At 37.8% G+C, this 71,636-nt stretch overlaps 6 protein-coding genes across 7 annotated transcripts; 3 read left to right on the top strand and 3 right to left on the bottom strand.

Moving 5' to 3' along the window:
• Nucleotides 1–10,385: 10,385 nt before the first annotated feature.
• LOC111915186 (G-type lectin S-receptor-like serine/threonine-protein kinase At4g27290) lies at nt 10,386–14,727 on the top strand. Its single transcript, XM_023910857.3, has 7 exons — nt 10,386–12,076; nt 12,600–12,740; nt 12,835–12,992; nt 13,068–13,278; nt 13,365–13,599; nt 13,696–13,846; nt 13,955–14,727. The coding sequence occupies exons 1-7, from the start codon at nt 10,753–10,755 to the stop codon at nt 14,270–14,272; spliced, it is 2,538 nt and encodes an 845-aa protein (XP_023766625.1). The 5' UTR covers nt 10,386–10,752; the 3' UTR covers nt 14,273–14,727.
• A 2,354-nt stretch (nt 14,728–17,081) lies between these two features.
• On the bottom strand, nt 17,082–22,271 carry LOC111915224 (GTPase-activating protein GYP2). Its single transcript, XM_023910902.3, has 18 exons — nt 21,701–22,271; nt 21,474–21,543; nt 20,911–21,399; nt 20,599–20,781; nt 20,393–20,506; nt 20,226–20,284; nt 19,983–20,049; nt 19,810–19,861; nt 19,626–19,718; nt 19,432–19,515; nt 18,943–19,349; nt 18,792–18,853; nt 18,651–18,720; nt 18,160–18,240; nt 17,966–18,067; nt 17,731–17,855; nt 17,557–17,638; nt 17,082–17,460 (listed from the first exon to the last, which is right to left on the bottom strand). Exons 1-18 carry the CDS (start codon nt 21,745–21,747, stop codon nt 17,365–17,367), a joined length of 2,283 nt encoding a protein of 760 aa, XP_023766670.1. The 5' UTR covers nt 21,748–22,271; the 3' UTR covers nt 17,082–17,364.
• A 5,032-nt stretch (nt 22,272–27,303) lies between these two features.
• LOC111915182 (uncharacterized) lies at nt 27,304–29,278 on the top strand. Its single transcript, XM_052765951.1, has 5 exons — nt 27,304–27,523; nt 27,656–27,878; nt 27,973–28,537; nt 28,661–28,779; nt 28,864–29,278. The coding sequence occupies exons 1-5, from the start codon at nt 27,304–27,306 to the stop codon at nt 29,276–29,278; spliced, it is 1,542 nt and encodes a 513-aa protein (XP_052621911.1).
• Nucleotides 29,279–32,264: 2,986 nt separating this feature from the next.
• Nucleotides 32,265–35,138, top strand: LOC111915184 (uncharacterized). Of its 2 annotated transcripts, none has more exons than XM_023910854.3 (7): nt 32,265–32,723; nt 33,077–33,165; nt 33,248–33,323; nt 33,442–33,491; nt 33,608–33,853; nt 33,938–33,976; nt 34,094–35,138. In XM_023910854.3, exons 1-7 carry the CDS (start codon nt 32,501–32,503, stop codon nt 34,289–34,291), a joined length of 921 nt encoding a protein of 306 aa, XP_023766622.1. In that variant the 5' UTR covers nt 32,265–32,500; the 3' UTR covers nt 34,292–35,138. The 2 variants fall into 2 exon arrangements, with proteins under 2 accessions (XP_023766622.1, XP_023766623.1); XM_023910855.3 differs by having other exon boundaries at nt 32,270–32,636.
• A 1,061-nt stretch (nt 35,139–36,199) lies between these two features.
• LOC111915185 (uncharacterized) lies at nt 36,200–37,886 on the bottom strand. Its single transcript, XM_023910856.3, has 5 exons — nt 37,717–37,886; nt 37,179–37,343; nt 36,897–37,002; nt 36,640–36,788; nt 36,200–36,517 (listed from the first exon to the last, which is right to left on the bottom strand). The coding sequence occupies exons 2-5, from the start codon at nt 37,317–37,319 to the stop codon at nt 36,422–36,424; spliced, it is 492 nt and encodes a 163-aa protein (XP_023766624.1). The 5' UTR covers nt 37,320–37,343; nt 37,717–37,886; the 3' UTR covers nt 36,200–36,421.
• A 1,756-nt stretch (nt 37,887–39,642) lies between these two features.
• Nucleotides 39,643–42,690, bottom strand: LOC111915183 (thylakoid membrane protein TERC, chloroplastic). Its single transcript, XM_023910853.3, has 14 exons — nt 42,405–42,690; nt 42,239–42,322; nt 41,946–42,082; nt 41,783–41,859; nt 41,595–41,682; nt 41,421–41,501; nt 41,258–41,314; nt 41,046–41,130; nt 40,866–40,915; nt 40,644–40,700; nt 40,488–40,566; nt 40,346–40,404; nt 40,004–40,061; nt 39,643–39,918 (listed from the first exon to the last, which is right to left on the bottom strand). Exons 1-14 carry the CDS (start codon nt 42,562–42,564, stop codon nt 39,827–39,829), a joined length of 1,164 nt encoding a protein of 387 aa, XP_023766621.3. The 5' UTR covers nt 42,565–42,690; the 3' UTR covers nt 39,643–39,826.
• Between the last annotated feature and the right edge of the window lie 28,946 nt (nt 42,691–71,636).

Here is a 71,636-nt window from a genome sequence, read left to right on the forward strand (position 1 = left end):
CAAAGTGCATGGTTAAATGGTTATATTCGACTATGTCTATACATATTTTACATCACAAAATTTCATGAATGATACCCAAAATCACCATGATTGTCAAAGTTTTGGTTTTTACAACTAACATAGTGAGACCTACAATATAAAAATTTACAAACTAAAATAAAAGTGGTTACAATCGTCATTTGAACCACCCATCTCATTGTTTACTCCTTCTCTTTTAGCTTACCTATTCAAAAACTAGACAAAATAATAGAACTCTTAAATTAGAAAATTATATGTAAAGAAGGCATAAACTTGAAAAACAAACACCAAAGAAACATCACTAAGGCACAACTAAATACAAACAATGAATACGAGTTTGATAATCAATCCAAGGGAGCCAAACAGAAGGCACCACGAAAATAAAAACAAATTGAAAGAAATGAGTAAAGTTGATAACATGGCAAAAAACCACAGTAGGAGCAAAACTAGAACACATAGCAAAACCGTCCATAATGACAAAAAATTCAACAGCAAGGTTATAGATCATCCCAAAATGAAGAGCAAAATCTTATAAACACTTCTACCTCAGGAGCAAATCATCATAGAAAAACACATAAACAAATACTATATCATGAGCCAAATAGAGTCATGGGCATTACCGTCCACATGGGCAAAAATCCATCAGTAAGAGTAAAGAGAAACCCAAATTTGAATATCATAAAAAATTTAATCAGTGAAGCAGCCTCCAAACTAATAGAGAAATAATATGATAGCTTTTTGGTTTCTTGTTCACCTATTTATGCTTCTCCTTTCTTGAAAATTGTTGTGAAATTGTGTATAACGAGGAGACATCAAACATTCATTATTGTTTATTGAAAATTGAAGTGTCGTATCTTGGAAAGCCGAAATCGTCTTAAGAAGAAAAAAATCCCTAATCCCTAACTACACGATCTTGGGCCTTTTGCCTTGAATTAAACTAATAAATAAAATTCCAAAAAATACAAGAGAAAAGGTTCGAACAAGGAACCTCACAAATCTCAAACAACATGCTTCAACCATCTCAACCAACTCTGTATTTGCTTATATGTTGCATATTATATTTTATATCATCTATACCTATATATACATATATTATAATTGTAATTTTGCGGGGGGGGGCCAAGATTTGGCGAGGCCCGGGGCGGTCGCCCAACTTGCCCATGCTCTAGGGTCGGCCACGGTTTCTGTTTAAGGCGCAAGTAGAGCCGGTTGCAGGAGCAAAGACGTTCAGCTATTTCACCCGACATTTGAGGTGAGTTTTCCTCCATTACGAACGGGTCGAAGGCAGCAATGTCGGCCTGTTTATGTATGTTAGCATATGTCGGACTAAGTTCCGATGTCAGGCTGTGCCCGATGTAGGTTTATATGTTAGTGGACTTCGGTCCGATGCCGGGGCAAGCCCAAGGAATGTTTATCTGCTTGATTCTTCCATGTGTTTGTTTGTATGTTTCCAGACTTCGGTCCGATGCCAGGGCAAGCCCAAGGAATGTTTTTATGTTTTCGGATTTCGGTCCGATGTCGAGGCAAGCCCGAGGAATGTTTATATGTTCATGTATGTGCTTATGTTATATGTATTTATTGATATGATTATGTATACCAAGTTTTTCTTGATGTCGGGCGGGGCCCGATGTCGAACTTCAGTCTGATGTCGTGGGGGGGGGGCATTGTTGCTTGCAAGGCCCAATGTATGTTATTATGTGATTATATGTATGTTATGTGGTAGTTTTGGGAGACTCACTAAGCTTCGTGATTATAGTTTTCAGTTTTGGTTTCAGGTACTTCCGCTAGTAGGGGAAGAGCTCGGGATGACTGCATAGCACACACCACATCGTTTAGCCAAGGATGATTTACTCTGATGTTTTGACATATGATTTTGATACATTGACAGATGTTTATGATATTTTTGAGATACACGACTTATGATTTTTATATGATGAATGATATTTATGGCTTTATTGATAAATTAAAAATGAAATTTTTAGACCGTATCTTTGGGATGTTATAGATACGGGCCCTACCCACACTCAGCTACTAAGCATACATACAAGTATCACACATACAACAAGTATAACCAAATCTATCAATTATTCCTATATACATACTCAAATAATGCTATTAGATACGAGCCTCACCCACACTCCTCTAACTAAGAGATACGGGCCCCTCCCACACTCACATTCCTAATAACACATACAGGTATCATACAGACAACAAGTATAGCAATCCAACAATCTGACTGATATATACTCAGATAATAATGAGATACGGGCCCTGCCCACAATCCGTGTTCCTATCAAAAAACATACAAACTACATGGGCTGGCATTAGTGCCTTCAACCCGTTCAACCAGGAGGAAACTCACCACGCATTGTTGAAGTCCCACGAATAAATCTTTGGCTGTTGGATGACAGATCCCTAAACTGTCAACATCAAAACAAAACATAATTAACCATTTGGGTTTCAAAGCATAACCATAAACCCACACTTGGGGTAAAGGACCATTTTACCCCTAACATAGCTTGGTCCAAGACCAAGGCCCAAAATCATTCTCTGGAGGCCCAAAAGTCAAATAATCAACCAATGCTCAATTATGGCCTAATTTTCCAAATTGGGCCCAAACCCCTTACATGGGCCTCACCCTAAAGCCCATACAAATAACCTACTCCATACACTTCTTCTCAGATGGCCCAACAAGAATCCAAACACTTAAGCCCAAAAGAAAGTCCCAACTTGAAGCCCAATCATAATTAGGGTTTTCACATAAAATGACGAATAGGGTTAAGTGTTCTTACTTAACCAATTAAGGACTTAATCAATTAAGTTTATCACTCCACTAGGCCATTCATACAATGTAGTCAGAAATAATTCAAAATTCCAATCTAACAATCCAAACGCGGGTCCCGGAAAATCCCAAACTAACATTTCCAAAATTAGGGTTTTCTAAACCCTAATTAGGGTTTCCAACCCAATCACAAGCCAACTAAGTCCAAGATTAAGATATTGGGGCAATTAGGGTTTCACTATGTCATGCACCACCCACTGTCACCTCAGGCGGTGGTGGTCGCCAGCGGCTCACGGCAGCAGCCACCACCTCACGGTGGTGGTGGTGATCTTCTTCATTTTTTACTAAGAAAAGCTTATATAACATTCACCTTTAACACACACAGAATATACACACATAGCCACCTCCCACGGTGGTTGGTGGCAGCAAAAGGTGGCAGAAAGCGACAACCACCATGGTTGGCTGCCATGGTGGTTCGCCTCGCCTCCGACCAACATTCTTCACGAGTTCCAGCAACATCAAACGTAAAATACGACGAGAAACAATAGCCCTCAGCCACCAACTTGACGGGTGGCAACGTCGAAATTAACGGAAACAAAGGCCAATGCTAGCAGCGGCAGCTAGGGCGTACCCCACGTCACACTCGTCGGAATGAACAAGGAAATGAGAGATAGATCGCATATAACTTACCAAGAGCTTCCAGTTGCTCGTGACCCACAAATCGACGCCCACAATGTATTTCACGGTCCTCGGTGGTTCTCCAGTTGCCCACGATATCCGACAGCAAGGTTGAGGTGGTGGCGCTTCAATGGCGAAGTAACCGCTTGGCGGCCTTGTCTGATCGGAAAAGCGAACGAAGAAGTGAGGTGGCGGCTGCAAAAACTTAGGATTAAGGTTCTAAAGATGCTAAGAGGGGAAAGCGGGAATTGACTATCTTAAACCCGACTCCATAATAAACTTCCTTCACTTTTACACAATCGGCCCCTCCTTCCTTAAACATTACAAACTGAATCCGGATTTTTCCCTTTAGCCCCTGCTTCCCAAAAATCTATTCTACGCAAGTCCCAATGATACCAATTAGACCATAAATTCCTGAATTTATAACATTTTACCCCCAAGGCTCACATAAATAAACTATTATGGATTTAGGCTTCAATATAATAATATGAAATATATTCCTCATCTCGGGGTTCGTTTATTTATTTATTTTATTTTATCTTATTTATTTAAATTTCAAAATAGAATGTCACACAATTCATGCCCTAAAAGGTCCCAACTTCGAAATTTAGCATTCTACTTCCATTAAATGAACTCAAACTCATGCATGGGGATTCTAAGCCCTAAAGGTGTCAACTTTATGAATCTAGGACCATAGAAACACCAAGAGTGGAAAATCTAAGCTCATGGAGTGGTATCAAACCACTAGATCTCATCCATGGGACCAAGAAGGGTCCAAAACTTAAACAAGGAAGATCTAAGCTTCTAAATAACAAGTTCAAAGCTTTATACCTTAAACAAGCTAGAAATAGAATAGATAATCCAGATCCACAAGCTCTTCCTTGATCCACCACCTTGCACCAATCTTCCCCTTCTTGAATATGGATCAAAATACACCAAAATGGACATTATAAGCTCAAAACGCAAGAGTGAGGCTTAAGGTTTCGAGTATAGGGCTAGGAGGATAGAGGAGGCTGAGAATGAGGGTTTCATTGTCCATAATGATTTTTATATAATGTCCAACCCTGAGAATTAGGGTTTCTAAATGACCCACATATGCCCTGCATACATACACGTACGCCCAGCGGATGTGTCCGAAGTCCCGATCCGCCTTGCATGAGTACGCTAAGCGTACCATGTGGTACACCCCGCGTACTCGCTTTATAGCTTATACACCAAGTGTGCCATGTGGTAGGTCCCGCATACAACACAATGACTAAAATGGACTAATTAAATAATTCAAGGGCAAAAGAGAAACTTACCAGGATTCAAGTGTTACAATTTAGGGTCTTAAACATTAAGACACTTATTCAAACTTTAGATATGACCATAAAGAGACATTTTAAACCATAAAGTCTCTAGATTTAAGCCTTTTCATGGCCATAAAGAGATAAAACCCAAAACCCTAACATTTCACTTCATTAAAGACTACATAAATCTTGCATGGGAGAAGGGAAAGGGCCAAGCTAACATTTTTATGACTTTAAACATCTTAGAATGTCTGTAAGGAAAACTTATAAGCTCTAGAGCGTAACACCTCGACTCTCAGGTATAAACTTTACAGTGTTATATTCATTTTGAAAGGTCTACTCGACGAGTCGGATGCCATGACTCGTCGAGTAGGAGCGGATTTAGTTGTGTGTCTTAAGTGACCAACTCGACGAGATGGAGGACACAACTCGACGAGTTGGAGTTGGAGGATGAAACCCTAATTTCCAGGGTTTTTCACCCTATTTAAACGGTTGTTATCCTCCCTTACAGCCCCCCTTGAGCTCAGAAACCCTAAATCGTATTTACTCTCCATATTTGTGTGTTATTAAGCTTGGAAGGTGGATTTTGGTGAGAAGAGCTTAAAGATCAAGGAGCTTGGAGCAAGGAAAGTTTTGGATCCGAATTCTAATCCATCTAAGCATCACTTTGAAGGTAACAAGTTGTTACCTTAACTTTCTTCTAGCTAGATCTCTCAATGCTTGAGATTAGGGCCATTTTAGCATGTTGGTAATTCATTTCAGGTGTTGGGCATGATCTGAAGTTGCAACTTCAGATCTAGGCTCATCTTGGTACTTATAGTCATAAAGCTTCAACCTTTATCAAGATAATGCATTTTCCTCACCTAGAACCTCTTCTATAGCTTGATTTTGGCCCTTAGCACCTTGCATGTATGTAAAGTTCGCAACTTTACGTAGGAAATATGCCTTAGGAACTTAGATCTGCAATATGGAGATTTGGGGTGGCTTATAAACATCTAAATGGAGAAAGGACTAAAGGGAATCGATGAGTTGCATGGCCAACTCGGAGAGTCCGATGAAGATTAGCCTTTGAGGGTTCTGCATGAACTCGGCGAGTCAGCATGACAACTTAACGAGTCAATTATGGTTTTCACCACTTGAGAACACGCATGGACTCGGCGAGTTGTGTGGAAACTCGACGAGTCAACTGGGGGGTTCACGACTTCTCGAGTTCTGGAAGGACTCGACGAGTCAGTGAGCTGCACTCGACGAGTTGGGTCAACATGGACTGTTGACCTTGACTTTGACCAATGATTGACCAGTTTCACTTCTAGGGGGTATTTTAGTAAATTGGAAATTTATGGAAGTGGTCTTATAGCAAATATAGGTGGTGGAGTCCGTGGCTATGATTCGAGGGTTTGAGCTTATTACTTCAGTTCGACATTTGTGAGGTGAGTTTTCCTCACTATACTCAAGGGTCGAAGGCACCAAGGCCGACCCTTTTTGGATTGTTATCCTTATATGTTATGCTAGTATGATCTGTTATATCAGTATCCTGGTAGATAGGATGGTATTATGCTATTAAGATCTATTAGATCAGTATTCTGGTAGCTAGGATGTTATTACGTTGTTATGATCCGTTAGATCTCTTTGTATGTCTATAGCTTGTTACGTGATTATCTGTTATATGTACACATGTTTGATTGGTGGTTGAGGCTTATTTGCTTTGTGCGAAAGCCAATAGACCAGGGCATTCCAACCCGATGGTTGTGGGTCGTGAGTATTCCATCCCGACGATGATTGGACTCGTAGTATGTGGGCATTCCAACCTAATGGTTGTGGTCCTGGGGTATTCCATCCCGAGGATGATTGGACCCATAGTATGTTGGCATTCCTACCTGATTGTTGAAGGCCTGGGGTATTCCAACCCGATGGTTTACTGGACCCATAGTAATGAGTTTGTGATTATATGTATATTATTGTGTGTATGTGTCTTTTGGGGGAACTCACTAAGCTTCGGGCTTACAGTTTCAGTTTTGGTTTCAGGTACATCGGATGATCGCGGGAAGGCAAAGGCGTGATTGTACAGCTCCTCACATTTTCTGACTTTGTTTTTGGGATACTCTGATGTAGAACCATTTTGAAAACAAATTTGTAATAATTGACAGATTTCTGAATGTTTTAAAAAAGTTTAAATTTGGCATGATTTTTATGGATGTTACAATTCCATACTCATGAAGATCCATATTTTGTGACAAAATGAACTCAAATCCAAGACCAAACAAGATCTATCAAAATAAGCTCCAAGGTTTGAACTTTATACCTCAAAAAAGTAGACACAAAGATGAAGATTTTGGATCTAGAAGCTAGGATGCACCACCACTTTTTGAATGATCTTCTTTATCTATCAAGAACACTCAAGAAATACTCTCAAGCTTCAAATCTCACTCACAAAAGCTAGGGGGTAGATTTTAGGGTTTGGAGGATATGGATGTTGGTCATAAGAAGGTCCAAGAGGGATTATGATGTTTTAATAGGGGTCACAGCCCATAATATTAGGGTTTGGAGAATGCACGACTATGCCCGACATGCACAAATGTACGCCCAGTGTACTCAAATGTTGACCCGCCACAATGTGTTGACTTACGCCCGGCGTATGATTTTGTACACCCAACTTAAGGACCTCTTTTGCAAACTATTAAAAACATAAGGGACTGGAAAATAAAATACCTGGAAACGGTTTTTACAATGATCCATATAGTTGCTAGCTTTATGGAATCCCACCATTCCAACATGCTCATTTTTGAAGAAAATGGAACAAAAACCTAGATCTAGAGACATAGAACAATAAAGCTTGGATCTTGAATACTTACAAGTGTCCATAATATAAAATAGAAGATGATGATGAGGTTTGCAAGCTAGATCGGTCCACCAAGTGTGCTTCCTTTTCCTTCAAAACACCAACAAAAGCTCAAGATCTTCAACAATGGAGTCTAGGGTTGGATGAGATAAGATCTCAGGGGGGTGGAGGCTGTCAAATGAGGCGACCCTAGGAGTTAGTGCCCTTAAATAGGGAACCAGTCCCGAAATTAGGGTTTTGGCCCAAAATGGTTGCCACGTCGTGGCAAACATACTGTCACGTCGTGGCATCGCACCAAAAACGCGTTCTTCTTAGCCAATGCCATGTCGTGGCCCACCCCATGTCACGTCCTGGCCATACAAAAACTCCAAAATATTAAATGATTAACTTATGAAAAGAATACATGCAAACTGGATGTTACATCAAGATTAGCCATTACCATTAATGATTACTCTCCAATCGATCAATCAGTTTCTTTTTCATATTGAACTCGTTTTATTTATAAATTGATTTCTTTTAATATGTTTTTTGTAGTCTTTTTTTCGCAGCAATTGATTTCTATAATCGTTTTCTGCAACAATCGCTTTTTGTAATCATTTTCTGCAATAATCGTATTCAAAAAAATCTTTTTTTCTATAATCGTTCCAATAACCCATTTCATTTACTTGTTTTTTGAATAATCGATGCATTGTTGTGGTTTACTGCACCAGATTTATTGGCTTGTTTTATAAAATAAGAACAATGCCTAGACATCCTTCTAAAAGAGAATATTTGAAGTTTTATATAAGGGATATTTGAAGCAGGTTATGTTGGGGATATGGATTTCATGTTTGTAGGTTATCCTTACTTATATAAATTTCATGTGTGTGAAAAAAAAATTGGAATTTTTCGGTTGCTATTTATCTTTGCTACTATATATATAACTGTTTCATACGATTTCTTAGTTACCTTGAGCGTGTTTGGCATAGAGCTTTTGGAAGCGTTTGGAAGCTTCTAGCTTTTAGCTTTTGACAAAAAGCTCTAGTTTAAACAAAAAGCTTCGTTTGGCAGTACGAGCATTTAGCTTTTAGTTTTAACAAAACGCTCCGATTCTAAAAGCTACTTCATGTAGCTTTTAACAAAACGCTTCGGAGCTTTTGAAATCAATTTCCATAATTATCTTTAAAATATATATATATATATATATATATATATATATATATATATATATATATATATTATTTTTAATCAATTGTCATTTTATGTAATTTTATATATTTCAAAAGCTTCCAGCTACTTTTGCCAAACATTCATATAACGAATAAAAGCTACAGCTTCCCGCTACCAGCTACCAGCTAACCACTACCCGCTTCCAGCTAACAACTATTTTTGCCAAACACGCCCCTTATATACATTTTCTGTTTGCTGTTGCCTGGTTTTAACATATATAAATTTCATTGCAATAATTGATCATTACTCCTATATATTTAAGTGTTCTATAGTTATATTCTTTAAGTGTTTAAATCTATTCTCTATTTAGTTTGATCTTTTTTTTACAACTGTTTTCTGTTTAAAATCAACACAATTACTCAATTGCTTTCTATTTTTTATTTTGCTTGATTATTATCTAATATCTATTTCATATGTTTTTTTATTTATCTGATACGCATTATCTTTTTTCTTAGTTACCTAGTATTAACTTAACATGTTTTCTTAGTTACATGGTATGCATTGTTTGTTTTCTTAGTTACCTGTATTAACTTAATGCATTTTGTTTGATGTGTTCTTGTAGTGAGACTCACGATCAAATTCAACAACTTGTGCAACCAAGTTCAAAAGCTACCGGAACAACTAATGTTGCATTTATGATTGATGGTGATGAATACCAAACAGGGTCGGTCTAGACGGTAGGCAACTCGGACGACCATCCAGGGCCCATGACTCTAGGAGGCCCAAAATTTATGGGTTATATAGTTTATATATATATAAAATTATTATCTAAATCATTTTAGGGTTTAAAGTTGGTTGAGACTCAAATTAGCTCAAAAGATAAACAATTTAGTTTGTTTGTTATTTCTAATTGAACACGTTTATATTGAAGAGTAATTGATATTTTTTTTAATCTTTATTATATTTGTCTTTGAGATGCCTTTTTTATTCTTTTTACCTTGGGTCTCATATATGTTTAGACCGACCCTAATACCAAAGACTTTTTTGTGATTAGAGTGAAGTTCTTATTTTAGTTTTTGTATTTTGTTGTCTTTAAGAATGAAATATGAACCATTGAACTTTTTATTTATTGTGATTATTGTTTATGTTTTTTGAATTTCATATTTATAAAAATGAATTTCATTTACTAAACGGGTATCCAACGGGTTCCCCGAATCCGATGGGGATTTTTTTACTCGACTCCGTCGGGGATTAAACGGGGTGGAGGCAGGGATGGATGTGGTAATCAGAGGTCGGGGACGGGGACCACAATCCTCACCAATATCTGCCCCCATTTGCATCCCTACTCTTAAGGTACCAACTATTTCAGCAAAATCGGGTTTGGGGCAGGATTCGCAAAGATCCGAAACTTCAGGGACCCATATTGTAAATTTGGTTTAAAACTCCCCCATGCGACGACGATGAGGTTATACGCACTACGCAGCCAAATACACTCGTTTCTTGTAGCCCATATACGCGTATTCTTTCCCCTGTTGTGTATAAATAATTAAATATGATCGTATTCGATAATTCAAAGCCCTAGTGTGAGTGAGCAGCCAATACTCCATAGAAGGAGAAAGAAAGAGGCGGGAGAAGAGGGAGAGAAAGACGGAATTGGGAAAAAGAGAGCGAGGAAGAAAGGTGTGTCTTGGCATCGACCAAGCACGTAGCTTTTTGCAGAGTTGTCTTTATCGCTGTTTAAAAATAATTAACTTCTGATTTTTTTAATTTTGAAAAATGTCAACCCTTTGAACGTGGCTTACAGCATCAACACAAACTCAGCCCACTCGTACAATTCTTTTATTCGTGATTTTCACACCAAAAAAGCGCGTCTGGCATTGACAAATGAGGACTCCAGTCTGTAGTTTAGGGTAAACAATTGAAAGAGGTCAACATCATATCAGAAAATCTTCTTCGATTCTTTATTCCATTAAGAATAAAAAAAAGAAAGCGCAAAAATGTCTGCTTGTTTTTGGGTATTCACAACCCTCTACTTATACACATCAAATGCTTCTCCGATCACCGGTATTTCCAGTTCAAAAACCATCGAGAGCCTCGCTACAAATCAACAACTCTATGATGGGGAAACCTTAGTTTCTCCAGATCAGCGATTTGAATTAGGTTTTTTCTGCCCTTCAAATCCATGCAAAGATGTAAAATTCTTGGGAATTTGGTACAAAAACATAGCACCGACTACTGTTGTTTGGGTAGCCAATCGGAAAAGGCCAATTCGAAGAACATCTTCAGGTGTACATTTGATGCTAGACGATTATGGGGTTTTTGTTATTCAAGATGGTAGTAAGCGAGTCATCTGGAGGAGCCCTCCCAAGAATTACTCTCCATCTGTGGGTCGAAAACCAGTTTTGCAGCTTCTGCAATCTGGAAATCTTGTGGTTAGAGATTGTGATATTAATCTTTCATGTGGTGGATACATCTGGGAAAGCTTTAATCATCCAAGTGATACATTATTACCAGGAATGGAGCTCAGTCTGGATTATGGATCTAGGCTTAGATATCGTGCAATCACTTCATGGAGAAAGAAAGATGATCCATCTGATGGCGATTTTAAGTTTGGGTTCGACAGATCAGTTCAAGCTCCCCAATTGGTGCTCACGAAAGAGAATGGGGTTCGACTCTCAAGATGGGGTCCATGGGATGGCCAAAAGTTCAGTGGTATGAACTCGTTAATGGATAATCCAATTTTGTCACCCACATTGAGGTTTGATAATGACCAAGTTTCTTTGAAATTTGAGGCATTAAACCGGTCGATCTTATTGAGGTTGGTGTTAAGTCCACTAGGGAGTCTGCAGTTCTTGTGGTGGAAGAGTAAAAACGAAGGTTGGATAACAATTCTGACTCTAAATAAAGATAACTGTGATCGAATTGGATCATGTGGACCTTATGGTATATGTTATAGTGATGATCCAAGTTGTAGATGCTTGGAAGAAGGATTCATGGCGATTTCGTCAGTGGATTGGTGTGGATTTGAGTGCTCAAGTGGATGCAAGAGAAAAAATGATCTGAATTGCACTGCAGGAGATGGGTTTCTGAAGTATGAACAAATGAAGCTGCCTGATAATTCATCTGTTTGGGGTGCTTTAAGCATCAATGAATGTGAAAATAAGTGTGCAAAGGAATGCAGTTGTATGGCATACACTAGCTTGAACATGTATGGAAATGGGAGTATTATTTGTGTGGTTTGGCTTAATGATCTTATTGATCTGCGAACAGTTCATGGAGGTGGAAACGATATTTACATACGCATGTCACACATCGAGCTAGGTATCCATCTGTTAACTAATTTCTTTTGCTTTTCGTTTCCTTTTATTTATGTAATTATAGTTACTTTAACTCTTGAGGATCCCTATAAGGTTTAGACTATTGAAAATACTCTGAAACTTTTTTTTCTTGCTTGAACTGTTTTTGAAGTACTGTTTCATTATGGAGTTATTTGCTTGGCTCTCAAGTTAGTTGTCTATTAAGAATATTTCCGGTTATTTAAGTTTCATTAAGACTATTTGTAAGGTCATATATAAAGCATTAGATCTCATGTATTTATTCATTCCTTCATCTCTTTTCTTCTCCTTTCAGTTTTGCATAATCCTCATCATTCTTGAACTCATCATAATGGTAAACACAATGTGCAGTAGAACTATACGATCTTCTTCAGTTCATTACCTTTTTAGACCTCAAAATGTAAAACAAAAAATGTGTTTTAATGACATTAATTTACTACACTGTTTTTGATTTGATCATAATCTATAATCTACTTGTTTGATTTTCTTTGAAATGTTTTCATACTCAGATTCCATCATCCACAAGACGAAGAGGAAGAAAGTAATATGGGTTGCCTCTATTGTTCTCTTGTCAACAATTATTACTTGTGCACTTCTACTTATTATCATAGTTCGATATTTTACTATGCTAAAAAGATCAAAGACAAGAGGTAATGCCCTTTTTATCTTTCACATATCCTATATATGCCTGCAGCTTTTTTGCCATAACTTTTGTATTCTGTAAATTTGCCACACTATATTCAGCATTGGAACAGGAACAAAGTCCATTGACAGAATTTGGAGGATCTCAAGAGGAAGATTCAGATTGTCGTGTCTTTGAATTGGATGAAATTGCCACTGCAACTAATAACTTCTGTACCTCTAATGAGATTGGCTCAGGAGGTTTTGGAAGGGTCTATAAGGTAAATTTCTTTGATGAAAGCCATATTTCCTGAAAGAAAAAAAATATATGATCAAATCAAATGATTTATTTTCAGGGTGAATTACCAAGAGGAGAAGAAGTAGCTGTGAAGAGACTAGCCGAGAGTTCTTGGCAAGGCATTCGGGAATTCAAGAATGAAGTTACTTTAATAGCAAAGCTTCAACATCGGAATCTTGTGAAGCTCTTGGGATATTGCATTGAAGGAAATGAAAGAATACTAGTATATGAATACCTGTCAAACCACAGCCTAGATCATATCATTTTTGGTAAATTAATATCATAGAATTTCATGTTTTATGTACGTATACGTATTCTTTTAGTTTTGTTATAATTTACACATGGAAATGTGTAGATCAATTCAAGAAAAGACTCCTGATGTGGGACAATCGTTTCAAGATTATCAAGGGAGTAGCAAAAGGACTTTTATATCTCCATGATGATTCTAGGCTAAGAGTAATTCACCGTGATCTAAAAGCAAGTAATATTCTGCTTGATAGTGAAATGAACCCCAAGATTTCTGACTTTGGATTGGCAAGAATTCTTGCAAGTGAGAAAGGGGAAACGACAAACCGAGTAATTGGAACACAGTAAGTATATATGTGTAACAGATTTCTAGAAAAAAAAAACACAACTTCATGTGTAGTGGATATAAACTACTTGCTTTCTTATGTGCAAACATGCAGTGGTTATATGTCTCCAGAATACATAATGAATGGCCATTTTTCTACCAAGTCTGATGTTTACAGCTTTGGTGTTTTGGCGTTGGAGATAATAAGTGGGAAAAAGAATTGGGGATTTCAGCATCCTGACCATAACTTGAACCTGTTAGGTCATGTAAGTAATGAAATCTATGATTCATCATGCTGTGTAGCTATATAGTTTTGCATTCTGATTAGTAGAAATCATATAAGATTAATATGTGTGTGTGTGTGTGTGTTGCAGGCATGGAAGTTGTGGACTGAAGGAAGGTCCTCAGAACTGATGGAACCTGTATTAGGTGACTCAATCATTCAGGAAGATGAGATTGTAAAGTGTATACATATTGGATTGTTATGTGTCCAAAAACAGCCTGAAGATCGGCTTACAATGTCTGAAGTGGTCAACATACTACAAGGTGAACATTGTATTAATGTGCGCCAACCAGATGAACCTGGTTTTTTTGCAGGAAGGTCTATGATGGGACTAGGTTTTTCTACAACTGCAGAAAGAAATCTTGAAAGTGTAAATGAGGTAACGATGACAACTATAAGTGGAAGATAGTTGAGTTCTGAAGAACAAAAATGTATGTATATCCTTTTAGATGAGTGGGATACATGGATACATATATGTAGAGAGTAGATACTTTGCAGATCTATAAAAGCATGCATACAGCGATCGATATATGCATTCCTGAATTTAAAAAACTGGAATGGAATGCAGATATCGATCATCTTCACTTGTTGTTTATCATGTATACAAATGTTGACAACTTTTCAGTTTGTGCATGTTATTGAAAGTAATCTGAAAAAATCAGCTTTGTTACATTAGCGCATATCTCCTTTCTCAGCTAAGGACCGAACAAGAGATTGTAAAAATAGGTAATAGTTCCCCTTTCGTTGCACCTTGTTGTTGCACAAGGCTTTTCCTATCATTATCATTAGGCTGTTAATGTGATTCTTCATTGATTTTATGTTATTAGCAATAGCAAGGAAATATCTTAAGTTTCCATCTACTATTTAACAACTGTAATTGTGCGATTTCAAATCTGGAACGAACATCAATGACATGTAGCTACATTTGTGATATAGCTTTCATCAGTGCCTCAGTGTCACATTTGGGTGCTTATACGATATTAAGACTTCTTAATCATTATTCCATTTATGTCAATATTTACACCATTAACGATAACGATTGATCGCATTTTTCTCCATTCTATTGCATTTTAACATCATCATTAATCGTTATAAAACATAAGATTGGTTTAGATGGGACTAGCCAATGGCTAGCTAAAAAGGATTACATTAGAGAGAAAGCCAATTGGGATATCTTGCGAGTCACAACTATACTTTTTAGATCTATCTGAAATCCAACTAAATAATTGAATCACAATTATGTCAAACAAAGTATCGCTTCGCGACTTTTTCTCCTTGAAAACAACAACATTTCAATAGCTTCATACATCTTCTTGAACTCCTCCATCCGAACCATTTAGGAGAAGGGATGTCCATATACAAGGGATTCTGAATATTACACCTTAGCCTAAAGCGAGATGGCAATATGACATGGAGTGTAGATAAGGGATCTCTATTTCAATTGTGTTGTCACATGATAGGGCAACAAGACAAGTGAAGACCAATGCCCCAGTGATGACCCACATAGGGAGCCATATATTTATATAGGAGCAAGACAAGTGAAGACCAATCCGGCAAGACAAGCCATATATTTACATAGGAGCAAGGTTGTCCCATTAGACATTGTTAATTATCGAAAATATCAAGTCTTACGCTTAATGAGAAACCTCAAGTACTAATAGAAAAAAAAATGATGGCCATTTTCGTTGGTAATCCATGTCATTTACTAACAGATTTCCGACAAAATTACTTCCATAAGAAAAAGGGTTGTGGGAAACCATTTACGTCAGATTTCCAACAGAATTAGTCATAGATTTCCGATGGTATATTTTGTTTTTGAGAAAATGGGGTTTGGCTAACTTTGACCAATTTTGACAGATTACCAATACAATGGGGTTTGTCAACTTTGAGCACTGTTGACAAGGTTTCACCATTTTTGACGGATTTATGAAAGAATGGGGTTTGATCAGCTATGACCCGGTTTGACCATTTTGGTGGATTACCAATGGAACGTTATGGTCACAACTTATTATGGTGTTTTTAGACGTTATGTTCCATTACTTTCAAAAGATGATTTATGATGAATTTCTAAGTTCTATGTATACCTCTATGGTGTTATATTACAAAGGTATTTTCAACTATTTCCGAGGGTTTGATCGTGGGAATGGTTGGTCGCACTCAACCAATGCCCTTAAAGAGTCAACCTCAGGTAAAATCACGATACTTTCCAAAGCCTTACGCTTGTAGTGTGACTCGGTTTACATGATGTTGTTAGAAATAAACATGTTTTTTGGACATTTTAGAAGACTTTGCCTTGTATGACTATACTTTACCAATGTTTCATGATATTCAGTTGTTACGTCCTGACATTGAATATTCCACAACTATAACCTTTTAAGTTGATTGTTTGGACTTCATAAACTTTTATGGTTTATATTTGAATTTGTTAAAAATGAACTTCTAGACTCATTTTAAAAGAGCCCATAAGAGGGTTGTTACAATTGATGGTTTAAGTGAACTAGGTGCTATTTAGGAGAGTTCATAGACTTAAACTATAGTTCGCTAGGGTAATTAGGGATCTATAGTTCAATCTTCTATATATTTAGTAATTGACACTACTTTAATCCACCATTTTTTTTGCAAACCACATACCGAATTAGCAATTTACTCCTCATTCAGAGAAAACTACAAGAATGATCTTTGCAGATTGCTGTTTTTTCAACGGAGTCCAAAATTTTGAACTTTGAAATATTTTTTGTAATTAATATAATGTATATATCGACATGTGTGTATTTAACGTTTTAATAATTCAACTAAGAGGGTGTTTACAATCCAAAATCTCACAAAAGTTTAAATAAACCATACAAGTTTAAATAATTCAACATGCTAACTCTATGCTTCCTTTTCATCTACGAGTACATATCAAAATAATACGTTAAGCTTGGAAAGCCTAGTGAGCAATACTAAAATCCAGTTATGGAATATAATTGGGTAATAACGATAACCCAACTCCCAAGTCAAGATAGATGGATAGATATAATGTTTAAATATTTAAGTGATGCCACCGAATGTAAATTAAGTTTGGAGAGTTTTTATCTGTTGTAGTACATGTGGTCATATAGCAGGATCTTAGGTGCATGCAAAACTTGGTATGGGACATAAAACTGACAGCTGAAGTTGTATCGATATAAACCAACAGTAATTCAAAATTTAACAATTAAATAAAAAAAAAAAACTAGTTCTTAGTGTAATTCATTCTTATTTTACTTTGATTAAACAAACAATCGTCATTTAGATAATAAATTGAAAGACTTTAATAACTAACCTAAAACAAACTCGAAATTCAAGTGTGAAATAAGCTAGGTTGCATTTGATACAAGGGACAAATTTTTTTATGATAAGGACGGGAAGGGCATTTATGTCTTTTCCACATACGAGCAAGTCTCTAAGTCCTGGGTCACAAGTACCAAAAAAAATTATAGGATTGTTTAATTTGAGAAATCCCATCCCAGGGATTTCTTTCTATTTTTCTGGTTCTTGGTAACCATTGGTTTCAGATGCAGCTTTTGTTGCATCTGATACCTCGGTGCTGCTTTTACTTTCTCCCACAGCTTTTGCCTGCCACATTTATTCACATTTCTTTTTAACTTAATGTAGAAAAAAGACTTAATAGAAAAATTCAACGAAGTGGGTCCCATTAAGAATACTATGTACCTTGTTCCTGTCACGCCAACCAAGTCCAAATGAAAGTATCCCTGGCCTTCTTCCAGCTGTGTTAGATTCCGGACGAATTAACCTATATATATTTTTGTAAAAAAAAAAATTAACATATAGTAATATTATTAATAATAGTAATTGTAATAATAGCAATAAGATAAGTAGCCTTACCCTGTTGGTTGTACTGCTTTGACTTGGCCAGAATTGTATTGCATTGTTGCCTCTAAAGTAGATTCCGCCATTACAACTCTCTTTTCCATTTGAGCAAGAGTATACACAGCTTCTTCATACTTCCTCTGCGTATAAAATATATATATAAAAAAATTTATCTAGTTTTCATTCATTTGTTCTAGAAGAGTAAATTATTATTTGTGTATAAAGACAAGAGTAGAAAAGGATTGAGTACCTCAAGTACATTCACTAAATATCTCTGAGCAGCTGCATCTTGTTCTGCAGATTTACGAGCATCTTCTGCCACCTTCTGTTCTTGCTCAACTCGCATTAAAACCTAAATTACATACATTTTAAAGATTAAGATTTATCTGAATCAATATGAATCGTAAATCACAACAAATTAAAAATTAAAATATTTATTTAAACCTCAAGCATTTTCTTCTCTTGTTCTTTCTTATCAGCAAGAAGTTGGTGCAACTCATTAACCTCTCGTTCCATATGCTCAATCTGCAATTTATTATATTAATAATCATTTTTTCCGTTATGTGTTGCCACATATAACATAAGGGAGTCCTTTTTATTTAATCAATAAAGTTGGTAGAAAGTCATGTTTACTAAGGCATACATACCAATATAACATTTCCAAAAGCATATATATAGCTTCTGGTGTATATAAATTTTTATCAAGCAACAAAATGAGAATTTTTGCCAAATTAACCACTAATTTGGCAAATTTCTTTATATCAGTAATTTTCCAAATTAACCATTATATACAGTCAAAATGGTTAACTTGGAAACATGTCTGAAACGTTTATGGTTTAATTGGGAAACAATAACATATAAATGGTTATGGTTAAACCATAAAAATTGCCCAAAATACAATGGCAATTCTGTAATTTCCCTGAATGAATATATACCTTTGCTGTCAATTCACGCCTATTATCTTCTTTAGCCATCTCCATGAGTGCTATCTCCAACTCCTCAGCTCTAAAAAACCATGAACAAATTTAACAACAGAATTTATGCCAAAACATTACTTAAAATCTAGAAAAATAAACCTTATTGTAGCAGATCTCTTGTCATCCAGCATTGAACACAACTGAGCCTTCAACCATACAACCTATACATACATACATGTAAACTATTGATATTGAATAAATACAAGAAAGATTATATTGCTATTTCCTATAAATCTATAATTCGAATTACCTGATCTTGAAAATCAGGAAGAGAGTCAACTTCTGTAGTCATGGCAGCAATATTAAGAGAGTCATCAGGTTTAGGAGCAGTGTTCAAATTTGTGTTGTCATTTGTTAATCCTTGTTTCATACTAGGTTGGCGTACAAGTGGTTTAGGTTCATGTTTGAAACTGTATAATTTAGTAGCAAGTCCTTTTGGATCTTTCCTTATAGCATCTCCTCTTTTTCTTTCTTCAACTGCTGCAATCACATCAGGTCTGTGTTTCTCTCTAAGTTGTTGTAATGTATCTTCTGTTACATATGAGAAACTTATGCAAGCAGTCACAACTAGATTGCTGCTATCAAATGTTGAACTGACAAGTGATTGCATTGAAGTGATTGCATCTCCTGCATCTCTTGTTGTACATAAATCAGGACCTGTATGTAAAAACTTATTGTTACTTATTAGCCACATAGGAATACTACATAATTATTAAAATGGGAATAAGTTTGGGATTACCATATAGCTCCATTAAAGCCAATGCAGTTCGTAGTAACATTGCACGATTTCCTTCGAATAAAATTACATCCCAAACACGAAGAACTGAAGGTAAAACAAAAGTAATGTTTATTGTTATTGTTATTGTTGAAAGATAATTTTTTTGTTTGTGGAGTGTTATGTGTAAAGATAGATATATATATAATAAGGGTTACCACTTTCCCATGGGATCATGTTTACAAAGATGGAAAGAAACCATGGTCCACAAATCCAACCCATTTCAACTCCCAACATATTAAAATGATTGACTGTAGAAAAAGAAGAAAATCATGGGGATGTTATAACTTATAAATGAAAAGGTAAAATGAATTCTCTTATAAATGGTGTCAATGGAGAAACCTAGTTTAGGATATCGTTCACGCATTAAATCTTCAAAAACAAGTTGATCCACCTGAATAACAAGAGTCTTTCATTCAGAAAGTAAACATATAACATAAAGATAATAACCAATTTCACCTGTTATTAAAAAAGTATTGTTTTTTATGAAATGTAGGGATAATTGAAAGATATACCTGGGATTCGATCATGTCTGTGGTGAAGTATCCATCAAAGTAATCATCAATCATGCCCACCAAAGTCCTGAAAAGATTCATTGTAGTTTTAAGTAATCAAGTAATATGTCAAGGGGTTTATCAAAAGAGTAATTTTGGTGAAAAAGTTACAGTATCTTATCTTAGTTGTGTAAAAAGTGATAATGAAAGTATACCATGTCACCTTCACTATAATAAACAAGGATAACAAAAACGAATACATACCAAAAGGCATTTTCTTCAGGCATCATTAGTAGTAACATTGCAGCAAAAAAATTCATTGCCTACACACACAGGTTTATTTATATATGTCAACACAAAAGAAAAGAAACAAAACATTAATGCATACATAACAAGGGAATGAATTTGTGAAAATGTAAACAAAGTGACACCTGGCAATATCCAACATCAGGGTTATGGCGAGCATATGCTAAAAGTAAACGTCTCAAGGAGTCCCTGCCCTCTTCATTTAATGCAGGATGACCTGGAAATGTTCTTGGTAAATCCTGCCTTGTTCAAAAAAAATATACTATTAGTCCACAAGAAAAATTAAAGAAGTTAATGTAAATAAAAGGGGAAATTAACACCAATTAATGACCTTTTCAATCTGTTTTTTACATTTTTCAGGCACAGCTGCCTTGTCTCCTTTTTCCCCTAATCTTTCTGGATTTGATTTGATCTGATCATGCAATTGTTTGTTTCCAGCTTCTCCTATCTCCAACAAATTCTGGTAGTATCTCTCCACCCTACGTGCTTTCACACCAACAAAAGCTTGCCATACCTGCAGTAGTATATAACTAATAAGCTTTTTTAATGCTTAAAAAGTATAATAATATTGAGAAGCAGAAGAAGATGATGATGATGATGAAGAAGAAGAAGAAGAAGAAGAAGAAGAAGAAGAAAAAGGCACCTCTCCTCTAAGTTCTCTAGGCACACCACCACGAACAAGTGACTCAAGTTCTTTCCATGGAAATACAGGATTTGGTTTTTCATCATCTGTTGTTGACTCCTCTGTGGAGGGTCCCACTCCCTCCTCTTGAACATGTTTTTGAGGATTGTTGACACGATGACACATCATATCTTCCATGGTGTTGAGAGATGTTCTGACATCTGTCCAGTTTTGCAAGGCATGCTTCTTTGCTGGTTTTGCTGCCTCTGAGACAACTTTTTCAGGAACATTTTCTGTTTGATTGTTGTTGTTATTATTATTATTATCTTCTGTTGGCTTCTTGTCACTTAAAACATCTCCCTCTTTTTGAGTTGATTCCAAGACATGATTGGTGTTCTCTTCTGTAACCTCAGCATCATCAGGTTTTTTGATGCTCGAGTTCAATCGAACAAGCTCTTCTTGCTGCTCGAGAAAGGACCTCCATTTTGTTGCCCTTTCTTCTTCCTCCTTCTGCAGTATGAATGGAACATAATTGATGTATATTTTTTGACCTAATTTAGAATACTGAAACATTCACATATTACCTTATAGATACTATCAAACTCTTTGAACGTGTCAAGGTACTGAGGTCTCACAGTAAATCCATATGCATCCCTGTGGGTTCAATTTCAATGCCCAATTAATTCATGATTTATTAGGTAAATTAGCATATTATTACAAGTGCATGTGTGTAATTTCTCAGGTGGTATCTTTTTTATGCTGCAAAAAACCATAAGCTGGAAGAAAACGAAGAAGATAACCGAAATCATACCTGGAATCTGCATTTAATGTTCTCTTACTCAGCAAGGATAACAACATACTTCATAAACGTTACCAATTCTACTTCCCATATCGTTGCTTTTGCTTCAAACCATGAATGCGAAGTTCATGTTGATAAAACGATTCTAAAATCTGAAGTGAAAACTAAGATCTAGGATTCCCACTCTACACTAATTGTTGGTGCCAAATACACGAAATCCAGAGCATAATCATCGTATAATATAATATTTCCCACTAAATCGTCAAACTAATCCGAATCAAATAACTCAAACCCTACGGAGAAACAGAGATTAATCCGTATAATGCCATTAAATTTGAATGCGCATAAAAGCTGAGATCGAATACCGACTTCTTTTAGCGTCAAAAAGTGGAAAAACCCCAACATAATCGAACTAATGAACCCAATTCCGAAAACTCGTAGAACAAACAGCCCTAATTCTCGATTGAAATGTGATCGATCCCCTTCTTCACCTTGATTGCGAATGTCTGAAACGACCTTCCTGAAATTTCTGACGTTAATTTTATCTAAAACAATAGCTCAAAAATAATTTAACTAAAAATAACGGAATTGAGTACGCGTGTAATTAAAGAACACATATATCTATGCATGCAGTGTTGTATGTATAGATATAACGATACGTATATGCATCATGTATGTGCTTGTAAAATTACCGTTTGGTCTCGATATCCTGGAAGAAATATTATAGCGCCATTTCCGGCAATTTCGATTGATCCAGCGGTTTCATTTGAATTTATTCAATTTATTCAATATCAAATAATGAAGTTATTACAAAAAAAGCTATGAAAGAAATATTTTATTTTATTTTTGCTATTATAGTATGAGCTAGACTTTAGAGGATGTCAAAAACTTTTATGAGACTCCTACCCTGCTAAATCGTTGTGTGTAATGACACTCAAATGTTGTACATATAGTCGTGCCCATATATAGGGTTGTCGTGTCGGGCAGTGATGTCGTTTTATCTGACACGACACGACACGACAAGGTTTTGTATAACACGAACACGATACGACACGATGTCGTGTTTTTTTCATTAACACGAAAACGAACCAATTAAAACACGACAACACGACACGACAAATATAATATTACATAACTATTAGTGTATTGTGTTCATACTTAAAGATATATAACACGACAAAAGCGACAAACACAATAACCACATGCTTAATCGTTTCAATTTCGTGTTGATTTATGAACACGAACACGATACGACACGACATCGTGTTTTTTAATCTTAACACGAAAACGACACGAACACAAATTCGAATTTTGATTTCATTTCGTTTCGTGTATTTTTGCTTGTCGTGTCATAAATTGACACCCTACCTATATATATATATATATATATATATATATATATATATATATATATATATATATATATATATACTGTAGTGATTACGTTAGTTAGTGGAAACCGATATGGTGGAAGAGGTCATGTAGAAACCAATTTAGTGAAAGAGGGTCTGATAAAAATCTATAACGCCCAGTAGAAATCAATTAAGTGTGGAAAGCAACAATCAAGCAGAAATCTATCATGTGTAGAAATTGATCTAGTGGAAAAGGGTTCAGTAGAAACCAATAAAGCACAAATCTATCATGTGTAGAAATTGATCTAGTGGAAAAGGGTTCACTATAAACCAATAAACATATTCAATAGGTTTCTTTGGAGAATTATAAGTATGTCGGTGATGACGCATTGTTACGTGTGTTGATGGTGATGTTGCTACATGTAAGGATTATCATTATTGAAATGTGTTTCTTCTTGTTTATGATTTTAATATATATCCTCATGGAGAGCCTTTAAAATATTATTTGGGGTATTTAACATTGAAAAAAAAAGTAATTTCAAAGATGGCTTGTCGGAATGATGGAATAAAAACATCTATATACGGTGTGATCCCCACAATGCCATATCCAAACCTAGTTTCTTAATTTGAAGGTAACACCTACAAACATCAAAAAACAAAGATCTTCGACTAGCTCTTTGGATTTAAATGTGTTCAAAAGGGTTATCAATAAAGTATCAAAATATATACAAAATAAAGGTTTAAGGCAATAATTATCAGTGAAAATGCACATAACCTGTTATGACTAGGCTAGTTAAGTATATTGAAGTTTTCCTATTCTATAATATTGTTGACAAACACACTTATTCAAAAATGTGATTGCACCAAATCATTACCAAGCCAATAAAAAGGTGGTGGGGTATTCACAAAAAAGAGGTTATATATCGCTATTAATCATAGTAAAAAGTACTAGGGAAAGGAATCTTTTAAGATTCCGATTCAAAGTTTAAAGTTGATATTTCTTAGATCTAGGAAAGTTTGAGATGGGATGAAACACAAAGAGAAGATTGTTTGGTTTTGGCAGCGCACTTCTACGGAAAGAAGAAGAAAATTACTTGGTGTTTTTATAAGCTGCATTGGGTCAAAGATTGAAGCTCTATTGGCTGATTCGGGACCATTGGACTTGCATCTAGAATATAGACGGGGTAAGACCGGCCAGACTAAGATTAATTCGTAGTTTTTGAGACCCGTTTGCCATCATAATATTCACTACCAGTTGGGATTAGAGTTGGGCAAAAAAATTGCTTCATGATGTGAAACCGGTTTTGAATCCGAAGTCGATCTTCTCTTAAACCAGTTTTGGTGAAACCGGTTCGGTTCTTAATCTGATCTAACAATTCGATCCAGATTGATATTATAGCTATTAACATCGTTTGAGACTGGTTTTTCACAAACCGATTTGACGAATCGATTTTCAGTCCGATTTGAAATCGTTTATTCCAAGAAGAATACTAATCATTTTTTGTCGCTTCTTTTCTTTGAGGAACAATCATATTGTAACGTCCCATTTTTACAATCCAATTTTTTTCATTTTTATTAAGGTAAAACTTCCCAATTTATAAATTCATTATTAAGAAAATTGTTTATTCCCAAATACATTTATTAAAAATCAAAGTATCATAGAAACGTTGAATCCTCAATGTTGCTAATGAGTATGTACAGTCCCACATTCGCCTTCTCATAGACACTAATGATACCTGAAACAATAAACAACTGGATAATCATAAATCTTAGTGAGTTTCCCCAAAATACTACACATAACCAAACAGATAAACGAGCAACGAGTCCAATCAATCATCGGACTGGATTGCCCAACTATATCGGGTTTTTTGGCCCTACTGTCTCAACCCAACCGCTCATCCCGAGCCTTCATGCCTACGGCTTACAGTCGGCTTGCACCAGGTATCTTGGCTTACAGCACAAAGCAGGACCGCTTCAACCCAAACCACACACAACATCTCAACATGTAAACAATTGAGTATCAAGTAGGCACATAATACAGGCAATCATCAATCATACATCTCACTACCGCTTACTAGTCCTCTCATAGCATAAAGTCCCGTTGTCAGCTAAACTCCATGAAATGTGTAACGACAAGTAACCAAAGGTGAGATAGCCACCCAAACAGATGATCCTACTCTGGAGCCACAACCAAACAAGGAACAGGTAAGAAAGCCTAGATCAAAAGGTCTCAAGCTATCCTACATGACCACAAATAGTCCCTAGGGCCCTCCACCAGATGATAACCAACAAGTACATATAAGATATAGTTCTACAGATCACTACAGCAACGCAACATACTCGATACCATGATACAAATCTAACATATCACCACAGCATAACAACATACTCGATACCAGGACACCGATCTAACAAATCACTATAGCATAGCAGCATACTAAATATCAACAATCCAAGGAATGCATGACTGTATATAATCAGAGGTGAGATAGACACCCAGACAGGTGATCCTACCCTAGAACCACAACTAAACAAGGAACGGGTAAAAGATACTACATCAAGAGTCCTCAGTCTATCCTACATGACTTCGTACAGTCCCTAGACATCCCTCTACTAATAGGTAACCAAAAGTAGTGGGTCGGCATTGGTGCCTTCGACCCACGGGCATAGTGAGGCGAAACTCACCTTGATATGCGCGTAGGTAGCCACCATAGTAACGAAGAACTCTACCAGCACCTACAAGAAGATACTTGAGTCAATACCCGATCATATGTCATAGTCACTTGTAACAATGACTTCCTCACATGAAATGACGATTAGGGTTCCACATAAAAAGACAATTAAGGTTAAGTAAGGACACTTAACCCATTAAGGACTTAACCACTTAAGAGTAGGACTAATTAGGGTTTGACCTAGTCGTTCTCGGGTATAATAATCCAAGCAATAGCCCAAATACCCGCCCCAATCATTGTGTCCAAAATCTTGGTTTAAAAAAGTGTGCTTGATGTGATGATGCATCCATTGCGTTGCGTTGCGATGGGTTATGGGCAACAAACCTATGGGGCGATGCGACCTACATGTTACCAGGCAATGCGTCCGCTTCCAAGCGCATCCAGCGCATTACGCATTGGCGCATCATGGTCTGGCCCATTTATTTGAATAATAATAAAAAAAAGCCCATGCAACTATTAAATATTTCTGGCCGGCCCTACTTCTACCCTAGAGATCTACGTACCACTGTACCAGAATACAAAGAGGCACGACAAATTGATCACACGACAATCTTGTTCTTCTCTTTTTCTTTATCTATTAGTCTTCCACTCCTTTTCCCTCCTCATTCTTGATCGACAGTTAAGTTAGTAGTTAACCTTCTCTTCTCTTCTTCTCTGTTATTCTTTCTACTCTCATTCATGGATACTGAGAATGGAGTTAATGCTTCATCTGACTTCAAAACAGATCCTGTAAGAAAGTATAGTGTGCAAGACCCTAACATTAGAAACAATTTTACATGCACCTTTTGTTTGAAAGTAACAAATGGAGGTGCAAGCCGTATGAAACAACTAGCACCTTGTTGGAGGTTTTCCGAATGTTACTAACTGCCCACAATGCCCTGATCATGTTCGGAAAGAAATGATAGATTATATGAAAATGAAACAAGAAGCAAGGGACAACATTCAGATGGTATCAAGGATACGGGACCTTGATGATGACTATTATGGAGATGAAGAAGAAGATTGTATTGAAATAACAGGAAGTAGCAAACTACCTCCCAGAAAGAAACCAAAACAGAAAGGGCCAATTGATATGTTTTTCACTCCAAAACCCGAAGATACAATTAAAGGTAGAAAAGGAGGGAAACAACAAACGATAAATGAGGTGTGTCGGAAAGAACTACGGGATAAAGCATGCCAGGAAATAGCAAAATGGTTCTATGATGCAGGTAATGTATTCTTTTAAAGAAGTTGTTACATTTATTTTTTTTGATAAACTTGTTATATGTTTATGATTTTTAATCTTATACTCTTATAGATTATAGAATCTGTTTTATGATGTTATTGTTGTGTACTTATGTAGGCATTCCTTTCAATGTTGCAACATATGATAGTTTTCATATTATAATAGAAGCAATTGGTTAGTTTGGCCCTGGTATGAAACCACCAAGCATGTATGACTTAAGGGTTCCATTGCTGAGAAAAGAAGTAGCCACCATTACAAAAAAAGGAAGAACACAAGACAGAGTGGGCTCAAAAAGGTTGTTCGATCATGTCTGATGGGTGGCGTGATTCAGTCGTGCAAAAAGATATAATCAACTTTTTGGTGAATTCTCCACGTGGATCTTTCTTCATGAAATCCATGGATGTATCCGAAGTTTCAAAGGATGCAAACCTGTTGTTTGGCATTCTTGATGACATGGTTGGGGAGGTGGGAGAGGAAAATGTTATACAAGCTATCACAGATAACGCTTCGGCTTATGTTAAAGCAGGTAAACAATGTATTTTTTCTAACTTTGTACTTTGTTTTATTTTATTCACTTTATGTTTTAATTAATGTTAATCAAATTTTAACATTTTATGGAATTAAATAACATTTTATGGCTTTGTTTTCATCTTTTTAGGAAAGTTATTGGAAGCCAAAAGACCACACCTCTATTGGACTCCATATGCGGCGCATTGTATTGATCTTATGTTAGAGGACATTGGCAAGCAAATCCCTAAGGTGAAAAGTTCTTTGAAGAGATGTATGCTGGCAAATGGGTACATATATAACCATGTTCCTGTTGTAAACATGATGAGGAACTTTACCAAGCAAAGAAACTTGCATAGACCTGCTATTACCCGGTTTGTGACTCTTAATACTTAACTTATAATTTGTGTAATTATATATATTATTATGTTATGATGTTATCTAATATTCCAATGTTACATCTAATAGGTTTGCAACATCATTCATTACTTTGTCGCAATTTCATAAGCAAAAAGACAATTTAAGAAAAATGGTTTTGTCAAAAGACTGGGAAAAAAGCAAGTGGGTTAAGGCTAATGACCCAATAGCAAACAAGATTAAAGGTTATTTTATATCAGACTCGTTTTGGAGAAATATTCTATATTCTCTTAAGTTGACTGGACCGCTTGTTAAGGTCCTTAGAATGGTGGATGGGGAAAAAAAGCCAGTTATGGGTTACATTTATGAGGCGATGGATCAAGCCAAGGAGACTATTCAGAAATCGTTTCTCAACAAAAAAGAGGAGTACAAGAAAGCTTTTCAGATTATTGATCAAAGGTGGGAATGTCAACTTCACCGACCCTTGCATGCAGCTGGACATTACTTAAATCCTAGAATCTTTTATGATAACAAAATTAACGCTTCTTATGAAGAAGTTATGACTAGATTATATGTTTGCATTGAGAGATTGGTTCGAGATTCTAGTATCCAAGACAAGATAACCACCGAATTAGCTACATATCAAAATGCAGAAGCTTTATTTAGTAATAAAATGGCAATCAGGCAAAGGAAGACAAAAGCACCGGGTTAGATTAAATGTTAATTATATTATATTAATATTATAGATTTATAATTATGAAGTTAGATTAACATTTTTTTCAAACATTGTTTCCTACAGCTGGGTGGTGGATATCATATGGATCTTCAACCCCTAACTTGCAAAACTTTGTTGTACGTGTGCTTAGCCTCACATGTAGTGCAACAAGTTGTGAAAGAAACCGGGGAGTCTTTCAACATGTATGTTATGTGACATTTAGTTTATTTTTTTTAATTGCACATGCACTATGAAATGTCTAATGTGCTTTATCTCTTTCATTGTAGCTTCACACAAAAAAAACAGAATAGATTGGCACAGAGTAGACTAAATGATATGGTTTATGTGAAGTTCAATCATTCCTTGAATTGTAGAACCAATAGAAAGGACAATGTTGATCCTATCCTTCTGAATGAAATAGATGAGAGCAATGAGTGGTTGTTAGGGAGATTAGAGGAGGATAAAGATGATAATTTAGTGTTTGAGGGTGAAGATTTGACTTGGGATGTTGTGGAAAAAGCCTCAGGGGTAAATGAGCCTTTTTATGCAACTAGAGCATCAAGAGATGATAGAGGAAAAGGAATAGTTGGATCTAGTGGACTTGGGTTGGTTGATGAAGAGATAGAAGAAGATATCGACATGTCTGATGATGAGGAGGGAGATATGGATATGGAGCTTGGGTTTGACTTTGATGATGATTGATGAGGGATGACTTAGGGTCTTTATTTTTTGGTTTCATTTTGCTGTTTGCATAACTATTAGATTTGTTTTCATTTTGCATGACCATTAGATTTTGGTTTCATCTTGCATTGACTATGGTAAACATGCATTTTGCATTTTGGTTTTTGCATTATGGTTTTTGCATTCTGTTTAACTAATTATCATTACATTTGGTTACATGACTTTTATATTTGGTTTTCGTTTTATATCTTTATTGCTTTTTAGTATATTGTAAACATATATTGGTAATTACTACTTGTGCGCCACACCTACGTGTTGCCAGCGCATCCGCATCTCGCATCGCGCATCGGCCTCCTGCACCTTAATCGCATCAGTGCGCATTGCGCTTTTTTAAACCAAGTCCAAAATAGGGCTTCCGCTTGTAGGGTTTCCTACATAAAATCATAACTAGGGTTAGTGTTCCACACTTAACCCTTGAGGGAATTAATTCATTAAGTCCAATATTGCATAAGTTAATCATAGGGCATTATCGAGTATAATTTAAAGTCCAATTAACAGTTCAACGCAGGTCTCGGCAAAACTCGAAAACTAGGATTTTCTTGACATCGGGGTTTCAAGTCCACGATGCATTCCTTCAAGGTTTTAGGGTTCGAGTCTAATAACCACCACCCACTGCCACCGGGGGCAACGATGGTCAACAACGATGGTACGACGGAAGCCACCACCTCACGACGACGGTGGTGGTTTTCGAGTTAGAATGCGACCAAATAACTCCCACTACAACAACCATGCAGAAAACCACGCATACATATAATATTACACGTACACAGCCACCTTACATGGTGGCTAGTGGTGCCAAAAATTGGCAGCAAGGCGGCAACCACCATGGTTGGTTGTCATGGTGGTTTTCTTCGTTTTTCAGCCAACCAAGACACACACACGCTCACCTCACAAACATACAACAACACACACATACACACACGAAACAAGAACACCACCGCTACCACCTTCTTGGAGGAAAATGACGACCGTAGGAACAACAAAAGGGACAGCCTCTCGGAGCGGCGATGACACTATCAGTCGGCACGATCGGTGGCGTAACCGAAAGTGAATCAAATAAGAGAAGGGTTTGCAACACCCAACTGAGAACAGCAGCAGCAACTACGAGCTTCAGCTTTTCCGACCTCCCCAACGATCACGAATTCCACTTATGTCGGTCCTCGTCCTCGCCGACAACATGTGCAAGGGTGGTCGCTTGGTGGTTCTAAGCAGCGAAAAAGGTGAAGGTGGCGGCTAGATATTGGAGGGATAAGGTGGTTGTTGCTTCTAATATTAGGGTTAGGGTTTGTAGTAGGGTTTTAAACGAGAGTAAAAGGGAAGGGGTGTCGGGTTTTAGTCCTGCCTCCTTCATTCAAAGTTAATTTATTTTATTTAACTTTAGCCAGTGCCACCAAAATCATTTTCAGATTAAGTCCATTAATTACCAAACAGCCCCAGATTCCACAATTCTATTCATAATTAGTCTGAAAGTTACACTTTAACCCTTGATTTCCAGAATTTACAACATTAAACTCCTTGTGACTAACACTCTGATAAAGTATTACAGATTTACGGCTAAAATGAAATATAAAATACATCTCGGAGGTTTTAGGGTTTATTATTTATTTATTTATTTATTTATTTGAAACATCATGTTACACATATGATTGTTTTTCATCTTTTATGGTCGTTTTTACCTAAAAGTACATTTTCCCCTCAATTGATTGTATATATAGATATTGGATCTTGAGGTTTAATCACCCAACTCAAAAACATTCATAAAACGCAAAAACACTCTCAAGCAATGGCGTCGACATGTAGGCTACCATAATCTTCCGTTGGTGTTGGAGAATCGTCAAGTAATATTATGATTGTTTCCATCAAAACAACGACAAGAAATCCAACAATTTGGAGCAGTTATGATTTGTGAAAAATGTTGAGCGGTCCAAGAAAGGCATGATGCAGGAAATGTGGTAGTTTTTTTTTTTCTTCAGGAAGACGAAAATGCAACTTTGCTAAAACACTCAAATATTTATTGCAAAGTGATGAAATTTGGTTCGGGACATAAATAAACAACAATGAGGAATGATGCTACATTGTGGCATTACGGAGCAACTCGAGTTCAGAATAGGATGGTGAAGTTCGTGATTCAAGAGAGTTTGTCTTTTGACCACTTCGACAATCCTTGACAAAACTCATCCAAGAAAACTCGTCAACCGCATTATTTTCATGTAAGTCGTTCAACGTTTATAGAATCGTGGAAACTTGTACAAAATGAAATGATTTCAAGATTTTAATCTCTAGAAATCAATGTTAACTTAACTTGTGATTTTACACAAATCCACATAGTTAACTAGATTTGAACTTTTGTGTTACTATTCATTGGGTAAATCCCAATATAGAAAATGATGAAGCCGATGTAACTTCCTATTTTATTTTAAATAATAATTATTAATGATAACATCAATAATATCGTTTATTTAAAAATATTAAATATAAAAATATTTAACCACTTGAAAACGAATTGTAGAGGGTTAAACAAGAAATCTATTAGGAAGAAATAATGATGTGAACGTCGATACCACTTACTATACAAAACTTTGCTTATGAAGGTGAATTGTGCAACATGGAAAAAGAAGAGTAAATCCAAACAACAATTACTAGGAACAGTCAAAATAACCAAACCGGCAATTATGGTTTATGTTTTATGTTTGAAGATGTATTATTTCTTTCTTTGATGTATTTCTATAACCAAAAAAAATGAAAAAGAAAATTAAGAAAATTGCTCCCAAAAAATGTATCATGCCTTCAAGTTTTACTCACTGCCACATTGCCACAAGTTCACATTCACTTTTTATTTTTGATTTCTCCTTGGGCCAACCACTAAGACACAAAACCACATAAACAGGTTTTTGAAATTATAAGGAAAACACTTCTTGTGGGCCGAGACAATTACAAAAGTTCAATTTGACAGGTTTTCTTTCCAAACCGGATTGAGACAATGGATGCTTACACAAGAAAAGCCGATAACACTACAGTAACTACATCAATGGGACATCAATTTCTGTGAAAAATAGAAGGTCTTTGACTGCTGCCTCATTTATCCAATTCTACGGATCCATCGCCAACTCAAATCCCCAAGGAAGCCGCCATCTTTTGAGTTAATCAACCACAATTTGGACAAGCTTCTTGCGACTTCTAAATATGGAAAGTAGTAGCGGAGGCGTAATTGTATCAAAAGGGATGCAGAATCCATTTACTTTGAAGGTGGGTAAAGTATTCACTGGATTTGGCGTCGGCTGTGGTGCTGGTATCGGCGTTGGCAGACCTATAAATCTAGGTAATTGCTCTTCATCTATGTTGCTCAATAACACGATGAAATTTGGGGGAATTTTTAAACCTACAGAGGGGGAAAACCATGATACTAGTATGCTGTTTTTTCAACTATTTAATTGCATGTTTTGCTATTTTCAAATGTGGGCTTGTTTTGTTATTGAATTTTGATTGCATTATATGTCCCTTGAAGATATATTTATGTTATTTCGGTTGCAATATATAGCTTTATCTGTGCCTTTAGGTCATAATTTCCAAGAAAAGATTGGCTTAATGTTAATACATGGTAAAATTAGTTCTACTAACTGGAAAAAACTCACAAAAGTTTAAGCTTTTATAGAAGTAAAGAAACTGTATGTGACATTTGTGATGTTCATTTGCTTCCTCTATTCTTACTCATTCCATTACAATTTTGGATGCATTACTGGTTATGTTTGAATTTCACAGGTGCAATACCAGTATTAAATCAAGTAATGGGTGCTGCTAGAGGAGCAACAGATATTTTTTCGGGTGTTGGAAGACATGCCAACAACTCTGTAAGCTTATTTAGGGTGTATACTTACTTTTCTATATTATTATTAGATCATAAAATAATAATAATAATCATATCCATTTCAGTTGAATAAGGTGGGAGCAAAAAACATTAAAGTAGGCATTGGGTGTGGAGTTGGTTTTGGCCATGGTTTTGGAGTTGGTATGCATTTTATATATCACCTATTGTGATGATATTGATTGTTTTAGCAATTTATTTTACCCTTTTTGTTAATCAGAAAATCAAACACCATAATAATAATATTCTATTTTCATTGCAGGTCTTGGTATAAAGCCTTGGGTGTTACAGCAAATACAAACAAGCCTTGTAGTATGTCACTTCTTTTGAACATCATCATCATCATCATCATCTAATCTATTGTGTTTTCTATAAACCCTAAGTTTTTTGCATCTTAATTATATGACAATACTTCAAATATTCTTCAGCAAACAGCTACAAAGTTGATGATGAAATTTGGAATGACACCCAACTTATCAAGTGTTACTGGAGGCATGTTTCCCCAATCATTACAATTACAAAGTGGTAGTAAGACTAAGACCATAACCACAACTATGACACAAGAAAATGTGTCATCAAAACCTCCATTGACTTCATCATATGCGAATCATACAGAAAAGGTTATCAACAACTTCTTGAAAAATCCTCTTCTAGAAGGTGAAGCGAAGAATCAGGTATGCAAAAAATGTAACTTTTTTTTTTCTTGAAATGTTTACAACTTTTGGCTTGATGGTTTTTATGTCATGTATTATTTGTAGGTGGGTCCCTTGCATTCTAAGGAGGAGGTCATTGAATTGGTATGGTTTTGTTGACTTTTGAAGTGAAAATGAAGTTTCAGTTTTAATGTTGGATGAATTTTTGAAGTTATGAATCTGAAAAGTAGCAAGTAAAATCATTGAATATGTTTGTTGTAGGTTTTAAAACAACAACTTGCTCTTGAGAAGCTTAAAGAAGAAAATGAGAAGCTTCGGGAAATATTAGTGGAAGACTTGAAAGTTTCACCTGATAAGTTTAAAGTCAAAGTCAATGGGTACTATTCAGGTACAAATACGTATACATGTAATGATTGTTTGGAGTGTCGAAGGAGACAAAGAAGGGATAGGAGAAAGTAAGTAAAAGTTTATGCTCAATTGCTTAAATCAATGAGAAATGCTTTTTTTTTTCTTTCACAACTAATAATAAAGACTAAATTACAGTTTTGGTCCTTGTGGTTGGCACAAATTTGTGGTTTGCAATTTTGACACCAATGGTCCTTATCCCAGTTACAGTTACAGTTACCACTAACCAGCTTCTGTTAAGTTTGTATGAAATGACTAAAATGTCCCTGTTTTGTTGTCTTTTTTTATTTTATTTTTTTCTGTAGTTTATCAGTTTTAGTAGTTTTGGTTAGAAAAGACGATCATAAAAATGACAAAATCAAGAGAATTTAGTCATTTTATACGTATTTAATTGACGATAATGGGATAGGGACCAAATCTGATGAAATTGCCAACCACCAGGACCATTCGTGTCAACAAATATTTTTATGGATTGACCCGCTAACCTATTTTGTCAGATTAAAAAAATAAAACATTTATTTATTAAATAAAGGAATAAGAAGAGCAAGGACTCATATGTAATATAGTGTTTACTCCTTTATTTATTTTTTTTTTAAAAATTATCTTTTTAATCTAATACAATAAATGGGTTGGTGGGTCAATCCATGAAACTATTCGCTGAAACAAACACGGCTGGTATCTGACAAAAGGAATTTGTTTGGAGAAGAAATTGGAATTGTAGCAATGTCTCTTTTTCATTAACTTTTTATTCGTATCTTGGATTTGGATGTGTTCATTTGTGTGTTTGCATGAAGGTTTTTTACTTTTTATTTGGATGTGTTCATTTGTGTTTGCACAAATATTTTTAACTTTATTTGGATGTGTGTATATTTATTTTTCTAGAATTTGGATGTGTTCAGCAGTTTATTTTTCCTGGAATTTTCTCTAATTAAACAAAAATGACCGCCAACCCGATTATAAGACCCACAAACATGCCAACCTATATAGTTAAATGGATTAGATGGGCCGTGTTTAGGTTGAACTTTTTGACCTGGTAACACGAATATTATTATTATTATTATTATTATTATTATTATTATTATTATTATTATTATTTTACAATGACTTATAGATGCACTCACTAATCTACTAATAATATCTTTAATCATCAACCTTTGGCTAAGGATGCATATCTGTTAACTCCTAATATCGGTAGGCTGAAGGATGTTAAGTTATCTAAAATTACTGTGTGGTCTCAATATCTTCGAAGAAATCAAGTGACATTTGTGGCAAATTCGATTGATCCAACGGCTTGATTATGATATCAAATTCCACAAAAAATACTAAAACAAACAAATTAAAAATTATCCTAAAGGCTACTGCTTGTTGGACGATTTATAGAATTTCATCTCTCTAGTTCATAAATTTTAAAATTTATTCTAATGGCAACCGCTTATTGCACGATTTATATAATTTCGAGTTCATAAATTTAATTGGGATGGTGCATGTGTGGAGTGGCGATCCAGAAACAAAATCAACGGTCCATTGTAAACCAGAGTAAAAATATTAAAATTTTAATTTTTTATTTTAACTTTTTAAGCAAATATATCAAAAAAGATTTAAAAAAAAAAAAAAAAAATGATACCCACTTCCAAATAGGGTCTTATAATAATTAATTATAAAAAAATAGCTTGTGTAAAACACATAGGATTTGAATAGATTTTTGCTATTAAAGATGTCCAATGTTATCTTGGCCTATTGAGGACTATTCCTTCTTTCATTATATAATTACATTATAAATCAAATGGCGTTATAGAACAAATTTTGAAGAAACAGTCATTTATAATTTATCTACATCATATAATGGTTTTAATACACACAAAAACAACATAACGGTGTTTTTAATCATCAGAGGATAATAATACGTTGGATTTTTCTGTGCTTTTCCCTAAATATAAAATTCAAAAAGTGGACATACGGATCTACCCAAAATCCCAAATCTCTTTTGACCTGTTATTTGCAAAATCAATATCACAACAAAACATCAATTTGTGTATGAAAAACATATAAATATAATATAAGCAACAAACTGAAATCTTCCAAAACATGATTAAAAAAAGTATATTAAAACTATCATGAAGATCTACACCATTAACGATTAATGAAGTAACTATCCCCTACAAGGCTAGATAGAAATCATGAACATCAATCCTGTTTGGTGGTCGAAAGTTTAGCTCGGTGCCTGAGTTCTGCTCTTTTCCACTTCACCATAAGTTGACATAAAGAAAACAGAGTGTTCACCTGCAAAAACAATAGCCAATAGGTAATCTTATAACACTAAAACTTTAACTATAAGATTAAAAAATAGTGAATTGTGCAATATTGACAATAATCAAATTAAGAACATTCAAAAGTTAAATTACCAGAATGATCAATGAGAAAACAAGAAGAGGACCAGACCAGAGCACAGAGAGGAAGACTCCATTGCGGTCAAAATAATTTTGACCAGCAAAGCTTTTCCAGTTATCACTCAAAACTGTGTTTAGTCTTTCAGCAAGATACACACCAGCCACTGCATCAAGAATCAAGATTCAAGGGTCTTATAGAGATTTCACCAGTTAACAGCTTCCTTAACCTGTATTATATGTTTGTTGCTAAAGGGATACTATAGTAAACTTACATGACAGAAGGAAAAGGGACATCTGAAAGTTGATATTCTTCCTTGAAGTGAGGATTATTATAAGTGTCACAAAGTGGAACACCATCAACCCCACTAACCATGGTTCCTGAGAGATACATATAGAACAGAAAGCAATCAGCTTAAAGAACAACAAACACATCACAAGTACCAAATTGAAGTTTTTCTAGGTTAGGTTAGGTTAGGTTATGTTATATAAAACTTAGCTGGTAATTTAGTGTACTTAGTAAACTTGTGGATCCATGTGGAAAGGTGTTACCTTACCTTCCAATCAATGGCATGAAAGAAGCCAATGAAGTTATCCATTGCTGGTTGCATTCCAATTCGAAGCTCAGATGAAATTTTCTCAACAAGTTCTTGCATTTGATCCATGTGCCCATTCATAGCTGTCTTTAGCTCATCCATTTTATTTAACTTTGTCTCAATTTACTGCACAAGAAGTTGACGGAAGTAGTAATTAACAAGACATCATGACTCATGACAATTAGATCTCATCATAAGTAACTTTATAACCAACAACTGGTTTGTTTCAAATTTCAATTTCAATTAGATCTCTATAAACGTTTTAGAAAGAAGAAAAAAACTTATTTACAACTTGAATTTGGAAAGTACAATAGAGGAAACTCTAAGCTCAAATGATGACGATTTGGGGGATCGGATGATGCAATTATAAACCAAAGGAGCATGAGACTGAGATCACCAGCTAAATTTCGAGTTCAGACAGACAAATTTATACTATTACCTGACAAAACGAAGTTTAGATGAAAACATTCTCAAATCGGAAAATAGAAGAAGAAATTACAGTGTAGCGATTGAAGACGGTGAGAGCGAGAGCCACGGAGACGGCGACGGCAACGGCGACGGACTTGTTCCTCACGAAATCGCCGAAGTTATGATTCAGTTTGAAGTGGTGATTGGTGAGATTTGAAGAGTAGATCTTGTTCTAGAGAATTAAAAAGGGTTTATCGCTTTATATCCCCAAATTGTACAATTTAACACTTTATTTGATTATATGGAAAATATTGATGATTAAGCAAAATTTAAAGGGTTAATTATAACAAAATTAACACATTGAGGCCACCTTATGAGCTTGTTTAATATATATTTTAAAATTTAAACTGAATTATTTTATATAAAATCTAAAAACATAGTATATAATAAAATTATAATTTTATATAACATCTTTATGATCTTTTACCATTTTATATAACAGTTACATAGAATGATATAAGGTTATAATATTGAATGGTCGATAAGGATATATTACATGAAACAATAAAATTATATGTACATGTATTATATATGTTATTTTTTTAACCATACGATTTTATTATAAAAATCTAACAAGAAGCAAGGAATTAATTAGAATTGGGTTTTTAAACCAATCAACCCAGTTATCAATAGTTTTACATTTCAAAAAGTAAACCAATTATAAGAAAAATCTATTATATCTTCAAAAGTATAATTTTTAACAGGATTGGAGTCTCTAAAAATGATATTATTGTGATATCTCCAAATCACCCTAAAAGTTGTATGCATAATAGTCTCCAAAACCGTTTTTTTCTATTAATCGAGAGCGAGATCGTATCAATCCAAGAAAATAAATCTCGTAAAATATTTGCACATTGTAGTGTCATATCCACCCATCTAAACACATTTGCTAAATGACACATACTTCTTCCCATAATAAAAAACATAACCTATTTTTTCCACTTGTTTATAATATAAAGGGAAAGCAAACGAATGAATATCCAAGCCTTTGATGCTAAGATTCCAGCTGGTAGGTAATCTATCTAATAACAATCTTCAAATAAAGATGTTTACCTTTATTCGGACAAAACGATTCCACCTAGTCGTATGAGTGCTATCCGAAAAACACTCAAAATCAATATGTTTTCTAACTTCATCCACCATGAACCCAATATCACCATTCAACTCTCATTGTCAATCATCTTCTTTTGAATTGGTTAAAAAGACCGAATAAAATTATATTTAGTCTGATTTAAAATATATCATACAGAACAAAATAAAAATATACAAATTAACCCAAATTTACTAACATGGACGAGTAGAATCAAACTGTTGATGCAAAGGAAAAGGTAGAGAACTTTTTTATCATTTTATTAGTTCTTTTATATATTTTGTAGGTCAAATTCCATTAAAACTATTATAATTTGAATTTTATTTTCTTGTTTAATGATTAGAAGAGTGTTTTTTTTTCTTGTTTAGCCATCAAGAGTTTGCATTTTTTATTTCTAAAAAAACTACTCATAAAATTTTGAAATCTATAAAAATTGGATTGTGTTTAGTTTAAGTATCCAAATTTTTTTCTTAGGATTTAACTATTATAGTTTGGCGTTTTCTTTTTCTAAAGAGAACAACTCCAACCGGAAAAGTATTCTTCCAATAGTTTTTGCGATTGATTACCGAGAAAAACTTACTATGGTATTTTCAAAAAAAGACAAATACTCAGTGGTTAAAAGTTAAAACAAGAAAAAATAATTTCGGTAGTTAATTTACAATAATTAGTTTGGTAGAGTCTGATGTTAAATTTATTTTGATTTATGATTTTTTGGATTTAAAATGATCAATCTGGTCAATTATAAACTAAATAATTTGCATGATATGTTTAGTCAATCCATCTATGAATAACAAGTACTACTTACACACGCCCTATTTCCGCATTTAAAATAAAGTAAACAATGTTTAGCAAGATGTATCCATCATATTATTAACAAACAAAAATGCATTATTATTATTATTATTCATAGAAGATGATCAACGAGATGCTTGTCATGCTTCATCACATGTTTACACAGAAATGAAGATTTAACAATCTCTCAAAATTCTCCTTCTATTCAATAGATCACTACTTTTTTTTTTTTTTAGTTTCTTTCAAGAATGACCAAATTCTAAGCTGATTTCTTCAACAAACTCAGCAGAACCCCAGCACTAAGAGTAGTGGCTACACATCCTAGAGAAACCTCAGTTGATACATGATACCCTGCAAAAGACATATTTGCCCTCATAAATGAGAAACATAAGAAATTATCTTTGATTATGAGTGACCTAATCAATAATACACTTACCAAAGAAATCTAGGATCATTTTGCATCCAATGAAGCCCAGAACTATGCCAATGGAGGGCTGATGATCATAGCAAACAATGGTAACATATTATTGGTTTGAAAAAAAAAATTATAAATTACCAAAAAGGAAATCTTGAAGCAAAATCAATACACCATTGACTCATTTCTAATGTTAATAATGGGCAAATATGTAAATTCAAACACAGAGATATAGAAGAAAATGTTGACCTAACATCAATTTATTTGTAGATAGATACTATATATACTACCAATTCATTCATAACAATGGACATGGGCAAATAGGTCATTTAACATGAAAACTTTTCAAACAAAAAAACTTACCTGTAGATACTCTAATTCTGCCATGCTTTCTGAAATCAGTGTATATAGAGATCGTAGACCTGCATCAGAAGCAAAAAATTCAGCCCAAAATTTTTTGTGTTTAACCAATTAGATAAAAGTCAACTGTGGCATCATACTTTACCTAAAATGGCAAAGAGATTAGATGAAAAAACAATGAAGGGATCTCTTGTCACACCAAAAACTGCAGGTATAGAGTCAACCTAGAAAAAAAATTACATAAAATAAGTGAACAGAAGTTTTAAAATATTATAAAAATATTGTAAATGAATAAACTTACAGCAAATGCAATGTCACTGAGTTCAATTACTGCTACAGTTAGAAGCAAAGGTGTAGCCTGCCCAAAATGTTTGATGCCTGTTAGAAACCAACAATTCAAGATGACACTTTTTGAGTAAAAAAAAAAGAATCAAGAAAAGATTCCCATTTAAAAAAAAAAAAAAAGCACATGTTTTTAACCATATTAACAGAAAAAAAAAAATAACCATATCTTTTCACTTACTTTCCAAGCTCCATTCACAACTGTAAAAAACCTATTGCCATCATATTGAGCTGCCAAATCAGGAAAAAGAATGAATGAAATAAATACCAGATTTACCCTTGAAAAACAATGCAGAAAGTTAGCATCTTTCCGTATCAAAAAATTATAACTTCTGACAATTGAAAAGAAATTAATTATTACATGTTACAGGAATAATCTTTTGGCATGTCTTCACAATAAAATTTTCTGATAGATCCTCATCATCATCTTCACCAGTAAAAAACAGCTATAGAAAAAGATGGAAATGTTATGATCATGGTTTAAACTGTAAACTAGAATAAACTTTAGTAAATACTTTCTTTAATCATTTTTAATGTATTAACTACTTAATTATATAAGGAAAGAAACATTACCTTAAAGGATGAGTACAGAAGTATTGATGCCAGTAGCAAGTTAACAGCCTCAAACCTCTAAAATGTTTTACATTAATAGTTTTAGTAACTTTTCATATTGATTTGTTGCAATTTTCATAAAAACAAATTGAGTATTTTTTATTTATTCAATGTAAAAAATTACCTGAAGTGTTGCAGTTCCAAGAAGTATTAATGACAATCTAAAGATTACTGCACCAGATATACCATATGAAAGCACTCGATTCTGTAATTACAACATGAAGAAATATCAATAAATGATTATTTATTAAGTGATTTGACTTTGACTGATGAGAGAGTTTATTAGAGATTAGACTACCTGATAAGGAAGTGGAACTTTGAAGTATTTGAATATCAAAACGAACACAAAAAGATTATCCACAGACAAGCTTTGTTCAAGCAAGTACCTATGTGAATTTCAAAAAGAAAAAAAAAATCAAGAAATGATGAGATAACTAAAATAATTGAAATACTTTCATGAGCAAAAAAAGAAATTCAATCTCATACCCTGCAAAGAATTCTGATGCTTTTCCAACTCCATCTTTCAATCCCAGACCAACACCAAATGCTACAGCTGAGAACACCTAATACAATGAAAATACTATTTTGACCTTTAAACGAGGGTAATTAAAACTTCATGAATTTGAACTTATAGTGAGGTTATACTTACGCACAAGGCTACAGTTTTAACAGATGTCTTGTAATTTTCAACATCTTTGGTCTTTTCTTCTAGAACATCATCAATAATGAGATGGCCTTTAGATTTGGTGGTGTCATCGAATGGATTGGAGGAGGATGTCTCCCTCTCTGCCAGTAAGAACAAATAGTGAGTAATTTATGGTAAACGCATTCATTTCGCAAAGATCAATAGTATTATGATATGTAGACGTATATGTATATGTACGTAGGCATTTTGTTTATATTGAATTTCGCATTAGAAACATTAGATGTTTATTTTCTCACCTGAAGAAACAGATCCTTCTTCTTGTTCAACTCCTTTCGAGCGTACAATCGATAACTTCCGCGTCCAACGATTTCGACAAACACCTGCAATCAAATTTTGTTTTTCAGAGGAAAAAAATATTGTCTCTTACATCCATCACCCTCAACATTCAAATAGTAACGTTACCTGAACTGAAGGAACGATTGGGGAAATGAGTGATTTGAAGATGAACCCATTTAGGATACCGAGTAGAAGTTGAAACTGGAGTAAATCTAAGCAATCCCACTCCCAAATCAAATTTAAGCGGGTGATGCATCCCATTTTGAATTATCGAAGCTAATTTCATGGCTCGAAATTCAATTCGTGTTATAATCAACGGAATACGGTTGCAGATGAATGTGAGACGCACAGGGGGTTTTGGGTTGTTGATATGAGAGGGGTGTCCACCGTCGCTAGTGGTTATGATCCACCGAAAAATTGAAAAATATTCACTTTGCTCCCCTCGTTTATAAAACTTATTCTATCTAAACACATAGTTTAAAATCCATCAATATTTGGTATATTATTTTTATTTGGAATATTAACACAATGACCACAACTTATCTATGATTTATATGATTTATTGGATATGATTAGCATTTCAGGTAGTTACCAAATGATCATTTATTTCGGCCATTCCAAAACAATCAGATATATATAATCCACATATTTTATTTACTAAAACTAAATTCAATCATTTGTTTTTTTAATATATGTACTTAAATTCGAAGTGTAAAGAATCTAAAAAGTGGTTGCTTATCAAGAAGAATTTTGAAAAGTTAGTTTTCGTCTATGGTGTGATTGTTTTAATTTTTCTAGTCCTATACTACATTCAAGAACTACGAGAGATTGTGTAGGCAACAAATTTATGTGTGGAACGAGTTATGGCCTCGGTAAATAAAAATCATGGTTGCAGACTTACATTTTTAAGAGGAAGAAACATTATCACTTACTCTATTGAGTAGGGTTTGATCTAATGGTTTAAAGTTTGGGGTTTATGATTTAGGATGACTTGCAGATTGTTATATTTCATCACATATAAGTGAAAGTATTAAAGTTTTGGTATTCGTTTGTTTTATAATTTCATATTTAAATGAAAAATGTTAATTGAAGTAATGATACATATCATGATATGTTAGATTTCTTTGTAAGTAATTGGTAAACACCATTTTCGATATGATTTACAACAAAAAAATTGCATTTATTGTGAAGACATATTAGTGACAATACTAACAAAATATTTGACATCATTATCATTAATTATTTATAACCTTGACTTGGAAGAAACCAAGTTGACAAACCCACAAAAGTTGATATCATAGGTTAAATCCATACCATAGCATTTGTAATTTGATGTCATATACTATATAATGTTACTAATTGTGAGACCCATGTAATATATAGGTTAATTTTTTTAAAAAAAAAGTTAAATATAAAGGTTAAAATATTTGAAAACTTTAAATTTATAAGAAAATAAGAAAAATAATAAATTAGTATAACTGAAATGTTTTTATCTTTTAAATTTAAACAAATAATTTAAATAAATAAACAAAAGAAACTAATGAGTTTTAATTTGAGAATTTTGAAATTAAAAGGTAATTCATTAATAAAATTGAGATTCATTTATTACTACACTAGTTGTGAGACTCATTTATTATATGGGTTAATTTAAAAAAAATATAAATGTCAAAATATTTGAAAACTTTGAATTTATAAGAAAATAAAATAATGAATTATTATAATGTAAATATTTTTTATCTTTTAAATTTAAACAAATAATTTAAATAAAGAAAAGAAACTAATGAACTTTAATTTTGGAATTTTTAAAATTATAGGCAAGTTTATTAATGAAATTAATATCCATTTATTGCTACATTTATTATAATTATTACATTAAAATATTATGTAGAATTTAATAAAATAGAAAAAATCATAAAATGACATGTGGAAAAAAATAAATTCAAAATAACCACAAAATGATATTTGGCAAATTAAATGAGAATGTAACATGTAGCAAAAAAAACTTCATTTATTAGAAAGGGTTTATTGCAATTATTACACTAAAATATTATGTTGAATTTAATAAAATAGAAAAACTCATAAAATAACATGTAGAAAAAAATTAATTCAAAATAACCATAAAATGACATTTGACAAATTGAATGAGATGTGACATGTGGCAAAAAAACATTCATTTATTAAAGTAGATGATTAGATGATTGATTGATTTTCTCACACTATCATCCACTACATGTAGGAACTCTTAAAAAATGATTATATGAATAACATAATTGTGTATTGAATAAAACATAGGAGTAAAGCCTTAAACCCTTATGACCTTTTGAATTAACTTTTCATAATATAAATCCATAATGTAAGAGGCTTCCATATGTAATGTGCATTCACTCTAACATGTCATAAAATTTATTACTATATGTCACGTCTCATAAGTTCTCTAATAATAGTTTCAGACAAAAATGAAGAGTCCATAATAAAGTGTCGTGGAATTCTTAATCATTTTTTTAATGTAAATTTATTATAAATGATTAAAAGCAATACATTTTCTAAATAAGCGTGAGGTTAATTAATCTAAGAGCATCTTTAGATGTCTTTCTATTATCCTCCAACAAAGCCTATTCTCGTATTTTGTAATCTACATGTTATGGGGTTATGGATCTAGAACCATTGTCGTATGGTTCCTCCTCTCGTGTAAAGAAAGAGGTTCTCTATCTTTCAAGACTTTGTTACAATCATCGTAATCATAGGAGGGCTTGCCTTTGATCTTCTTAGAAAGTGAAGGATTTAATAGTGAAGTAGAAGCTACTTTTCACTCATAGAAGCTACTTTTCACTCATATTCAAAAGCTAGACCGGTTGGCTACGAAGCGAGGATTTGTTCTTAGTTTCTTGGTATTACCTTCCGACTAAAAAACCTTTTTTTTATTTCAAGCTCAGTGGTAGAGCGGTCGACTAGCAACTGACTAATTGGGCGTAGGTTCGAATCCTACTTGAAAAGCCTCCCTAGATTTTTCTGATTATCTGCTTACTCTAGCCATAAGTAAACTCGTAGAATGGGATGACATCCACTTACTCCTAATTGCGAGAAGAGAATTTTCCTCCTAAGTCACCGAAAAATAGGAGGCCCAGCTATGAAAAGGCTCCACAAATGATTGGGGCTTAGGGAAAAAGAAAAGGAAGATCGTCTTGACTCTCTTAACTATGGGAAAATAGTTAGAATGTAAACGAAACACATGCTTCACTCTCGCTTTCAGTATTTTGACAAGAGGAGATCCGTCGAGTTGATTGAGTTGTCCTCTCAAAAAAAGGGACTAGCTAGAGATCTCTTTATCAAAATCTTTAGAACAAATGGTTGCCCTAGAAAATGGGTGTTTTTTTTATGGAAACTAAATGTAATTGACATTGCTGTTAATAGCAGTTTTCCCAGGCTTGGAATGAATTTTGTGTCACAACTAGCATTTTAGGACTAGAATTTTCTATCCTAGTACCAATGGATCCTTTGTGTAACTAAGAGACACTATGTGTAGTATAAATTAACTTCAATACTTTGTAAGTTTTTACATCCAAAAATTTTGTTTCAAGTCAAAACTTCCTCGCGTAAGCCCAAAATCTAACCCAATAAACTATGTTCACTCAAACTTTGGGCCTTAGCCCAAGTTTTCTCGGTCTAAACCTCTTAATGGACCAAAACTCTCCTATTGGGCCTTAAAGGGCCAATGAACTCTCAACGTGATCCTTATGGGTTGTAAGACTCTTATTGGGCCGTAGACATCTTCCTTAGACTAAAGTGGGCAAATACCTCCATAAGGCATTATTTTGGGCCAAAAACCTTGTCATTTAGCCTCATTAGGCTGAAAACCCGTATATGGGTCTTCATGGGTCGAAATCCTTATTGGGCCAATGTGTTCTCGGTTACCCTTCCAAACCAAGCCCAGTTTCTTCCTTTCTCCTTTCTTCCCTACACCCGATCGAAAATAATAATAATAAAAAAGAGAGAAAAAGGGAACAAATGAGAGGGGTTGACTTTTAGTGTCACCTCACATTTGTATCACATACAACAAGGTATTACACTTCATGCACCCATGCATGAAGCTCTTACCTATCATGCAAAAATCCTTATATTTCCCCTCTTCTCCATATACCCGGCCGAACACACCATCACCATCTCTCTCTCACTTCTCATTTCAAACTCACCCACAATTATCTCATTTCTCTCTCAATCCTTAAGAAAATTCTCTCACTCTTCCCTTCTTGCTCCAAAAATCGTGGGTTATGAGTGTGTGTTCAAGAAGGTTTCTTCAAAGGTCATTAACTTGCTAAGTTCATAATCACACTCAAGTTGTTTTACTTCATCTTATACTAAGATTATCCCTCAAACTTGTAGCACCTAGTTCCTGGTACGTACAAATTTATCTATGTATTTTGCATTTTGGCCTTGGACTCGGCGAGTTGTAGGCCCGACTCGCCGAGTAGAGACGAGTTTGGGAGCACATTTAAGTTGGCGACTCGGTGAGTCCCCGTTGTCTGATGAAACCCTAAATTTCAAGGGTTTGCACCCTATTTAAACCAACCTTATGCGCCCCAACCTCGCCCCCTTCACCCTTAGAGCTCCCAACATCGTCCAAACCCTTATTCCTTGAGATATTGAAGTGTTTTGGTGTGTTTCTTGAAGATTTTGAGAGAAGAGAAGAGTAGATCAAGAAGAGAAGAAGGAGGCCAGACATCTTGGTGTTATTTCAAGTGATTCCCTTGAGGTATAACTCAGTTTCCCTCTGTTTTCATGCTTGTAGACCTTTATAGCTCCATTAAAGTCCTTCTTGAGCCATTTCCAAGCTTGATTATGTGACATCCCCAAAATCTCGGCCAGAAAAGACCGATTTTCATTTATGCTTTTAAATATTTTCAGAGTAAATCCTTTTGATTTGAAAGAGTTGCGGAATTTGTTCCCAAAACAAAACATGATAAAATAATATTTATCAAAGCATTTCATCAAGAGATGCATTTCATTATATAATTAAAACTCGGGATGTCATGTTCCGATACAGACCATAAAGCATAAACGATAAACATTACAAGTCATTCAACAAATATATACATATACAGACTTGTAAACAAAACAACAAGATGATCCATCCATCTTACGCCTTTGTGCCACTTCCTGTAATACAAATAAAACTGAGTGGGTCAGGCTTGGGAGCCTGGTGAGCATATAGGGTTTTCAACCCACAATAAATAAGTTATATTTAATTTCACCAACCAAACACTATCCCGATTACCCATTCCCGTTATCCTCACTTTACGTCCCTAAAACAACTATCTCAAGGGACCTAATCTAGGATTTTCATCGGGACGGACATCACTGCGAAGGGGTTTCCTCAACAATAGATATCCTAAAGGCAACCATGAGGGGGATAGAGTACACCGGTGAACACGTCGTTCACAACACCTACAGGTTATGAACCTGCTAGCGTTCCACTGGACTGTCTAGAAAGAGTCCGTGGTCGTTATCCATACTCCGCTGAATAACTAGATCAACAACAACAACAACAACGAGGCCTCTCATCTGTTTATTACACACCAACTATCTACCCATGTTCTACCCAACATATTAGTAGATAAAAATATACATTTGTATACATAGTTCAAAGAAAACTTGTATAGCATGCTTGAATCAACACATATATCACATAACAGATGAGGCACACACACACATAACACATATCTCATAAAGACATAAGCAGATCTATAAGATAGAAGAGAGTGAATACTCATTCACACATAACACAACCAAATATATACACATAGCACGTATTTTTATATAAAATACTTCGTATTATTGTATTAGAAGAAATAACTACACACTCACTTGATCAGAAGACGATCCGACAGCACTACGGCTTATAGAAGTAGTATTCCACAGCAGATCTGGAAGATCTCCTCGAAAATCGAACTTCTCGCGGGCAGAGCTTCGACTCGGGAACCGCGCTTCTCGGGATCTTCGGGGTCTCGGGACTTGCCTCGGGGCTAGGGTATAATACCGGGACTTCGGGGTAGCTTCGGCACGAAAAACGATGCAAAAGACTAGAGAGAAGAGAAGAAATTGAACAAGAAATGAGGCTGCCTTCGGATCCTTTATATAGAGGCTGGAGCCTTGGAGTACGCGGGGCGTACAGGCGTACGCAGCGCGTACGCGTCCGAAATCGTCATTGCATGCGTCATCCGAAGTGTCGACACTATGCGGAGTACGCGATAGCGTACTCACGTACGCGGGGCGTACGTTGGATCAGACGGGTGACTCGGCTTCGGATAATGCCTCCGAATTTTGAATTAAAAATAAATACAAAATGATTAATAAACTTCGGAAATTCATAACTTCTTCATACGAACTCCGTTTTCGACGTTCTTTATATCCACGGAAAGGTGAGACCATGCTCTACGACTTTCGTTTAGACTCCGTCGGCTAATTTTGACTTTATTTTTATTAATTATTTTTAATAGGCCGCGACAGAAACTTTCGTTATAAATTCATAACTTCTTCGTTTGATGTCCGTTCTCGCCTAACTTTTTATCGCTTCGATACCAACAATGAGATCTTCGATTCTCATTTAGATTGCTTCGGCTAACAACCGCTCGGTCTCAATTCGAGTAAAACAGGTTGTATACCGCTAAGCCGGAACTTCGATAAATCATAACTTCCTCATACGAAGTCAGATTTGGGCGTTCTATATATATTCGGAAACCTTGTTTCGACTACTACAACATTAACCAAAGATATTAAGTTTATTTCACACTTAAATTTTGACGCTTATTTTTATTCTTAATTAATCAGACCACATAATTAAGCAATTAAGCACAAAACACATAATACTCAAATAATAAAATCTTATTATTTCAAAACGGGTTACAAAGGTTAACCTAGACTATTATATTGCTAAATATGTCAAGCCCGGAAACACAGGCGTTACAATTCTCTCCACCTTAGAATGATTCCGTCCCCGGAATCACACATCAACAAACAAATGCGGATAGCGACCCATCATGTCACTCTCCGTCTCCCAGGTGAGATTCGGCCCATTCGTGTGTTTCCATCGGACAAGCACTAACCCAACCATCTTGCGTCGCAATTTCTTAGTCTTTCGGTCAACAATTGCCTCTGGTTCTTCAATCAACCTTTTGTTCTCATCAATTCTCAATTCAGAAATTGGAATTATGTCGGGAACTTCTCCCGTGAACTTCCTCAAATAACACACGTGAAAAGTGTTGTGAATTCCATTCAGTTCTTCGGGTAATTCGAGCTTGTAAGCTTGGTTCCCAATCCTCTGAAGAACTTTAAACGGTCCAATAAACCTTGGACTCAACTTTCCCCTTTTACCAAATCTTATAAGTCCCTTCCACGGCGAGACTTTAAGCAAAACCGAATCCCCAACCTCAAAAGTTATCGGTCTCCGCTTCTTGTCAGCATAGCTCTTTTGACGATCCTGAGCTGCTAACATTCTTTCCCTAATTATTTTCAACTTTTCAGCAGTTTGATGAACCAAATCCGGTCCCATAAACTGCTTTTCCCCAGCCTCAAGCCAACAAGACGGCGTACGACACTTCTGTCCATACAAAGCTTGGTAAGGTGCCATCTTAATGCTCGAGTGAAAACTATTATTATAGGAAAATTCTACCAACGGTAAATGTTCATCCCAATTACCTAGGAATTCCAGAGTACATGCTCTCAGCATATCTTCAAGTGTTTGTATTGTTCGTTCGCTCTGACCATCAGTCTGCGGATGGTAAGATGTACTTAAACACAACTTGGTACCCAATTCCTCTTGTAGACTTTTCCAAAACCTCGATGTGAAACGGCTATCACGATCCGACACAATCGTTAACGGAACACCGTGAAGCCTCACAATTTCCTTCACGTAAGAATTCGCAAGCTTCTCCATAGACCATTTCTCCCTGGCCGCTATGAAATGCGCACTCTTAGTGAATCGATCAACGACCACCCAAATCATGTCGTGACCATTCTTTGTTCTGGGCAGTTTAGTGACAAAATCCATAGCAATGTCTTCCCACTTACCCATAGGCACAGGCAAAGGTTCTAAACTCCCGTACGGTTTCTGATGTTGTGTCTTGACTCTCGCACAAGTCACACACTCGGCCACATACTTTGCAACATCAAGCTTCATCGTCGGCCACCAGTAGTAGGGTTTCAGGTCCCTATACATTTTAGTGCTACCCGGATGAATCGAGTACATGGTCTTGTGAGCTTCTTCCATCAGAAGATCTCTGACTCCTCCTGTCTTAGGTATCCAAATCCGATCTTGGAACACCTTCAGTCCATGACTGTTTACACCGAACACCAACGTTTTGCCCAAACGTTCCTCCTTTCTGTCATTTTTCTCAGAAGCTTCGCTCTGAGCTTTCTTTATACTTTCCAAAATAGTTGAGACAACTTCAATTCTCAACGCTCTTGGCCTTTTCCTTTCGGGATTGACTTTCCGACTGAGAGCATCAGCAACAACATTAGCTTTACCGGGGTGGTAAAGTATCTCGCAGTCATAGTCCTTAAGTAATTCTAGCCAGCGTCGTTGCCTCATATTCAATTCTTTCTGATTAAAGAGGTATTGGAGACTCTTATGATCAGTGAAAAGTTTGCACTTCGTGCCATAGAGGTAATGCCTCCATATTTTCAGAGCGAAAACTACCGCTGCCAACTCCAAATCATGAGTCGGGTAGTTCTTTTCATGCTCTTTCAGCTGTCGAGACGCATATGCTATCACCTTTTCTCTTTGGGTCAAAACACAACCCAATCCAACCCCAGACGCATCGCTATAGACAGCGAAGTCTTCAACTCCATCGGGTAGAGAAAGTATCGGTGCCTCGCATAGCTTCTTCTTTAGCTTCTCAAATGCTTCCTTATGCTTCTCACCCCAAGCATAAGTAGCTCCTTTGTGGGTCAAAGCTGACAATGGACTAGCGATCGAAGAAAAGCCTTGGATAAACCTTCGGTAATATCCGGCTAATCCTAAAAAGCTTCGAATCTCCGTGGGACTTTTCGGTTGTTCCCACTTCGTCACAGCTTCGATCTTCGCTGGATCAACCATTATCCCTTCTTGGTTGACCACGTGACCCAAGAATTGGACTTCACGAATCCAAAAATCACATTTGGAGAACTTAGCATACAGCTTCTCCTTCTTCAAGACTTCTAACACTTCTCGCAAGTGTCTGCCATGCTCCTCCTGGCTTTTCGAGTAAATCAGAATGTCGTCTATGAACACTATCACGGATTTATCAAGGAACGGGTTACAAACCCTATTCATCAAATCCATGAACGCTGCTGGAGCATTGGTTAGTCCAAACGACATAACCAAGAACTCGTAGTGTCCATATCTTGTTCTGAATGCAGTCTTCTCGATATCTTGCTCTCTTACTTTTAGCTGATGATATCCTGACCTAAGATCGATCTTCGAGAAATAACTCGAACCTTGCAATTGATCAAACAGGTCATCAATCCTCGGCAACGGATATCTATTCTTTATTGTTGCCTTGTTCAGCTCTCTGTAATCGATGCACATTCTCATACTTCCATCTTTCTTCTTTACAAATAACACCGGAGCTCCCCAGGGCGATGAACTAGGTCTAATGAAACCGTTGTCCAATAACTCCTGAAGTTGCATCATTAGCTCCTTCATCTCCGTCGGTGCTAATCGATAAGGTGCTTTCGCAATTGGCGTTGTTCCTGGCAACAAGTCAATACGGAATTCCACTTGTCTATCAGGCGGTAATCCAGGAAGATCTTCGGGAAATACTTCCGGATAATCACACACAACTGGAATATTCTGCATCACCTTCTTTTCCTTCTTAGCATCAATCACGAATGCTAAATACGATGTACACCCCTTGGTCAAACATTTTCTGGCTTTCATCAATGAAATGATTCCAGAATTCACTCTGCGTTTATCTCCATACACCATAAACGAATCTTTCCCAGGCGGGTTTACTTTGACTATTTTCTTCTTGCATAAAATTTCGGCGTCGTTGGCGCTAAGCCAATCCATTCCCAATACGATGTCGAAACCATTAAGTTCGATAGGCAATAATTCCTCGTGGAACTTATTCCCATTCAGATCAATTAGGATGTTTTTCATGCGATAGCTAACAGGTACAAACTTGCCACTAGCAACTTCGACTAATAAAGCATTATCTAGTCTAACAACAGGCAAAGCTAGCTTTCTACCAAATTCATGCGATATAAAGGAGTAGTTGGCTCCAGAATCAAATAAAATTTGGGCAGGCAATTCGTTAACGAGAAAGGTACCTGAAGCGACATCAGCTTCATCTTTAGCAGCTTCCAGTGTCATCTGGAATGCTCTCGCCTTTGGCTTTGGCGGAATGTTGGGTCTTGCTGCTTCCTTCTTTTTCGGACAATCCCTTGAGATGTGCCCCTCCTCACCACAACCATAACAAACATTCTTGGTGAAGGTGCAGTCGTTGGCATAATGCCCTGGCTTTCCACATTTGAAGCATGTGGTTTCCCCGCCACACTTCCCATGATGCTTCTTCTTGCACTTGTCGCACCATTTCGCCTCTACCTTTCCTCCACTTCCTCTCGAACTAGACTTCGAGAATTTACTTTTCTTGCTGGACCCTGAAAATCCATCGATTTTCCTTTTCTCGCCAACCTCTGACCTTTCCAGACCTTTTTCCCTGATCTGGGTCTCAACATTTCTAGCAGCCCAGATGGCGGCTTTCAATGTGGTTGCTTGCTTAACCATTGGACCATAGTCCGCTGGTAGTCCAAGGGCAAACTTGTTGACCTTAGAGAGTTCTGTAGGCACCAAATATGGGATAAACTTCATCTTTTCTGTGAAACTTGCAGCGTATTCAGTAACGCTCAATTTCCCTTTCTTCAAATTCTGAAACTCATTACTGATTTCCAGAAGGTCCTGCTCGGAGCAGTATTGCATTTTTAGTTGTTCCACAAAGTCTTCCCAAGACATTTTGCTTGCTTCTCCCTTGGGCATAGAGTCAGCTAACAGCTTCCACCAACTCAACACGCCAGATTTTAGCAGGGGGATTGCAAGAGCGGTCTTCTGCCTGTTGCTGCATTCGCAACTTTCAAACATAGTCTCCATTTCGGAGACCCAATCCATAACTTGCACCGGCGTCGGGCTTCCAGATAGACATGGTGGTTTGGATGCCATGAAATCCTTATACTTGCACCCACGACCATCATTTCCTCTATACTGGTTATTGCGTCTAACCACTGGTTGTTCGTCTTGACCAATGATTCCACTAAAGTTTTCTCCTTCAGACTGCCCTCCATTCTCCTCGGGCTCTTCTGCTTGAATTGACGGTTCTTCACGATTCTGCCTAAGCAGGCGTCTTGTTTCTTCCATCTGACGATCCAACATCATTTGAATCATCATTTGTACACCAGCCATTGTTATCGGCTCAGGTGCATCAGCTACGACAGGTACTTGCTCAATCACTGGCGGTTGATTCCTGTTTTCATCTGCGTTTCCAACGCCACTCCTTGTTCTCACCATTTTGATCTACACACCGAATAATTTCACCTTATTACTCCAAACGATTACATGCTAGTTCTAATAACGTATACATACGCTTAGAATCCTAAACACATAAACCTTCAGATCCGGTTGGCAACAAACCGTAGATCCGAACAAATAATATCGTATATGGCAACATATAACATTTAGCACATAAAAGCATTTTAGGCAACTTTCCTAAAATAAACTAGTGCTCGTGTCTAAATTTATCAGACACACACCTCCCAATCTCCATTTAGCATCTTCAGTTTAAGTCTAGAAATCCTACAAATTCCTAGTTCGCTTAAACTAATGCTCTGATACCAACTGTGACATCCCCAAAATCTCGGCCAGAAAAGACCGATTTTCATTTATGCTTTTAAATATTTTCAGAGTAAATCCTTTTGATTTGAAAGAGTTGCGGAATTTGTTCCCAAAACAAAACATGATAAAATAATATTTATCAAAGCATTTCATCAAGATATGCATTTCATTATATAATTAAAACTCGGGATGTCATGTTCCGATACAGACCATAAAGCATAAACGATAAACATTACAAGTCATTCAACAAATATATACATATACAGACTTGTAAACAAAACAACAAGATGATCCATCCATCTTACGCCCTTGTGCCACTTCCTGTAATACAAATAAAACTGAGTGGGTCAGGCTTGGGAGCCTGGTGAGCATATAGGGTTTTCAACCCACAATAAATAAGTTATATTTAATTTCACCAACCAAACACTATCCCGATTACCCATTCCCGTTATCCTCACTTTACGTCCCTAAAACAACTATCTCAAGGGACCTAATCTAGGATTTTCATCGGGACGGACATCACTGCGAAGGGGTTTCCTCAACAATAGATATCCTAAAGGCAACCATGAGGGGGATAGAGTACACCGGTGAACACGTCGTTCACAACACCTACAGGTTATGAACCTACTAGCGTTCCACTGGACTGTCTAGAAAGAGTCCGTGGTCGTTATCCATACTCCGCTGAATAACTAGATCAACAACAACAACAACAACGAGGCCTCTCATCTGTTTATTACACACCAACTATCTACCCATGTTCTACCCAACATATTAGTAGATAAAAATATACATTTGTATACATAGTTCAAAGAAAACTTGTATAGCATGCTTGAATCAACACATATATCACATAACAGATGAGGCACACACACACATAACACATATCTCATAAAGACATAAGCAGATCTATAAGATAGAAGAGAGTGAATACTCATTCACACATAACACAACCAAATATATACACATAGCACGTATTTTTATATAAAATACTTCGTATTATTGTATTAGAAGAAATAACTACACACTCACTTGATCAGAAGACGATCCGACAGCACTACGGCTTATAGAAGTAGTATTCCACAGCAGATCTGGAAGATCTCCTCGAAAATCGAACTTCTCGCGGGCAGAGCTTCGACTCGGGAACCGCGCTTCTCGGGATCTTCGGGGTCTCGGGACTTGCCTCGGGGCTAGGGTATAATACCGGGACTTCGGGGTAGCTTCGGCACGAAAAACGATGCAAAAGACTAGAGAGAAGAGAAGAAATTGAACAAGAAATGAGGCTGCCTTCGGATCCTTTATATAGAGGCTGGAGCCTTGGAGTACGCGGGGCGTACAGGCGTACGCAGCGCGTACGCGTCCGAAATCGTCATTGCATGCGTCATCCGAAGTGTCGACACTATGCGGAGTACGCGATAGCGTACTCACGTACGCGGGGCGTACGTTGGATCAGACGGGTGACTCGGCTTCGGATAATGCCTCCGAATTTTGAATTAAAAATAAATACAAAATGATTAATAAACTTCGGAAATTCATAACTTCTTCATACGAACTCCGTTTTCGACGTTCTTTATATCCACGGAAAGGTGAGACCATGCTCTACGACTTTCGTTTAGACTCCGTCGGCTAATTTTGACTTTATTTTTATTAATTATTTTTAATAGGCCGCGACAGAAACTTTCGTTATAAATTCATAACTTCTTCGTTTGATGTCCGTTCTCGCCTAACTTTTTATCGCTTCGATACCAACAATGAGATCTTCGATTCTCATTTAGATTGCTTCGGCTAACAACCGCTCGGTCTCAATTCGAGTAAAACAGGCTGTATACCGCTAAGCCGGAACTTCGATAAATCATAACTTCCTCATACGAAGTCAGATTTGGGCGTTCTATATATATATTCGGAAACCTTGTTTCGACTACTACAACATTAACCAAAGATATTAAGTTTATTTCACACTTAAATTTTGACGCTTATTTTTATTCTTAATTAATCAGACCACATAATTAAGCAATTAAGCACAAAACACATAATACTCAAATAATAAAATCTTATTATTTCAAAACGGGTTACAAAGGTTAACCTAGACTATTATATTGCTAAATATGTCAAGCCCGGAAACACAGGCGTTACAGATTATGAATTAGGGTTTGTAATAAGTTGATTAACCCTTAGATCTAGGCATGATTGAGCTCCGGGAGCTCAGATCTACTGCCTTTATGGAGCCATATTGCATGAAAGCCCTAGATCTACTCTTTTAGTGCATTTTGAGCCCTAAAACCTTCATTGGTGTTTATTTACACGTAAATTTGGAAACTTTACGTGTTAACCAGGCCCTAGAAACCCAGATCTATGTATGGAATGAGCTGGATCCAAGCAAAATCGAATATTTAGTGTTTGCATGCGATAGACTCGGCGAGTCGAGTCGCGAGTCCCCGAGTTTCCCCTTTTTGTGTTTGCGGAGTGGAGTAGTGAGTCATAAGGTGTGACTCAGTAGGTCGAAATCCAGACTCACCCATGAAGGAACTCGACGAGTCAATGCCCTGACTCGGCGAGTCCAAGGCAATCTTCTTGGACTCGACGAGTTGTTCATACAACTCGACGAGTCTCAGCATAGCATGTTCTTCGGATGAAGATGAACTCGACGAGTTGTTCATACAACTCGGCAGGTAGGATGAAGGACTATTGGACCTTGGATTAAAAGGAAAACCCGTCGAGTCAACGCCTAACTCGACGAGTAGAGACGGGGTTATGGTCAGACAAAAGGATAGGGACTCATGAGTTGGCAGGCCAACTCGGCGAGTCGGGTCAACTGGAAGTTGACTTTGACTTTGACTCTTGGCTCGGTCAGGGGTAAATGGTCATTTTACCCTGAGGTCGGTTAGCAGTATTTGACTGGGTGTTTTATGGGGATTTTAGCCAGAGGACTTCCGGGACAGCAGCAGCAGAAGACAGTCAATTCCCACGCAGATCAGCAGCTATTTTGAGGTGAGTTACCTTCCAGTAGCGGTGGGTCTACGACCACAATGTCGGCCTACCAGTAGGAGTTGTATGTTAGATGATTGTCTATGTGATATCATCTAGGTTTGCTACTACCTGATATGTTATATGCTAGCATGGTATGTTGTATGTGATAGTAGTAGAGTTTGGTTGTTAGGACCGAAGGGTAGTCAGACACCCCAGATACGTCTGACAGTATGTGATGATATGTTTATATGCTTGCATGTTATGTTATATGTGATAGTGGTAGTAGGAGGGGAATAGTCCCCAAGTTTGGTCGTTAGGACCGAAGGGTAGATCGGACACCCCAGATATGTCTGATAATATGTTATGTTATGATATATGTGATAGTAGCAGTAGGGGGTGAAATAGTTCTCGAGGATCAGTTGTTAGGACCGATGGGTAGTTAGCACCCCAGAGTGGCTTGACATGGGTAGTCAGCACCCCAGAACAGCTTGACACGGGTAGGTCGGCATCCCAGAATGGCCGTACCGGGTAGGTCGGGCACCCCAGAATTGCCCGGCAGTGTGTATGATATGTGATTGTATGGTATGTGGTAAGATGGGGGAACTCACTAAGCTTCGTGCTTATCGTTTTCAGTTTTGGTTTCAGGTACCTCTTCTTCGAAGGGGAAGGAGCCGGCACGGTAGCGGTACATCACACACACGCTTTGTATTCCGCACTATGGGATCCTCCTGGGGTTTTGTACTCTGATAGTATTATGTTTTATGAAATGGTTTCCAGACAAGCAACATCTTTTATGAAATGACATGATCCATGAATGTTTTATTTCTAATGTTTTGCAAATTGTATGTTTTAAAAATGAAATTTTTGGCTCCTATTTTTGGGATGTTACAAGTTGGTATTAGAACCCTGGTTTGATGGATTCGGACACGCCTTCGGGGGTGTCTGAACTCAAATCAAGGGATTTAAAAGATTTTAAAGAAGAAAATATTTTTCCGAAAAGCTAAGTAAAGAGTTTTAAGAAGGAACGAAGTGTGTGATGTGCGCGACCGGACGAGCTCAAGTAAGTATTCCCCAAAATACCCATACCAGCTTATGTTATGTTTATCAGTTTCAGTAGAACAGCATGCTAGAATAGGACTAAGGATCTAGGAGTGATTCCTTATGTCCCTGCCTTATGTGCTTCAGTGTATGAAAATTACATGCTAGAATTGAGTAGACAGCAGTAGGATAGCATGTTAGGGTTATGCCTAATAGTATGAGTTTAGCATTGTATGCTAGTACAGCTTTCCTCTATGAGGACGGATTTGCCTGAGATTGTTTCCTTGTGTCTGAATGTTGCTTGCTTTGTGCTTCGTGGGCACTCTGATTGATGGGAGTTAGACATTAGATGAATATGTCACGTCACATGTGATCAGGGTTGAATAATCTTAGAGTGTTGGATTTGGCCTTATTGCGCGGCTTTTGTCTGAGTCTAACCGTGTAGAGACGAGTCTGTTACTCGAAGAATTATCTGAGCCTCACCACATGTGATGGTATTCAGGTAATGACTAATTGGCATTACAAGGAGGCCTTCAGCAGCTGAGGACCGGGTAGGGTGGAGTTAGAGGTTTCCTGGGGCAAGCCTAGGATGAGTATAGCAGTGATCAGCGGTAGTGAAAGGGACCTGATGGAGTCAAGGCAGTCCTTGGAAAAGGTACGGATAGATGTGGAAGGTAGTATGGGCCCGTACTACTGAAAGCAGAGGATCCATATCCGAACTAAGGAAGGCCAAGATAAGACCAGTGAACTTGTAGTAAGTGTGATCCCTCCAGAGGTGTCAGTATCGCTGACAATTATTATTTTTGTATTTCAGAATGGTGGTACTACGCTCGAGGCCAGCAGTTGGCAGTTCAGGAGAGGGATCGAGTTCGGGATCAGGTTCCGAGCCAGTAGATGAGGGGCTACGCGAGTTCATCGCGTCAGAGATCACCAGAGGCATCCTTGAGTCGACCCCCATTATCTTCGGGTCGATCAAGGAAGGGATATTGGAGTTCATGGAGGATCGCCTCAGGGCATTCAGGAGCGACATGGCATCTGGCTAGTCGGGATCTCGCACACTGTCCTTCAAGGACTTTCGGGGCAGTGGTGCGTCGGGTTTTCACGGGGCGAAGGACCCCATAGTTGTCAGGCGATGGATTGCAGACATTGAGTCTACACAGATGATTAGCTTCTGCCCTGAGGGGTCGAATGTGAGGTTTGCAGCAGGGTGTTTACGAGATCGAGCTAGGGAATGGTGGGAGTCCGTGGGTGACTCGTTGGGAGCATCGACTGTCGAGGCTATGACTTGGTCAGACTTCGCGACTAGGTTCAGGGCAGAGTTTGCGCCGGCTGTAGAGCTTCAACAGCTGGCCAGGGAGTTCTTGGGTATGAGACAGACGACGGAGACTGTGGCGGAGATCACCGCCAAGTTCCGGGAGAGGGCGTTGTTGGTGCCCCAGTACGCGGGTGATGAGGATATGAGGAGGACCCGCTATCATGACATGCTACGAGCGGATATTCGGGAGCATGTCAGTTTTTCAGCTTGCCCTACCCTGGACTCTATGATTTCCAGGGAAAGGGAGAGGGAGATAGATCTGGAGCACATCTGGAAGAGGAAGATAGAGGAGGGTCAGGTAGGAGGGGCTTCGAGGGAAAAGCCCAAGGGACCAGATGGTAGGCCGAAAGGCCAGTTAGGACCGAGCCGCTGCAAGAAATGCGGGCCTCATGAGGGGGCATGTAGGCTGGGATCATCGGGCTGCTATAAGTGCGGCAAGACGGGGCACTTCAGCAGGGATTGTACCGCCCCTACACTTGTGATTCAGACATCGGAGTTGCTGTGTTTCCACTACAATCAGAGGGGCCACAAAAAGGCCAATTGCCCCCAGTTGACAGCATCAGCACCGGCTAAGGCGCCAGCTCCAGCTACCCTTCGGATTATAGATGGCCGGCAGGTCAAGGCAGAGGCTCCAGTGGTGAGGAGCCGGGCATTTCAGCTGACTACCGAGGAGGCTCGCGCCGCACCCGATGTAATGACGGGTATGATTCTTTCCCTCTATCTTAATTTTTATGATGTTATGATATTGATCTGTGCTATGTGTATATGCGTTAGGATCGTTCCATGTAAAAGGCATTCCTGTTCAGGTGTTGTTTGACTCGGGTGCCACCCGATCATTTGTTTCCCTTGCACTTAGCAAGAGGTTTACTGAGTCTTCGGGCATGTTGGATTGCCCTTTAGAGGTAGAGATCGCCGATGATCAATCGGTGCGAGCGTCAGCAGTATTCAGGGATTGTGTCCTAAGGTTATTTGAGGAGCGCTATTTGGTGGATTTGGTTCCCATCCCTTTGCGGGGGAACAAGGTGATTATAGGCATGGATTTGTTGAGCCCTAATGGGGCGGTGATAGATTGCGCACAACAGTTAGTGCGGATCAGGACCCCAAGTGGGGGAGAGTTGGTGATCCACAGCGAGAGGTCACAGCATGGACCCACAATATGTTTAGCAGCGAGAGCTAGGCGCTACCTTCAGCAGGGTTGCGCGGGATATGTCGCGTATGTTATGGATACCCGGGATGCGGGTAAGGCGACAGTGAGTGAGGTTCCAATGGTGCGAGACTACACTGATGTGTTCCCGGAGGAGCTTCCTGGAATACCTCCAGAGCGTCAGGTAGAGTTCAGGATCGACCTAGTTCCTGGTGCAACTCCGATAGCCAAGGCACCCTATCGGTTGGCTCCTCCCGAGATGCAGGAGTTGTCTACGCAGCTGCAGGAGCTACTAGACAAGGGATTTATTCGACCGAGCAGTTCACCCTGGGGAGCCCCGATCCTATTTGTGAAAAAGAAGGACGGGTCACATCAGATGTGTATAGATTACCGGGAGCTGAATAAGGTAACGGTGAAGAACCGTTACCCACTCCCGAGGATTGATGATCTCTTTGACCAGTTACAGGGAGCATCTTGGTTCTCCAAGATCGATTTGCGTTCAGGTTATCATCAGATGAGGGTCAGGGAGGAGGATGTATAGAAGACCGTGTTTCGGACGCGTTATGGCCATTATGAGTTCGTGGTGATGCCGTTTGGGCTCACCAATGCTCCTGCCGCGTTCATGGACCTCATGAACCGTGTGTGTAGACCAATGCTAGATCGGTCTGTGATAGTTTTCATTGATGACATCTTGGTTTATTCCAAGACGCAGGAGGAGAACGAGGAGAATCTGAGAGAGGTTTTGGAGACCTTGAGGAGGGAGAGCTTGTACGCCAAGTTCTCCAAATGTGAGTTTTGGTTGCGCGAGGTGCAGTTTCTTGGGCACCTCGTCAACCAGAACGACATTTCAGTAGACCCGGAAAAGGTAGAGGCCGTGATGAGATGGGAGGTTCCAAAGTCTCCATCCAAGATTCGGAGTTTCCTAGGATTAGCAGGCTACTATCGGAGATTCATTCAGGATTTCTCCAAGATAGCCGTACCCCTGACACGGTTGACTAGGAAAGCCGTAGTCTTTCGATGAGGGCCTGAGCAGCAGGCAGCGTTCGAGACTCTGAGGCAGAGATTATGCGAGGCACCAATCTTAGCCCTGCCGGAGGGTGTAGAGGATTTCGTGGTATACTGTGATGCGTCTATCTCGGGCTTAGGCGCAATATTAATGCAGAGGGGACACGTCATCGCTTATGCCTCAAGGCAGCTGAAGCCTCTCGAGGCAAACTACCTGACGCATGATTTAGAGTTGGGGGCGGTGATCTTCGCCCTCAAGATTTGGCGGCATTACCTCTACGGGGTTCGATGTACCATTTACACAGACCACAAGAGTTTGAGGTACCTCATGGATCAGCCAAATCTGAACATGAGGCAGCGTCGGTGGTTGGACGTGGTGAAGGATTATGATTGTGAGATCCTTTGTCACCCAGGAAAGGTCAACGTGGTGGCCGATGCGCTTAGCCGTAAGGCGGAACCGATCAACGATGTGTGTATGAGGATGACAGTGGTGACTCCACTGTTAGAGCAGATTCGGGAGGCTCAGTAGGAGGCTATGAAGGAGGAGCATCGGAAGAGTGAGCGAATAGTGGGTCAAGTCATCTCCTTCGATTATGATAGTCAAGGGTTATTGACACTACACCGTAGGGTGTGGGTGTCGTATCACGAAGGCGTGCGCCAGATCTTGATGGAGGAGGCGCACAAATCCCGATTCTCTATTCATCCAGGGGCGACGAAGATGTATCGGGATCTTCGTCTAGACTATTGGTGGCCCTGCATGAAGCGGGATGTGGCGTGGTACGTCGAGCGGTGTTTGACCTGCAGGAAGGTCAAGGCCGAGCATCGGAGACCGCACGGCAAGATGCAGCCGTTGGATATCACGTTATGGAATTAGGAGGATATTACGATGTATTTTATCACAAAGCTTCCCAGGACGACGCGTGGAGTAGATTCGATTTGGGTCATCGTGGATCGGTTGACCAAGAGTGCCCATTTTATTCCGATTCAGGAGAGTATCTCATCCGAGAAGTTGGCCAATATCTACATTAGGGAGATAGTGGCGCGGCACGGGGTGCCAGTGTCAGTGATATCAGATCGAGATGTGCAGTTCACTTCCAGGTTTTGGAAGAAGTTTCATGATGAGTTGGGCACTCGTCTGCATTTTAGCACTGCCTTTCACCCGCAGACGGATGGTCAGAGCGAGCGGACCATCCAGACGTTGGAGGATATGTTGCGGGCATGCGTGCTAGACTTCGGTGGTAGTTGGGATACCTATCTTCCCTTGGCTGAGTTCTCGTACAACAACAGCTACCACGCGAGTATTGACCATCCCCCATTCAAGATGTTGTACGGAAGGAGGTGCAGGACCCCGATATGTTGGGGTGAAGTTGGCCAGAGGGTCATGGGGAGCACCGAGGTGGTGCTCAAGACAACCAAGAAAATCCAGCAGGTTCGAAGCATGCTTCAGACTGCGCAGAGTCGGCAGAAAAGTTACGCCGACAAGCGTCGATCAGACCTGGAGTTCTAGGTCGGGGATATGGTTCTCCTGAAAGTGTCGCCTTGGAAAGGCGTCATTCGATTCAGGAAGCGGGGCAAGTTGGGCCCGAGATTCATTGGTCCGTTCAGGGTTGTAGCCCGGGTGGGCAAGGTGGCATATAGGTTGGATCTGACAGCCGAGCTCAGTCAAATCCACAGCACCTTCCATGTCTCCCAGCTGCGGAAGTGCCTAGTGGATGATTTAGCGGTGGTACCGCTAAAGGATATACAGGTTGATGACAGCCTGAATTACATTGAGCGCCCAGTCGCAATCCTCGACCGGAAGTGCCTAGATCTACTCTTTTAGTGCATTTTGAGCCCTAAAACCTTCATTGGTTTTTATTTACACGTAAAGTTGGAAACTTTACGTGTTAACCAAATACTAGAAACCTAAATCTATGTATGACATGAGCTGGATCCAAGCAAAATCGAATATTTAGTGTTTGCATGCGATAGACTCGTCGAGTCGTTCATCGACTCGGCGAGTCGAGTTGCGAGTCCCCGAGTTTCCCCTTTTTGTGTTTGCGGAGTGGAGTAGTGAGTCATGGGGTGTGACTCAGTGGGTCGGAAGCCAGACTCACCCATGAAGGAACTCGGCGAGTCAATGCCTTGACTCGGCGAGTCCAAGGCAATCTTCTTTGTCACACCCTAAAACCATGAATGGCGGAAACGTTATGGGGCGAAGGACGTCATGTACAATATCACAATAATGAAAAGTAGTAAACAAGCAACAACATCATCCATTGCATTAATAATAGAATTATTATACAAGTATGTTCTATCAAATTTTGATAAACACTAAAGCATAAATCAAAATGAAAGATGAGTCTTGAACAAGCTCCATCTTCCTTTCTCCCTGCATCGGTACCTGTCTATGACGACCTGAGGATACAAGTAATTTTGAAAGCGAGTATCAGCTTTGAAGTTGGTGAGATCATAAGTATTTAGTGTCTTAATTTGTATGTAAGAATTTGTAAGTAGATGAATTGTAAGTATTGAAAATGTATATGAACTGTAAGTATGAAAATATTTGTAAAACAACTGTAAACGTTTGAAAAACCCTAGGAATCCCTATGATTCCTACTATTATAATTGGGAGTCTTCTACCAAGACTTAACTGTTCCATATGTTCGTCTCTTGTAAAAGTGTGTAATTTTCCCAAGTGTAACTATTATTAAGAAAATATAGTTTTTACATCTATAGTTTAAGTGAAAGGATCACTAAATATATGTACAGGGAAAATTAATGTAGTACTAAAACGTAGCACTATAAGAACTACTACTGTACTAATTACCTTAAACCGGATTTATATTAAGGCATCATGTGATTAATTGCACCATACTATCGACTGGTAACAACGACATATGAATGGTCGTAATAACGGAATGACGTTTGGCACCTGCAGACCTGCAGGTCCGGCTATAGCTAGCAGCAAGGTGTAGGATAGTCAATCCAGTATAGATCTATACGCAAACTCACGCTCTCCCTCCAAGAGACTCTGGCTACAACTCGGGCCATGACATTTAAGGCATGCTCCGACACAGTGGATCACAATTTTATGAACGTATTAATGTAAGTGTAATGTAATGAACTGTTCTAGCTGTAATGTACGTGCTCTCTACCTAGCAAGTATAGTAATGTAATCGTTCTAGTATTGTTGTATATGTTCTCTTTCTAGTATAGTTGTATATGTTCCTCTCTAGTATAGTTGTATATGTTCCTCTCTAGTATAGTTGTATATGTTCTTCTAGTAGTAAGTATTGACTCATGAATGAACTGACTCATAGTATGATATCGCGTTCTAGTAATACTTCTAGCATCTTCCTAAACTACCCATATGGTAGTTTACTAGTAATCTAACTGGTACGTATGAACATGGATGTATACCCTTGCTACCCAAGGGCATGGGATGAACTGGAAGGACCTTTTATGACTATATATGTACATATGTTATATAACTAATATTTAAACGACCTTCGGACGAGTACCCGATATCCCACCAGACCACATCTCAAGCGCGAAAAGGAAATAGGGGGATAGCCTTCCTAAGTCTTTTAAACATTTCTTATATAACTATACATATAGAGGCAAGAAATTTATAATTTAAAAGCATAAAATAAGATTTGTAAAACCTTTGAACATAAATACTTTCTAAGAAAAGACCGACTTGATGTCAATCTATAAAACAATTTGAAGGCATGGGTTTGATAAAACAGTTTAGTATGAAAAAACATTTGTTTGAAACACAACTGTAAATAAGTTTGAAATATGATATACAGAGTAAAATGTACAATGTAATAAGGAGTTTAAAACATATAAAATGTTTATAAAAATCATTTGAAGGAAACTGTTTGGTAAAACGGCTAATGAGTAGCCAAATCATTTGAATGTTGTATATTAATCACATGTGATTGATGTAATAACTAGCATAATTCTACTTATTAATCACATGTGATTGATATAATAACTAGCATGATTCTACTTGTATCCCCCCCCCCATAAAACATTTAAAAATAGTTTAAAACATTAGTTAAGGGGTATGAACTCACCTGCAGTAAGTGACTGGAATTGAACAGACTGTTATCGTAAGGAAGGATCGGGCAAGTGCTTGGTGTCAAGTGAAGACCTTAGACATACACAATGATCCTAATTACATATGAAGACATATGTATATAAATAATTAGTGATTAAAACACTAATTATACAAGTATAAACATTTAAACGCGAGGAAAACACTTTTGGTCAAGTGTTAGGAGGCTAATGGGTTGCAACAAAGGAGTGCAATGCCTCTAATGGAAGTTTATGGTCAAATGACCATATGTCTTGGAGTTTACGACCCAGGGGAGTAAACTCCTGGCCGTAAACTCTCAACAAAGCCCCTAAATGAAGTCAAACAATTATACAACTCATGTGGTGAATTGTTTCAAGGCTAAATCAAGTGTTTGGGTGTCATATTAACTCCTTTAAGGAGTTTACGGCCCAGGGACCATATACCCTTGGAGTTTACGGCCGTAAACTCCCTTGGGAGGGTGGTTATGGTGTTTTCAAGTCTCTAAATTAACTAGGAACTAAACTAGGCTTTTGTACTTGGCTTTAGAAGAGTTTATGGCACCATTTTATGGAGTTCACGGCCCTAGAACCTTTTGGGCCGTAAAATCCCTCACTCTTGGTGTTCTAAGTGTGTTAGCTAGTCCAAAACTCATTTAGGTACATGTCCAAATTGGTCTCTTGGCTTAAGGAAGGAGTTAGGGTGTCATTTGACCCCTTTATAGGTGTTTACGGCCCAAGAACTTGTCTTGGCCGTAAACTCCTCAATACTAGTGATTTCTTATGTTTTCTAGGCTTTAAACACTTTAGGGTACTTGTCTAAAATAAAGTCTAAGCCTTAGGTGCCTTAAAAGCACCATTTGAGCATGTTACAAGGGAGTTTACGGCCTAAGCTACTCTTGGGCCGTGAACTCCTAAACTTGGGTGGTTCTTGGTTGATTTCATGTCCCTAACACACTCCTATACAAGTCCAAGGTAGTTACTAATCACGGGGGACAATCTAGGCTTGGTTTCGGGAGTTTACCGCCCAAGAACACCTTGGGGAGTAAACTCCGAAATCGGATGATTTAGCTATGTAATCTATGTTATGAACACATTTAAAGCTTTCCAACACTACTAGAAAGAGTTACTCACAATTTGGGATAAAAACCCGAAGATCCGTGAGAGTGAATTTGGCTTTTCTCTAATTGGAATTCAACTAATGAACCAATTTGGTTCAGAATTCTATTTATAGTCCTGAGATTTTTGGCAGAAAATATTTCTATTCTCGGAATGAACTCTAATATACTAGAGTATTGGAATAACAGTGTTGCACAAAACCCTAGTGCATCCACCCTCCTAATATCTCCTTAAGTGTAAAATCCTGAAAACTGCCAAACTTATACTCGAAATCTGAGTTTTCACTGTAACTGTTATACTTATATTGGCTTGATATGGTTTGTTCAGAATGGAAATTTTGGGTTGTCACATTCTTGCCTTAAGAACAGACTCGGCGAGTTTTCATACAACTCGGCGAGTAGGATGAAGGACTATTGGACCTTGGATTAAAAGGAAAACTCGTCGAGTCAACGCCTAACTCGACGAGTAGAGATGAGGTTATGGTCAGACAAAAGGATAGGGACTCGGCGAGTTGGCAGGCCAACTCGGCGAGTCGGGTCAACTGGAAGTTGACTTTGACTTTGACTCTTGGCTCGGTCAGGGGTAAATGGTCATTTTACCCTAAGGTCGGTTAGCAGTATTTGACTGGGTGTTTTGTGGGGATTTTAGCCGGAGGACTTCCGGGTTAGCAGCAGCAGAAGACAGTCAATTCCCACGCAGATTAGCAGCTATTTTGAGGTGAGTTACCTTACAGTAGCGGTGGGTCTACGGCCACAATGCCGGCCCACCAGTGGGAGTTGTATGTTAGATGATTGTCTATGTGATATCATCTAGGTTTGCTACTACCTGATATGTTATATGCTAGCACGGTATGTTGTATGTGATAGTAGTAGAGTTCGGTTGTTAGGACTGAAGGGTAGTCAGACACCCCAGATACGTCTGACAGTATGTGATGATATGTTTATATGCTGGCATGTTATGTTATATGTGATAGTGGTAGTAGGAGGGGAATAGTCCCCAAGTTTGGTCGTTAGGACCGAAGGGTAGATCGGACACCCCAGATATGTCTGATAATATGTTATGTTATGATATATGTGATAGTAGCAGTAGGGGTGAAATAGTCCCCGATGATCGGTTGTTAGGACCGATGGGTAGTCAGCACCCCAGAATAGCTTGACATGGGTAGTCAGCACCCCCAGAACGGCTTGACACGGGTAGGTCGGCAACCCAAAATGGCCGTACCGGGTAGGTCGGGCACCCCAGAATTGCCCGACAGTGTGTATGATATGTGATTGTATGGTATGTGGTAAGATGGGGGAACTCACTAAGCTTCGTGCTTATCGTTTTCAGTTTTGGTTTCAGGTACCTCTTCTTCGAAGGGGAAGGAGCCGGCACGGTAGCGGTACATCACACACACGCTTTGTATTCCGCACTATGGGATCCTCCTAGGGTTTTGTACTCTGATAGTATTATGTTTTATGAAATGGTTTCCAGACAAGCAACATCTTTTATGAAATGACATGATCCGTGAATGTTTTATTTCTAATGTTTTGCAAATTGTATGTTTTAAAAATGAAATTTTCGGCTCCTATTTTTGGGATGTTACAAAACTATTCTATTGTCATGCATATGCTTCTCTATAGCCCCTCAACTTTGAAGATCTCCTCAAAGAAACACTCTAGGTCGAAAACTTCCTTCCTTTTTGTAACATCTCAAATTTCGAGTCCAAAAATTTCAATTTTGATATAATGATTTAGAAAAACATTTATAAGAAAACATCAACAATTCATTTCATTTCATAAAACCATAATCTCATGTCTGAAATCGTATCATAAAAGTAGTAACAATGTTAGAGTACAATCCCAAGAAATCTCATAGTGCGGAAACCCAATACATGTGTATGATGTGCAGCTACTGTGTCGGTTCCTTCCCCTTCGCTGAAGAGGTACCTGAAACAAAACTGAAAACTGTAAGCACGAAGCTTAGTGAGTTCCCCCATCATACCACATACCATACAATCACATAACTTACATGCTGCCAGGCAATTCTGGGGTGCCCGACCTACCCGGTACGACCATTTTGGGGTGCCGACCTACCCGTGTCAAGCCATTCTGGGGTGCTAACCTACCCGCGTCAATCCGTTCTGGGGTGTTGACCTACCCATCGGTCCTAACAACCGATCCTCAGGAACTATTCCACCCCCTACTATCACATATATCATAACATAATCATACTATCATACATATCTGGGGTGTCCGAACTACCCTTCCGTCCTAAAAACCGAACTTAGGGATTATTTCCCTCCTACTACCACTATCACATATAACATATCATGCCAGCATACAAACATATCATAACATGCTGTCGGTCCTATCTGGGGTGTCCGACCTACCCTTCGGTCCTAACAACCGAACTTAGGGACTATTCTCCCCCTTTTATCACTACCACTGTACCACATTTAACATATCATGCAAGCATATAACATATCAGGTAGTAGCAAACCTAGATGAATATCACAAAGACAATCATCTAACATAAAACTCCTACTGGTGGTCCGACATTGTGGACGTAGACCCACCGCTACTAGAAGGTAACTCACCTCGTACAAGTGACTGCTGATAAACTGGGTGAGAAACCTCTTTCTGCTGCTGCTCCTACAACTCTCCGACTGTAATTTCCATAAAGACACTTAATCAGAAAACTGATAACTATTCTTAGGGTAAAATGACCATTTTACCCCTTTTACCCAACTGGACATACCGAAGTCCCATTTCTAACTTGTTAAGCCCAATCCTCCTGTGGCCCTTTAAGGATTCCCTAAGGGCCCACTAACTGACCATTTGCCGAATTGGGCCTTATTCTCTAAATGGGCCCAAAAATATCCAAGCCCATCATAATAATCCTCAAGGGCCCAATTTGGCCCAAGAAGGCCCACTACTCGAATTCTAAGTCCTTAAGTCCGAAATCATGCTTCATAGTTGGCCATGAGGCCCAAAAGTCCAGGCCTATTTTCTTTAGGCCCAAAAGTCCATTAATCCTCAAATTGCAGGCGTAGCGGGCATGTACGCCCAGCGTACACTACCTTGACCAGAGATCAGGTTTTTGACCCTGTACGCGGCACGTAACGGGGAGTACGCCCAGCGTACTGGCTAGTTTCTAAAGGCTTAATTTTTTTACTTAATCCAGTAAGCCCTTTCATCCAAACTGTAGATCCAGGTCTTTTAAGACATCCTTAACCATAAAGTCACGAACTTTATGTGCTTGCATGCAAGGTTGGGGGGGGGGGGGGGGCAAAACATGACTTTGGTCCATCTAACTAGCCCCAAAATCCACTAACCCTTACATGGTTGTTGCTTAACCATCAAGATTTGATTTTTATGACTCCTAGTGCCTCTAGGAGTCCAAAAGGACATGTATTATGGTTTGAAGTCGTCAAGATGCAAAAACTCTCAACAATGGAGTCCAAAAGTAACTTTAAACACTCCCAACAACAAATCTAAGAAGATAATGGTCAAGGTTGGAACTTGATACCTCAACTAAGTCAGAAATGGTGCTACTCTTCTGGATCTACAAGCCCTTGGTGGATCTTTGCTCCTTCTTCAAGTTCCTTTTTCTTCCAATGCCCCAAAACTACACCAAATGCTCTCCAATGGCTAAGAACACACAAAAGTAGGCTAGGGTTTTCAAGATGACTGCTTAAGGGAGTTAGGGAGGCTGGTCCAAGGTCATAACATCCTTTATATAGGGATGAGTCCCAAACATTAGGGTTTAAGACATTGCGTGCATACGTTGTGCATACCCTTTGGTACGCTGGGTGTACGCGGTTAAGCCCCAGGGTGGTAAAGGATCTCACAATCATAATCTTTCACCGCATCTAACTACTGACGTTGCCTCATGTTCAGATTTGGCTCATCCGTGAGGTATCTCAGACTCTTATGGTCTGTGTAAATGGTACATCGAACCCCATAGAGATAGTGTTGCCAAATCTTGAGGGCGAAGACGACTGCCCCCGACTCCAAATCGTGCGTCGGGTAGTTCTCCTCGTGGGGCTTCAAATGCCTCGAGGCGTAGGAGATGACATGCCCTCTCTACATTAATACCGCGCCGAAAACCGAAATAGATGCGTCGCAGTACACAACAAAATCCACTACACCCTCTGGCAGGGCTAAGATCGGCGTCTCGCACAATCTTTGTCTCGGTGTCTTAAACGCTGCCTGCTGCTCAGGCTCCCAACGAAAGACTACGACCTTCTTCGTTAGCCAAGTCAAGGGTACGACTATCTTGGATAAATCCTGGATGAATCTCCGATAGTAGCCGGCTAATCCCAGGAAACTCTGAATCTCAAATGGAGACTTTCGAACCTCCCATCTCATCACGGCTTCCACCTTGGCCGGGTCGACCAGAATACCGTTTTGGTTGACAAGATGCCCAAGAAACTACACCTCGCGCAACCATAACTCACACTTGTAGAACTTGGCGTACAAGATCTCCCTCCTCAGAATATCCAAAACCTCTCGCAGGTTCTCCTCATGCTGCTCCTGCATCTTGGAGTAGACCAAGATATCATCAATGAAAACTATCACAGACCGATCCAACATCGGTCTACATATGCGACTCATGAGGTCCATGAACATAGCAGGAGCATTGGTGAGCCCGAATGGCATCACCACGAAATCATAGTGGCTATAGCGAGTCCGAAAAGCAGTCTTCTGTATATCCTCATCTCTGACCCTCATCTGATGGTAGCCTGACCGCAAGTCTATCTTGGAAAGCCAAGATGCTCCCTGGAGCTGGTCAAACAAATCGTCTATCCTCGGAAGTGGCTAACGGTTCTTCACTGTTACCTTGTTCAGCTCCCGGTAATCTATGCAC

Source organism: Lactuca sativa, chromosome 1 (genome assembly GCF_002870075.4).
Source record: "Lactuca sativa cultivar Salinas chromosome 1, Lsat_Salinas_v11, whole genome shotgun sequence".
NCBI lineage: Eukaryota > Viridiplantae > Streptophyta > Magnoliopsida > Asterales > Asteraceae > Lactuca > Lactuca sativa.

Coding starts and splice junctions, on each gene's coding strand:
- LOC111915186 (XM_023910857.3), top strand. CDS start 10,753: ATGTCTGCTTGTTTTTGGGTATTCACAACCCTCTACTTATACACATCA. Junction 12,741..12,834: donor AAAAAGATCAAAGACAAGAG/GTAATGCCCTTT, acceptor CACTATATTCAG/CATTGGAACAGGAACAAAGT. Junction 13,279..13,364: donor CCTAGATCATATCATTTTTG/GTAAATTAATAT, acceptor GGAAATGTGTAG/ATCAATTCAAGAAAAGACTC.
- LOC111915224 (XM_023910902.3), bottom strand. CDS start 21,747: ATGTTGTTATCCTTGCTGAGTAAGAGAACATTAAATGCAGATTCCAG. Junction 20,507..20,598: donor GTAAAAAACAGATTGAAAAG/GTCATTAATTGG, acceptor TGAACAAGGCAG/GATTTACCAAGAACATTTCC. Junction 19,719..19,809: donor TGAACGATATCCTAAACTAG/GTTTCTCCATTG, acceptor CTTTTTCTACAG/TCAATCATTTTAATATGTTG.
- LOC111915182 (XM_052765951.1), top strand. CDS start 27,304: ATGTCTGATGGGTGGCGTGATTCAGTCGTGCAAAAAGATATAATCAAC. Junction 27,524..27,655: donor TTCGGCTTATGTTAAAGCAG/GTAAACAATGTA, acceptor TCATCTTTTTAG/GAAAGTTATTGGAAGCCAAA. Junction 28,538..28,660: donor CTTTATTTAGTAATAAAATG/GCAATCAGGCAA, acceptor TGTTTCCTACAG/CTGGGTGGTGGATATCATAT.
- LOC111915184 (XM_023910854.3), top strand. CDS start 32,501: ATGGAAAGTAGTAGCGGAGGCGTAATTGTATCAAAAGGGATGCAGAAT. Junction 32,724..33,076: donor GGGGGAAAACCATGATACTA/GTATGCTGTTTT, acceptor TGAATTTCACAG/GTGCAATACCAGTATTAAAT. Junction 33,854..33,937: donor AAGGTGAAGCGAAGAATCAG/GTATGCAAAAAA, acceptor TATTATTTGTAG/GTGGGTCCCTTGCATTCTAA.
- LOC111915185 (XM_023910856.3), bottom strand. CDS start 37,319: ATGGATGAGCTAAAGACAGCTATGAATGGGCACATGGATCAAATGCAA. Junction 37,003..37,178: donor TTCATGCCATTGATTGGAAG/GTAAGGTAACAC, acceptor TGTATCTCTCAG/GAACCATGGTTAGTGGGGTT. Junction 36,518..36,639: donor TTTTCTCATTGATCATTCTG/GTAATTTAACTT, acceptor TTGTTTTTGCAG/GTGAACACTCTGTTTTCTTT.
- LOC111915183 (XM_023910853.3), bottom strand. CDS start 42,564: ATGAAATTAGCTTCGATAATTCAAAATGGGATGCATCACCCGCTTAAA. Junction 42,323..42,404: donor CAATCGTTCCTTCAGTTCAG/GTAACGTTACTA, acceptor ATTTGATTGCAG/GTGTTTGTCGAAATCGTTGG. Junction 41,131..41,257: donor TTCTGTACTCATCCTTTAAG/GTAATGTTTCTT, acceptor CTTTTTCTATAG/CTGTTTTTTACTGGTGAAGA.